We start from the raw sequence: 58130 nt of genomic DNA, 5'->3' as shown, positions 1-58130 counted from the left end.
ACTTAAAATAAACCTCTCTAAACTTGACTGCAGGAAATATGACTTTAGTAACTGAGTTGATGCATGGAACTCACTACCTGACTCTGTAGTATCATCACCTAACCCTCCAAAACTTTATCCTTAAGACTATCCACTGTTGACCTCTCCTAATTCCTAAGAGATCAGTAAGGGGCGTGCATAAGTGCACCAGAGTGCCTTCCCTCTCGTCCTAATGTTTCTCTCTTACTAGTGTCATGTATACTGCTCAGAAAAATAAAGGGAACACTCAAAGAACACATCCTTGATCTGAATGAATGAAATATTCTCATTGAATACTTTGTTCCATACAAAGTTGAATGTGCACAACAGCATGTGAAATTGATTGTCAATCAGTGTTGCTTTCTAAGTGGACAGTTTAATTTCACAGAAGTTTAATTTACTTGTAAGTGTTCCCTTTATTTTTTTTTGAGCAGTGTATATAACTATTGTTATATCTCTGTATATCACCAATGTGTACTTGACAAAACAAAACAAACTCCCCCCCGGAGATTAGAACTGCCCCTACTCTTCCTGCCTTCCGTAAACTCCTTAAAACCCACCGTTGCCGTCAGGCATGGGGGAACTGAAACATCTTCCCCTGGGCATGTTTAATTTATATATGGTATGCTTGTGTCTATGTCTGTTAGTATATGGGGTCTTTTTAAATCTTTAAAATTTAAAATTTAGATTATTTATGATTTGTTTCCACGTGTTGTGAGCCGCCCCGAGTCTTCGGAGAGGGGCGGCATACAAATCTAAGTAATAAATAAATAAATAAATAAATAAATAAAAATGATACCAGTCTTTTGAGACTGAAGGATGCCAATGATATAACTGAACAGCAGTTAGTAGGCCCAGGTCTGGTCCTACTTTTTGAGCCACCAAAAGAAAACAGGTGAGCCACAGCCACCCCATTTTTTTTTCAGGAAAAGGGAGGAAAACAATTCCTCTCTTGTATCCATTCCAAGATACAATTAACCAATTATCTTGCACGAAGATTCTCTTCAGCCGGGAAGTTGTTTTAATTTATGTGCATGGAGTTTCAAGATTAGCTGAGGGAATGATAATTAAAGAGTTTTGCCCCCAACCGCCCCCCCCCCAAACCCCAACAGTCTCTTCTCTCGGGGACCCGACAATAGCAGATCTCCTGAGGAAGTCCGTTGAGGGACTGCCGGGGGGAGGGGCAGGCCGCTGCGGGGGCCGTGTTTTTTTCATGGGGGGGGAAGAGAAATGGGGCGGACGGTTACTGTAGAGACAGGATGGGCGGGGCCTGTTGGGGAGTTGGGGCCTGTGCTCGGCGAGGCTCGTGGGACTTGTTTAAGTGGGCGGAGTCTGGGTTTCTCTTTGTCGGCCGGACGGGAGAAGGAATGCGAGGCTTTAAACCGACGGGAGGGTCTTGTGAGAGACGAGATTTGCACGGAAGGGGGCGGGGAAGAATCTCTTCACAAGAGAACCCGAGAAACGAGCTTTCGGCACCGGAAGTTCTCGTGGTAGAATGTCTCCGCGGAAAGAAAGCCCTGGGCGCACGCGTACATGCTCTCTCCCCCCCACTACTACTCCCACACACCCACCCTCGCTCGCTCTGCCACAGCGCTCTCGGTTCTCTTCTAGCGTTTCCCCCTTAAGCATTGTCGGATAAGGCGTTCAAGCGGATAAACGCCGAGCGAGCGAAAAGCGCTTGAGAACCGAGAGCGGTTAAAAATAACAACAACAACAACAACAGAGCCGGGACTATATAAAGCGCATACATTTTGGAAATCGGATAACGGCGGAAGGATATGATTTTTAGTCTCTTCCGCGAGAAAGGGGGAGGGGGGATTTAACCGAGACGCGTCACTTCCGCTGAGCCTCAAGAAGGGGAGGAAAAGGAAAAGAAGGAAAAAAACATACACGCAAAGCGGCGCAAATCCTTGCGGGGGGGACGAACAAAAACAAACCGAGGGTGGGGGAGGGGGAGAGGCCTATACCAGCCTTTGAAGGGGAGCTGCGGTCTCGCCTCAGAAGGACTCCTCCGCTCGTCGGCCGGGTTCGCCTTTTGCTCCTCGCAGGGTACCGGGATGTCCCTCCGCCCCCTGGTCCATCTTTGAGCGGGTTCGCCTTCTTCCACTCCCGCCCTCCTTGAGCTCCTTCTCGCCCGGGTTCCTGAGGCGGCGGCGACGCCATGTCGGGGGACGACGACGGCGGCGGCGGCGGCCTCCTCGACGGGCCGCACTACGTGGCGGAGTTCGTGCCCCCGCCCGAGTGCCCCGTCTTCGAGCCCAGCTGGGAGGAGTTCAGCAACCCCCTCAGCTTCATCGGCCGCATCCGACCTTTGGCGGAGAAGACGGGCATCTGCAAGATCAGGCCGCCCAAGGTAACCGAACCGGGCCTTTCGGGGAAGGAGGAGGATGGAGATGGTCCCGGGGCTTATCCTGGTCTTGGCTCTTCGGAGAAGTTGCTTCCTCTTTCGCCCCCCCTCCAAAAAAACCCCTCCAATGGGGGCCCGCCGGCTCTCCCCCTTTTAATTCGGATGGGGCTGAGCAGAAGGAGCCCCGGGCCCTTTTTCCCCCACTCAAAGGGTATGAGACTTTTTCCCCGAGGTCTTTGATCTTTTGCAGCAATGGCGTCTCTTTCTGTCACGATGGGCCGAAGCCGAAAGAGGGGAGGGGGAAATACATCAACCACCCCTTCTGTTCATTCAGGGTTAACTTTGCTTACAGCCCTACTGTAACAAGCCTCCTTTGAAAGGCTTTTTTTCGCGAAGATAGAAGCATAGAAATCTATATTCTTTTATGTACACTGAGAGCATATGCACCAAGATAAATTCCTCCTATGTCCAATCACACTTGGCCAATAAAGAATTCTATTCTATTCTGGAAGATTGACGGCAGAAAAAGACCTCCTGGTCCATCTACTCTGCCCTTATACTATTTCCTGTAATTTATCTTGGGATGGATATATGTTTATCCCAGGGATGTTTAAATTCAGTTCCTGTGGATTTACCAACCACGTCTGCTGGGAGTTTGTTCCAAGCATCTACTACTCTTTCAGTAAAATAATATTTTCTCAACGTTGCTTCTGCTCTTTCCCCCAACAAAACAGATTTTGCCCCCTTGTTCTTGTGTTCACTTTCCTACTAATGAAGATTGAAGTGGAAACGGATATAGGTTAGGCGAAGGCTGAATGCTTTACTCCCTGTGAAGGATAGAAGAGCTAATTTCAATGGGGGGGGGGGGTTTGAAATTACCATCTCTGGTGATTCGAGGCTAGCCAGATGGCTTGAATTTATCGGAGGGGAGGGATTTTGAGTTGCAGGCTGTGTTGTTCTTACCCGAAGGGGTTGTGGGTGAGCTAAATTCTGTCAATCTAGTGTAGAATAGCTCTCTTTGGCTTTTAAACTCTTTATCCTGGCCATGAAAAAAAACAACAATCCGCAGCTGTCTCTTGCATGGGTCTGGGTCCATGAAAATAATTTCTCTTTGTATCTCTTTGTTTAGAACTACATAGTCCCTATTGTACTGTGTTGTGTACAGCCTCAGTAGTGTGTGTGTGTTTGCTCATTTTCCTGGTTGTAGATATTTTTAAAATGCTCCCCTATTCTTTTTCTGCTCTTATGTTTAAAGAGCTCTTGTAGGTAAAAAAACCATTGTGTTGATTTGAAGAAAATCTCCTTAAAACAGATTAGAATGCATAGTTCCAAATAACTCTTTTCTAGTATTGCTAGACATTCCCCTTCATCACCCAAGGTCAGTCTAGATCAAGGCTTCCATCTTTGCTCCCTTTTCTGTGCAGTAGCAGTTTTATTCAACTGGCTCTTTTTAACTCCAATGTGAGGTGATCGGCCTGAGATTCAGCCCCTTTCCCCCTCATTTCTGTCTCATACTACAAGAATCTAAAGGATAATGAGGAAAGCAGTTATAAGTCATAGCATTTGCCAGCTTTTTTCTTTGTCACTTAGTTATAAGAATTATCATAACCAGGAATTTAATTGATTCTGAAGGAGTTCTGGGCTTCAGTTTGCAAAATATATTGCTTTTCAGGTATAAAAAGATATTTAACATAAATGAGCCACAATAACAAGTAAAAAAATTATTTGGAGTGAGGTATAAGGCATGCAGGTTCTGTAAGTGCAGGAAAAAACAGCCATTACATCTGTATCTCTGGTGTTTTTTCATTACTTTGTGTTCAAAGCTATGGAAGTCATGTATTTGGCCTTGTGACATATTACTTTGAAGGAATGCTTATTTTTTTGAGTAAGACTGGGAATAATTATGTTTCACTCCAAAATATTTATTAATCTGATGTACCTATGTCAGGTACATCAGATTAATAAATATTTTGGAGTGAAACATAATTATTCCCAGTCTTACTCAGTTTAAATGTCTCATTTTAACTTATTTAGCACCTGCGTAATGAATAGGTTACATTTTCAAAAACCAGCTTAAAAAGTAATTAGTGATAAATAACAAATGTTCCGATTCATATTATTAAACATTTAAAATAAACTCTCATTCTATATTCCAGTATAGCTGTCTGTATTCTAACTCATTGCACAATTACAAATACATTTAGTTGGAGAGAAATACTGTACTATGCTTTTTTTAAAACCTTCATGAAAAGTAGCAATCACTTCTTTAGTTGTATGAGAAAAAGGGGGGTGGGGTTTACAAAGAAATGAGCAGCTGCTGAGTGATGTGCCATTTTTAGAGTATTTATAGATTTATAATTTGGGTCAACATTTGTAACACTTTTTTGATTAGAGACATGCAAACAATTCAATGCACTGATTGTTCTGTGTATGGAATGGGCAAATTTGCAAAGTTCAGGTATGGAGAGAGATACATGTTCTATCTAGACATGGACCTGAAAAACGTTTTCTAGGAGACAGGTGTTCCAGGATGGGAAACAGGAAGTTAAACATTTTTGATCCAAAAAGGCAAGGCAGCAGCAAAAGAAGGCACTGGGGAAATGGGAAGGGGACAGGTGAGCCAGTGGAGTGTGCCATGCTTGAAGTGTGGCGTATTGGTGCTTTGGTCATGTGGAAGAGGAATTAGAGAAGGTAAAATACACTACCCTTGTTCTGGAAAATTCGTCTGAAATTTATCTCCATCAAAATCCAGATCAATACAAATACTTTATTTTTGGCAAAGCTGTATCATGACCAAAACAAGTAAAAGTTCAAGAAAGTCAGATTCTAAATTGGAACATATTGAATCCTAGCTTTGTTTTAATGATTTTGTATTCTTTTCTGTGTAAATATTAATCTACTGTATTATGAGTTCTGGAGTGACTAGGATTAGGGCATATATAATAGCTTGTATGAAAACTTATTCTATCTGAAATATTTTCAATTTTTCATGGAATGCTTGTAAATCATTCAAAAGTAAAAAAAAAAGAATATATGGGTTGTGTTTGTTGTTTTATTAAAGGCTTGCATTTTAAATGTGGCTTTCATTGTTTATCCGCTTAGGATTGGCAGCCTCCTTTTGCATGTGATGTGCAAAACTTTCGTTTTACTCCACGGGTGCAGCGCTTGAATGAACTGGAGGTAAGTTTCTAGTCATCAGCATTGAACTACCGTACTTGGAATTTTTTGATGAGATGATTCAATGAATTACCTGAAAAGCCCACACAGTTTGTTATGTTGTATTAATATAATTACACAAAATAACTCTCCCAATATTTATGTGTAAATTTTATTTTATAAATACACATATTAAATTTTTCATGCTCCAGTAAAATACTAATTTCTGATTTCTGTCTGGATTCTTTTGTCAGTGCCAGTGGGTGTCTTGGACACTCCTTATTATGGAAGGAGAAAAATATAAAAATAATTCATTATTTAACCATTATTGCATTCTTGATAGTTCTGCTTTGTAGCTTTTCTTGTGTGAGATTATAACAAGAGCCTGGTTATGATCTTTTATACTGTAGGGGAGTCTACAGGAATATATTAACCTAAAGCAGTTGAAGTAGTGTAGCTAATTAGTGTATCTTATCTCTTCTGCATTATGCAGTAGAGAGCACCTGTGGGAAGAGCCGATCAGCACTCATGTTTCATGGATTTGGTAGAACTTAATATTGGTAATGACTAATTCCATAGTAATAAGTATCTATGGAAGATGAAGCTGGTTCAGACTTAATATTAAAATATAGTTTTAAAATTGAGAGGTTATAGTGCCAGTATTTGTTTTTATCTTTATCTTGTCTTATTTGGCTCAATAAACAGGGTTTTACTACAACCATGACTTGTTTTAAACAAGTGATCTTTAAAACAAAGTTCCAGCTAATCATTATTAGGATTAATCACAGCTTTGATTTCAGACAATTTGGATAATTGTCCTTAGTTTCCTCCCCCCTTACCTCAGGCAAGAGGAAGCAACATCTTTTGCCAAGGTCTCCTAAAATTTACTTAATAGAAACTTAAAGTATAGAGAATGTTATACAATTTTGGGTATACCTGGATATACCTGTCTGTTTCCATAATTCTTTAATTATTTCCCCTGCTCCTTTCAGCCTTCACTAAAGTGTGGAATTTATTAATTTAAAAAAAAACCTACCAAAATTCATAGCTACTTCATAAGTATGATATTCAACAGTTTATGGGAAACAGCTGAAATGGCTTCTATTCTATTATTTCCATTTGTTTTTGTGGACAGATAACTTTGTACATCAAATTTATATATCTTTTGCTGGTTTGATTAATAGGCAATGACTAGAGTGAAGTTGGATTTCTTAGATCACCTAGCAAAATTCTGGGAACTTCAAGGGTCTACACTGAAAATTCCAGTAGTAGAAAGAAAAATATTAGATCTTTATTCACTGAGCAAGGTAAGAGGGGAATCTCTAGTGGTTTGATAAGCAAGTGATGGATATCTGAACTGTAAAGAGTGCATTACATTTTTTTGTAAAGAAACTGCTTATATTATGGCCAAGATAGTCTGTAACATACACCAGTGCATTCTTGTAATCAAATCTGCATTATTTTTATCTAAGGCAGCAAGGATTTTTTGTGCATGTAATATTCTGTATCAACAAGCTATAAAACATTGTTTTAATCTTTAAATCATTACATAATATATTTCAAGCAGTGGTCAAACAAATGATTCACAGTTGAAATTCATTTGAGAAATTAAGGAATGACTGGATGGGAAGAGTAAGAGATGTGTTGACATTTTTAGAAGTTGTTTTTGTTAGTTTCCTATGAAATTAATATATTGAAAGCTTCCCTAAATAGTTAGCTTTAGGATTCCTTTTAAAAGTGTTAAATCTTCATTATAGTGCAATGGTCAGCCTAAGTTAATTAGTACTGTTTATTCTTGATCAAATTTTTGTCCCAAGATTCTCCTAAAACAACATTTTAACTTCCTGCTCCTATAAAGGTCTTCTGTTACCTCCTTTGTACATGATACATTGTTACTTTATTGTTTCTACTTATTTAAAACAGTTTTAGCAAAATGTAAATAATAAGTCCTCTATTTTAAAATTAGCTTTTTTGTAATCAGCTATATTTTCATTTTTTTCAAGATCTGTCCTTTACAAATCTTTTGGTTGTTTAAACCAGAAAGAGTGAGTGAAAGAGAACTCCTCCTAAAAAAAAAAAAATCATTATTTTTACCAAATACTGATGACAAACGTCATCTTGAAAGATCTATATACATGCTCTATTTTGCTGCTTTAAGGCTCTTGACATAAACTTCCATATACCAGATTTTTTGAATTAGATAAGTGCAAGTTAAATTAATATGTTAAATTAATGTATTTCAGAACATGACAAATCAAACTGAATGTTACAGGCTCTTGTGTGCCAACTGCTTAACTACTTATTTATACACACACATACACACACACATTTATAGTTTTATATTGCCAATGCTTTCTTTGTATCCTATCTTGATGTGTAGAAATGTGCAGCCACATTGTTTTTAACTTTTGTTTTAGATTGTTGCCAGCAAAGGAGGATTTGAAATGGTCACTAAAGAGAAGAAATGGTCTAAAGTGGCAAGCCGATTGGGTTATTTACCCGGAAAAGCAACAGGTTCACTATTGAAGTCGCACTATGAACGGATCTTATATCCTTATGAACTTTTCCAGTCTGGTGTCAGCCTTATGGTGAGAGTATTTTATTTGCAAGAAATCAAATTATACACTTTTTAAATTTGTCTTTATCTTTGGTAATTGTTCAGAGTTACAGTGGCACTGAAAAGTGACACGACTGTTGTTCACATGACCATTGTAGCATCCCCATGTTCATGTGATCTAAGTCCCAGACACTAGGCAACTTACTCATATTTATGACAGTGACAGTCATATGATCACCTTTTATAACATCCTGACAAGCAACTTCAGTGGGGAAGCCAGATTCACTTAACAACCATATTACTAACTTAACTGCAATGATTGATTCAACTGTGGCAAAAAAGGTGGCAAAATGAGGCAAAACTCACTTAACAAATGACTTATTAGTAACAAATTTTGGGCTCAATTGTGATTATAGGTCAAGGACTACTGTACTGGGTTCACATGTCAAATATACATTTACCTTACTTAAGAGGTGTTGCTAATAAAAACCACATTACTTGGGCTTTTTGGTCTCTTTATTTGTTTGTATCTCTGCATTAGCAAAAACTTCAGAACAGAAGGATTTAGGGGTAGTGATTTCTGACAGTCTCAAAATGGGTGAACAGTGCAGTCAGGCAGTAGGGAAAGCAAGTAGAATGCTTGGCTGCATAGCTAAAGGTATAACAAGCAGGAAGAGGGAGATTGTGATCCTGCTGTATAGAGCGCTGGTGAGACCACATTTGGAATACAGTACTGTGTTCAGTTCTGTGACCTCACCTACAAAAAGATATTGATAAAATTGAACGGGCCCAAGACGGGCTACAAAAATGGTGAAAGGTCTTAAGCATAAAACCTATTAGGAAAGACTTAATGAACTCAATCTGCATAGTCTGGAGGACAGAAGGAAAAGGGGGGGGCATGATAGAAACATTTAAATATGTTAAAGGGTTAAATAAAGTTCAGGAGGGAAGTGTTTTTAATAGGAAAGTGAACACAAGAACAAGGGGACACAATCTGAAGTTAGTTGGGGGAAAGATCAGAAGCAATGTGAGAAAATATTATTTGACTGAAAGAGTAGTAGATGGCTTGGAACAAACTTCCAACAGACGTGGTTGGTAAATCCACAGTAACTGAATTTAAACATGCCTGGGACAAACATATATCCATCCTAAGGTAAAATACAGGAAATAGTATAAGGGCAGACTAAATGGACCATGAGGTCTTTTTCTGCTGTCAATCTTCTATGTTTCTAGATAAGATGAGAACACTGTTGAAAGAAAGTCAAACTTGAAGGGCCTTTTTTTTTGGCTAAATAAAAGCGTTTGGAAAATCTGATAATTTTATTTTTCATGGGTGAATCTGTCCAAACGACATATATAATGTGTCACTATTGGTAGATCTTTTTCTCCCAGTAGCTACGTACAGTTTAAAACCAGAGTGACATCCTAGATCCAATCAAACCTGTTGTCCTTTTGTGGTTCTGTAGGGCATCCAAAAGCCAAACTTGGATCTTAAAGAAAAAGTGGAAGTTGAGGAAGTTGCTGTTGAAACTCAGTCTCCTCCAAAGCAGGGTGCAAGAATGAATGTTGTGCTGAAAAGAACAAGACGTGTGAAGTCCCAGGTACTCAGGCTATTTGCCACCGTGGATGGACTGCCTTTAAGTGTAGTGCAGCAGCATTAAAGATGCTGTGGCTTTTATCTGGTCCACTTGTAAGATTTGTGCAAGGAGACCACAGTGAGACTTTTCAAAATGAATGCGTATTAGATAAAAAGGCAGTATTATCTACTAGTTCTTCTGTTGATAAACCTATTTTAAAAAGACCCAACAGATTTTATTTGTGATAGCTGTTGAACTTTGCATGAGTGTCATCTGATATAGCATGTGGTTCAAACTACAAGCTGGGGAGTTTGATTTTCTCCTTTAAAATAAACTGTCTTACAGGACTTAGGCAAGCTAACATCTCAGACTTAGTCTAAACATGCTGTGTTATGAGATGATTTACCTTATAATATGTTCATTGAATGGCATCAAAACATTTAGTACAACATACACAACTGTGCTATTTCTACGTTTGCTATACATGTTTGTGTGTGTGTATAATCTGTATATATACAAACGTGTGTATTTGTGTGTGTGGGTGTGTATGCTTTTGCGATATCAACATAAAAGAAAAGGAATTTGAGGTTCTACTCAGACTCTTCAGATTGTTCAAATTTTTAGTGTGAGGAGTAGTAAAATTTTACAAATATATGGTTGCCAATTAAAGTAGGAAAATGCTGGCAGTGAGGAGTATTTTCTAGACAGTGTCTGGCTCTTCTATATAATTTTCCCAGTCTTTAGTAAAATAATTATTTTCTCCCATGTGAGTTAGGAGACTTTTCATCAGAATTATGTGCTACCAATAGTTATTTAAATCCCATTCTCTTCCTGTTTGACTCAAAGAAGCCTAAGAGAAAAGTTATGTCTAGCTTTGGCCACAAGGTTCTTTCCCTACAATTTTTAACTTTAAACTGATGTACAGCTGAGTTACTCAAACACAACAATGGTATGTGTAGGAACAATAGAAGGATCAGACAAAAAGGGAGTCAAATTGGGCAAACCACAAACTACTAACTTTATGCTTTAAGACCTACATTTATTTGCAATATTACATTCAAATTTCTAAAAAAAAATGTTTTGTATTTTCTCCTTGTTTACTTCCTCGGGGAGGGCAAAACCTTTTTATTATAGGTCTGTTTGCTTCCTATCCAATTCTCAAGGTTCATCTTGTTTTGCAGCTGTTTTTGGAATTGGATATTTAAACTAGGTAGACAATTCCCATTGGCACACTTCTATAGTTTGGAGTGGTTTTCCCCAGATTCTGCTTAAGTTTTCCTTCGAGGTTAAGGATGAAAATACATTTTGAAAAGTCTTTTTAATTTTTTAAACCTGGATTTTATAATGGGTTTGTTTTTAGAAGTGTCCTTTAAAGCTGTGCGCCATTTGCAATGTGTTTGTTAAGGCTGAAAGAGGTCATTTTCATTTTAGCATTTGAATGGCCATTTCCCCCCCAAATTGTATTTATGTAGCTTTAATAGTAAAATGTTGGTAGTTTTAAGGGACATCTGCCTTTGTATCTTTACAGAGGATTGAATGAAGCAGGCAAAATAAGCCTCAGTAACTCCACCCCCTAATGTGAAGATTATAATTAAAATATCAAGCTATTTCCCCAGTAATCTTTGTACCATTTGTTTCATCTCCTTAAAACACAGTTGCTGTCACAAATTAGCTTTAATTGGGATTGTTGTAGAACCAAGGTAGTTAGATTGTGACCTTGCTATTATCAGTTAAAATTGAATTGTGTAGATAGAAAACTTGGAGAAGCAGTTCTAGCCACAACAAAAAATGACCTAGTTACAAGCTCTTTTGTTATATTTCATGTGATTTGAATATTCAGAATAAAATTAAACAATGTTTTCAGAAATACTTGGCTTTTGGAATGGATAGAATTATAAATCATTTCAAAATGTTAAGAACCAAGCGAACAATTCTGTCTGAGAATTTCATGTTTGAGAATTTCTGTATGTAATATCTGGATGTGAAATTTGTAGTTCCTAATAGAATTCTTTCTATGGTTTGAATCAAAACAGGTTTTGAATCTTTTTCTTTTAAATAGGTATTAGTTTTAAAAAATCAGATAAGATAAAATGAAATCATTTTTCCACATGTTACATGATATTTTCACCAGCAGGATTTTCAGCTTTTTAAAAAGAAATATACAGGGGGTGGACAAAAAAACGGAAACACCTTGAAAAATCATCAAAATATATTTTAATATGGTGTTGGTCCACCTTTTGCGGCAAATACAGCCTCAATTCTCTGAGGTATTGATTCATACAAATTGTGAATTGTTTCCAAAGGAATTTGAGCCCATTCTTCAGTTAAAACACCCTCCAGTTCTTTTAGAGATGATGGTGGTGAAAATCGACTTCTTACTTGAATCTCTAAAATCGACCATAAATGCTCAATAATGTTGAGGTCTGTCTGGTGATTGTGGTGGCCAGATCAGATGCTGAACTTCATTAGCATGTTCCTCGTGCCATTCTTTAACACTTCTTGCTCTATGGATTGGTGCATTATTATCTTGAAAGATGGCATCCCCCTCTGGAAACAGTTCTTGAACTATAGGATGAATTTGGTCGGCCAAAATTCCTAAATAGTGATGGCTGTTAATTCTTCCATGAAGGGAAATCATTGGCCCAGCAGATTTCCAAGAAATAGCACCCCAGATCATCACTAAACCCCTGCCATGTTTGACGGTTGGGAGAAGGCAGTCTGGATAAAATGATTCTTTTGGCTGTCTCCAGACGTAAACACGGCCGGAGGTCGGAAAAAGGGTAAATGATTCGTCAGCAAAAATCACATTTCGCCACTGCTCGAGGGACCATTTCTGGTGGTTTCTACACCACTCTAAATGCTTTGAAACATTTGTCTTTGAGAGCAGAGGTTTTCTAATTGCAGCTCTTCCATGGAATCCAGATTTGTGAAGCTCCCTTCGAATAGTTTTTGTGGAAACTGGGTTCTGTACTTGTCTATTGAGCTCTGCAGTGATTTTAGGAGTTGCGTTCTTGCGATCCGCTCTAACAATTTGCTTTAGAGTCCGACGGTCTCTCTCAGACAACTTTGACTTTCGACCAGACTTGTGCTTGGCTGAGGACGTTTTCCCTTCTCTTTCAAAAGCAGTCATTACTTTTGAGACATTACCTCTTGAAACGCCAAACATTCTGGCACTTTCTGTTACACTAGCGCCTGCCATTCGAGCACCAACAATTTGGCCTCTTTGAAAGTCTGAGAGGTCTGCCATTTCTAGAACCAATTTCCTTAAATTTATGTTTAAAAAAAGGTAGTTTTAAAAAACATATCAAATAATAGAATTTAAAAAACAAACAAAAAACCATTAAAATATGTCATGTTTTGATTGATTTGAACATGTTCAAACATTATGATGCCAAAAAGTCAAGTGTTTCCATTTTTTGTCCACCCTCTGTATATTAAACATTTTAGGAAATCTGTTTAAAATATTTAACTTGTGCAAGAGATAGCAGTTATTAGAAATATAAGGCATTGTAGATTAGAATATTTTATTAGCAAGAAGATATAGAACAGTTAATGCTTATTATGGGTTATACATACAATAATTGCATTTTTGCTGATGAGGTACTTTTGAGTCTAAATCAAATTAGTAGGACAGATATGACAGTCAATGCAATATTTCTACTCTTATTTGTTTGAAAAAAATTCTTTAATAAATAATATCTTTTTTCCTAACTGGTTGGGGAAAGTTCTTTTTAAAATGCATAGTAAATGGTCTCTATATATAGAAGTATGCAATTTAATTATCTTCTATTAGTAGTTTGGATGCCATTCCAAGAAGCATAATTTGTATCATTAGTCTGAAACATGTTGAAGATAGTGGTAGAAACTAAAATAATGTTTATCCTTTGAAGTGCCTTAGTAGCATTGTTCTTGAAAAAGATATTCGTGAAAGTTGAATTTGATCCAGCTCATAACTTTTAGTCATCCAGCATAGAAAGTAATTACTTTTATCCTAAATATTAATGGTGAATTTATGTAATCTTGTCTTTAGGCAGAGGGCGGAGAAGTGAGTAGAAATACTGAATTGAAGAAGCTCCAGATATTTGGAGCAGGACCAAAGATGATGGGATTGACGTTGGGGACAAAGGAAAAGGAAGGTAAGATTGCAATTCAAATTCATTGTAGTCAAATTTATTATTGGTAATGCAGAATTTTACCACCATTCATATAATTCTTAACAACTGGTTAATGTTATGAGTGGCTCACCCACTCATGCCAGCAGAGGAAGCATGCTGCGCAACAGCCCAGTCATTCCAGCTGGCAGGAGCCATGAGGAGAGCCCTCCTCTGTTGTTGCTCTTGCCCTCTGGAACTTCATGCCCACCAAAATAAGGTTGCCCGCAACCCTTCTGTCCTTTTGTAAGAGCTCAATATGTAGCTCTGGCAGTTGGCCTAGGACCCTAAATGGGGGAACAGCGCAATGGAGGTAATTGATCGAGTAACAAGAGATCCCACCTCCCCTCTACTCTTCCCCACCCTCCTTACATGTCCTTAGATTTTAATGTTTGATTTTAATTTATTTATCTTTTAATGTATATGTATAGACATACTTTAATTTTGTAAGCTGCCCAGAGTTACTTTATAGTAAGATGGGCAGCCAATAAATTTATAAAGAAGTAAACAAAATGGTTTAGATATTTTCAGCCTTGATAATGTAAAATGTTTGTCTGCTTAACTTCATTTAATGTTGTAAATACTGGATGTTACACAGTTGTGTACATGTAATTATTTGTCATTTCTTGGAGCAAATGCAGAATGAATTTTTGTAAGGCTTTTAACCTATCCAAATAGTGCTGTGGCCTTTGATAAATTCCATATTCTTGGTTTAACAAAATAATGGGGTTTCTGTTAAAGTGAGTATTTACATATGCATAGAATGGCATTACATAGGCATAAAATTGTGAATATCATCTCCTTTTAATGACCCCATAATACCTTGGAGGATGGAATCTGGGTAGTTATATGGAGCTGAGCATTTACTGGCCAGATGCCCTTCCTGTCGCCAGTGTGATGTTATTTATATTCAGCAGATACATTTTCATTGTGCACAGAGAGAGAGAAATATCCCCCTCTACCTAGGGTTGAACTCACAGCCTCCTGATTATGAGGCGAGAGCTCCACCTCTAGGCCACCGCACCACTTTATAGGCATAAAATTGTGAGTGAACTAGTAAATTAAGGGTTTATTGGAGCTGGAAAAGATACATTACTGTACATTCAAATTAAATTTAGTTGGGAAGGATTAGGTAAAAAGTATTCGCTTGGTTGTAGGGTTGTGGATGCTTAGGATATTCTAGTTGTGAATCTAGCAACTGCTGACCAAAAAGAACTTCTGTAATTGTGTGTCTGGATTGGCCTTTCTCGGTTCATTTTAGAAACACATTTCTGGGAATACATTTGTATGCTTTGGTCTGATTTCCAGCTTTGCAATAAAAAATAAGTCTGGTTTGTGCAGTTACTTGCACAATAAATAATAAAATGGAAAAAGCTAGAGAACTGTCCTACCTATATTCTTCTGACTTCCATTTTTTAAAAGATATGAATTTTATAAGATGAAAGACACAAATTTTTGAGGAACGGTTTTAGATGCCATTGGCAAAATGTTTTGTGAACTACTATGTTGTAGCCCTTTGTTGTAGTCATGTGACTAATGAGTCTTGTGTCTATTGCTTAATATAGTCAAGCAATACATCTAATATTTTGCTGCTGTTGGCTGCTGATTTCTGATTTCTTTTGTGGTTTATGATTTATACATTCTCTTTCTCAGATGATGTTCCTCGGAGACGCAAAGGTACCAGATCTGAGGCTTTTGGTATGCAGATGAGGCAGCGGAAAGGGGCACTATCTGTCAGCTTTGTAAGTTTGCTTTACAACATGTCACTCATTGATACCTTGCTGCTTGTCTAGGCTGGGAAAATGTACATAAAGAAAGGAATAAGAAATAAAATGCCTACATTTTGTTAAAGTTGCTTGAAAATTAGGGAAGTTATATGTATTGCTGTGTTTATGAATACAGTGGTACCTCATCTTACGAACACCTCTTCTAATGAACTTTTCAAGATACAAACCCGGTGTTTAAGATTTTTTTGCCTCTTCTTCCGAACTATTTTCACCTTACGAACCCAAGCAGCTAGCTGCTGCTGGGATGAAGGGGTTTCTTTCCCCCCCCCATTTTTTGAAGAAAGGGAGGGGCGGCTTGGAGGAGGAAAGATTTTGCAGAGAACAACGTGCTTGCAAAGGCACTGAAAGGGTGTCTTTTGAAGAAAGAAAAGGGAGGGGCGCCCCCCTTGCCTTTCTTCCTTCCCACTCACCCTTTAGCCTAGCCTTGTTTCTTCCACCCACCCCCTTTAGCTGCTCCTCCCTGCCCTCTGTTCGCCTCCCTTCTAAAGTTTGGGATTTTCCTGAAGGATTTGCATGCATTATTTGCTTTTACATTGATTCCTATGGGAAACATTGTTTCATCTTACGAACCTTTCACCTTACGAACCTCCTCCTGGAACCAATTAAGTTCCTATGATGAGGTACCACTGTATTATTAAAAGTTGTAGTTCAGCCTATACCCTGTTTCCCCCCCAAATAAGACATCCCCTGATAATAAGCCCAATTGAGCTTTTGAGTGCATGGCAGTAAGGCCAGGTACTTATTTCAGGGCTCAAAAAAAATATATATAAATGTCTTATTTTTAGGGAAACATGGTAATTTTTGAAGTCCAATTTTTACTCAAATTAAAACACTAGTTTATATGTATCTTTTCTATCTCTGATCTCCATTTTCCACACTTGTTTGCCTAGGAAATAGATTTGTGATTTCTTTAGAATTGGCATGGGAGTTGATGCAGATGTAGAACTCCAGCCCTCATTGTCCACTGTAGAGAACCAGATGTTTCCCATTCATGTTTTGGAAGCTGTCCTGTGACATGAAGGATAGAAATACGTTTACATAATAACTGTCAGATTGTATATAAGTGTCATGAGATTACAAGATATTTACTTTTCTCTAGGTTGACTTATACGTCTGTTTGTTTTGTGGTCGGGGAAACAATGAGGATAAATTGCTGCTGTGTGATGGGTGTGATGACAGCTACCACACTTTTTGCTTAATACCTCCTTTGCCTGATGTTCCCAAAGGTGACTGGAGATGTCCCAAATGTGTTGCTGAGGTACAATTTTTCTAACATACAGCACAGCACAATGCATGGACACAAGGAAATCTCTGTTAGTTATGGCTATCTAGGATTATATAGCAAATGTATTATGGGGCATTTGGTGGATTATTATTATGTTTCTATTAGAAGGGGCTTCTGCAAAATAATTTGCAGAATGCAAAATAGTAAGTAATAAGACTTAGAGAGTTTGTAGCTGAAAAAAAACTTGATTTATCTTATCTTAGTTTAGATTATGTTAAAGAAGCTGCAACACATGCTGCTGAATGACTATGGCAGATATTTGTGTCTCTTCAAAACACACAGTCCAACTCAGTTTGTTTCTTAACTTTCATATTCTTTCTCTAATGTACAGCAATAAATGCAAGTTTCAGATTTTGAAAAACATGCCTATTTCTTAGATATTCCAGTTGGCCCCTCTTCCTTAAATCCCAGTCCAGAATTGTTTCATCTGTAGAAAATAATTGAAAACTTGCTTTTTCTCAAAATTTGGTGAGGGAAAGATTGACCATCTGCTATAATTTATTGATCCCATAATAAAGGCTACTTTCTTCTTCTAGGAGTGTAGCAAACCCCGGGAAGCCTTTGGATTTGAACAAGCTGTTCGAGAATACAGCCTCCAAAGCTTTGGTGAGATGGCAGACAACTTCAAGTCGGATTATTTCAATATGCCAGTCCATGTAAGTGGGTCATTGTTAATATCATCATGACAGCAGGTTATATATGTGTGTGTCCTTTTATACTGAGAGGTATGGTAAAATTCAGCAGGATGTGCAATCAGGCGGTAGGGAAAGCAAGTAGAATGCTTGGCTGCATAGCTAGAGGTATTACAAGCGGGAAGAGGTGATGTAGTTCTCTCCAAATTGACAAATTTTTATACAATATGCAGAAACCCTTTCCTCTTCTTCTTGCCATAGCAACCACAACTTTTTGACGTGGGTTAACCAGAAAGAGCAACTGGCCCAAAGTCAACCAGCCAGCTTTTTTGGGAGGGAGAACTCATGGACTCCTAATTTGTAGTCCAGCAACTTAAACATTATATCAACCGTTGCTCCAATATAGTCTTAAGGATCTCTTCATTAAAGTTAAAATAACAGTATAGAATTCAACTTATATTTCTAGCTGCACTGTGTGAAAAATAGCCCAAATTACAATAGGACAAATTACATTAAAATTGCCAAAAGCCCAAAGAAAATATACTGATGTTTTCTTTACATCTCTTTTTTATCAATGATGAATACTTTCCCTGAATTAAAATGCAAACCATTTAAACTAACACCAGTTAAGTTATAAGTACTTGTAGACTTCCTAACGATGTCTTGCAAACTTTGAAATCTGAGCTCCTCTCTTGGACTTTTCAGATGGTTCCTACAGAATTGGTGGAGAAGGAATTTTGGCGACTTGTGAGCAGCATTGAAGAGGATGTAATTGTGGAATATGGAGCTGATATCTCATCCAAAGATTTCGGAAGTGGCTTTCCTGTAAAGGATGGGAGGCACAAGCTAATGCCAGAAGAGGAGGTGTGGCCAGGCTATCTAACTTTGATGTAGTTTGCATGCTAGAAGGCAATATTTTAACTGGATTTAGGTTTAGTGCATTTAATTTTTCCCCCAATATTGAGAAGAGATCAGACGTTTCATGTTCTTTCTATTGTTCTGTTGGCTGCAATTGCATCTGGTATTAGCATGCTGGGATCCTATGAAGATTAAATGATGTGCCTGTCCTTGGGTTCTGAGTGCTGAGCAGAATTTCCAGCCCATAGATGTGGGCTTGTAGGGTATTCACCTATTGTTCTGTCGGGCTCTCTGGTAGAATCCTCCCAAAAATTCACAGATACAAATTTCAGACACACACATGTTTTAAAATTCAAAACAATGTTCTTTATAATGAAAATTCACTTAAACCAAGCCCTCTTTTGGTATAGCAAAGAGCACTTGTCTCCAAACAAACTGGTAATTTGTACAAGTCCCTTATCAGTTCTGTGATACTTAGCTTGCAGCTGTGAGGCAATTCACAGTCCTTCTTCTTTCACAAAGTGAAACACACTTTGCCCTGGTTTAGTTTCAAAGCGGGGAAAAATCAGCACACAAAAGGTCAAAGTCAGTAAAGCAGGCACGAAACACAAGGATCAGATAATCCTCCACAATGGCCAAACCCACAGGCTGCTCTTTATAGCAGCCTCACTAATTACCACAGCCCCACCCACCCACAGGTGGCCTCATTTTCTTTGATAATACTCTCAGTTGTTGCCTATGCATCGCTCTCCGCATGCGTGGCTGTATCATTAATTCTTGTTCTGAATCCAAGGAGGAGCTAGATAATTGATCTCCTTCTGAACTGTCTGCCACACTCTCCTCCTCCCTGTCACTCATGTCTTATTGGTCAGAGGAGCCTTCATCAGCAGATTCCACCGGGGGCAAAACAGGCCTGCTGCATTCGGATGTCTCCCCCACATCCACAGTCCTTGGGGCAGGAGCTGGGCCAGAGATAACCACAACACCTATTAGGAGGAAATTCAATGTAAATAAACATGCAAGGATGTTGGAAGTGGTAATGTTGCTTTGGATTCCATACTTTGGCCAATTAAATAGTGTTAGACTGATAGTGCCACTGCACGTGGTGGAGGATAGAAAGTTCAGAGGCAAGAACAGGATATACTGTACTTATTCAATGCAACTGGTCTGGAGCTGGGCCCTAATCCCATAAAAGAGAATTAGAGCAGAGATGTCAAATTGGCAGCTCCATACCCACCTCAGCTCCGCAAAGGGAAAAAAGCATCACGATACGTCACATGGTGGCAACGTGATTTGGCAAGTTTGACACTTGTGATTTAGAATGAGGCAGCACATTGTGACATAGCCATGAGGTATAAATGCTAAAAATATTTGTGATTTTGAACAGCACCCTGATTTCTTCCTGGTCACTTCTTTTATGGACTTTGTTTTGTTGACAGGAATATGCTCTTTCTGGTTGGAATCTTAATAACATGCCAGTCCTGGACCAGTCTGTCCTTGCACACATCAATGCTGACATTTCTGGCATGAAAGTGCCTTGGCTTTATGTGGGAATGTGCTTTTCTTCTTTCTGTTGGCACATTGAAGATCATTGGAGCTATTCCATCAATTACCTGCATTGGTATGGAGTGTGTGATATGCTTCTAATAATAACAATAGTGATAAGGATTGGCCTTTTTTTCTTTTTCCCAGCAAAGTGTAATTATGTTCTTTACAGTTCTTTGCATAGCATTGAACAATAGGCATTTGCCTAAAGTGTATGGATATAGTGTGGGAGTGTACATGTGTTTTCAAAAAACATATAGTCATATGCTAGCACTTGAAAAAGTATGTTGTGGAAAAATCAGTAAGAAAGGAAATTAGATTAGAAATTAAATTTGATCCACAGCTGGGCTCCCATCTTATAACTTATAAAATGTTCATTTCCCTTAAATATAATTTGTGAAAATGGCTAGGAATAGTAGATTTATTTATTTATTGGATTTGTATGCCGCCCCTCTCCGTAGACTCGGGACGGCTAACAACAATGATAAAAAACAGCATGTAACAATCCAATTAAAAAACAACTAAAAACCCTTATTATAAAACCAAACATACACACAAATATACCATGCATAACTTGTAATGGCCTAGGGGGGAGGAATATCTTAACTCCCCCATGCCTGGCGGCATAAGTGAGTCTTGAGTAGTTTACGAAAGACAGGAAGGGTGGGGGCAGTTCTAATCTCCAGGGGGGAGTTGGTTCCAGAGGGCCGGGGCTGCCACAGAGAAGGCTCTTCCCCTGGGCCCGCCAAACGACATTGTTTAGTCAACGGGACCCGGAGAAAGCCAACTCTGTGGGACCTTATCGGTCGCTGGGATTCGTGCGGTGTGGGACATAGATATTCCTATGTTCCACACATTCCTATATGCTAGGAAAGGGTGGCCTCTGACCTTTCATTTGTAGTTAGATTATAACCTCCAGGACCTCCAGTTTGCTCATTACTGGCATTTAGTCCAATCCAACACAAAAGAAGGAATGCATCTGATTATGCTTTATATTAAAGCTATTGTCCTCGGAGAGGGGCGGCATACAAATTTAATAAATAATAATAATAAATAAATAAATAAATAAATAAAAATAAATAAATAAAATATCGTGGGAAATATTTCAAATACACGGGAAGGATAAAGGTTTTTTTTTCATCTTTTCAGATGTGTAGAGTAAATACTGTAATTTGAATAATTTTATCATTTTATAAAATTTGGTCGGTGTCAGTTAAATTATGGAAAGTTATTGTCCATGAAAGAAGCTAATGTGCAAACCTTTTCCTCTTGGCCTGAAGTACAGGTTGTAGCAGTGTTTTTGAACAATACAATATTTGCTTGCATTTGTAGATTGTAAATGGAAGTTTCAATAGAACATATTTTATACCATATGTTTTCTTTTGGATAATGGATCATAGGGGGGAACCAAAAACCTGGTATGGAGTGCCTTCCCATGCAGCAGAACAACTAGAGGAGGTTATGCGAGAACTGGCTCCGGAGCTGTTTGAGACGCAACCTGATCTTTTGCACCAGTTGGTCACTATCATGAATCCCAATATTCTCATGGAACATGGTGTGCCTGTATGTAAATGCAGACTCTTTCTCTCTTTGAAAGCTTAACCATTTATGCCCCACAGAATAAGTTAGAAGATAAAATCTTTACAAGGTTAATTTATTTTCACATTCCGTATACCAGATAACGTCTTTGTAGATCCACCCATGGATATTCTTCATTATTGGTTTTCTGGGCCACTCTGCCTTTCAGTGCTACTATCTGTCATCTTCATGTTATCTTCATGGTCAGACTCTATACACATTTCACACAAGTGATGCTGATTCATTTATAAATTGGATCCAGCACTGTAAATTGCTATAATTCAAGTCTTTAAAAATGTGTTTAGTATTTCAGAAACTTGGGCAAATAACATAGAGCTATGAGCATCGATCTTGTTTTAAAATTGACATATTCTGTAATTAAAAGGTGTTGCTAACTGCTAACTCGTATTTAAGTCTAGTTGCTCTACTCTTTGTTAAGACAAAATAGCATACCCTGTTTCCCTAAAAATAAGTCACCCCCGAAAGTAAGACATAGGAGAGGTTTCGTAGAATTGCCTAATATAAGGCGTCTCCCGAAAGTAAGACATAGAAGACGTTTTGTTTTGCAGCATTTCCGAACATATATAACATTGCTGTCCATAAATTGCATCCCAAAACACTGCATCAATCAGATTTAAAACACATCCAACACGCATCCAACATGCGGCTGCGTGTTTGGATGCGTTTTTGCTGCAGCAGCATACAGGATACAATTCATTGAAAAAAAATAAGACATCCCCTGAAAATAAGACATAGCACATCTTTGGGAGCAAAAATTAATATAAGACGCTGTCTTATTTTCGGGGAAATGTGGTATGCTCCATTCCAAATGCTTTTAACCTTTAAGTAGGATTTAACTTCCAGGTAGAGAAAATATATATATATATTTTTAGCATGGGATTCAAGGCACATGTAAAATAATGAAATGGAATCTCTTATACTCTGTGCCAGTTGAAGTAGTTGCTGGTTGAATAGAATCTTTGAAGTTCTTGAGGAAGTACAGGAAGAGATGATGTGCATGTGATATAGGAAAAGTTCAAGCACATGCTAAATCTAACATCTAAAAAACATCTTAGTCACTCAGAATAAAGGGCTGCCAAAAGGTAAATCTTGCCTGCTGGTAACATGAGGGCTGCAGTGGTTAGTACCACTCCCAAAGCACCGATTCATCAGCAGACAAACTGGTGATTTACTTCTGGTTGCCTGTTGCCACCCAAGATATGCAATTCCCGGCTTATTTTTATCCCCTTTCTCGGTAAATGAGTATAATTATAAACAAAGTAGTGACGTGAAGTCAACTACAATTTCCTTTTGCTAAGTATCAAGGACAATTTAGCTGGTTGTTTCTTTCTGCTTTGGAAGATCAGTTGTGCAATGTGTGTGTGTTTTCTGTTGAATCAACCTGGTATACCCAAACATACCCAAATAAAAAGAAGCATACTGCTTCCTTTTTGCCTCTCTGCCCCTCTAGGGGCGATATCCAAGGCAGCTAATTTTTTTTTAGCCGACAAACTATATTCTATATGTGTAACATATTTTGCTGATAATGGAAAGGAAGGGAGACTCCCTTACTATTCATTATCAGCAAAAATATGTTACATACATACCTACATACTCAGTTTTTTCATTTCTTATATTTAGGTGTACCGGACCAATCAGTGTGCTGGTGAATTTGTTGTGACTTTTCCCCGTGCCTATCATTCTGGATTTAATCAAGGCTACAATTTTGCTGAAGCTGTGAACTTTTGCACTGCTGACTGGGTTTGTATGCGACAAGCCTAACCTAGATTATTATTAATAATTTTCCTGGACAATAAAAATCTGTTGTATTGATGATACTTTAGTAAAGGGAAATTAAATAGAGTTCATCTGAAAGATGCTTTGGTCAAGTGTAAAACTTAAAACAACAAATAGATTGCATTGGATAGTATTTTAGAAATTTGTTAATTGGTTAATTAGTTTCCATTTCTTTAGTTTCTTGATGCTAGTGTGGAACTAGGGAGTCAATAATAATAATTCAACATGAAAATTTATGTAAAGTTTTTACATCTTTGTGTGTACTCACTCGGCTCCTTTGTACACCTCAAACACTTTATACTTCCCAGTCATAATGTTCTCATAAATATTTACAGAAGCAGTTTTAAAATAATACTCTCTTCAGTCCAAAACCTAGGAATTTGAAATCTTATAACATTTCTATCAGCTGTGAGATGTAATATTGGGGGCGATATGTGGAGATTTCACCATCCATTTGAAAGATAAATCCTATGCACTTTGGATAAATAGAGATACTGTATTTTATCGAAGTATAAGATGCACCAGAGTATAAAACACACCTTAGTTTTGAGGGAGGAAAATAGGGAAAAGAATCTGCTTACCAAGTATTCATTGGCTAGCGTCCTTAGCCAGCACATATTTTATCCCCAGGTTAGGGCTTTAAAAAAACTTTCTTCGGAGAGAGTAACAATGAAAGAGCTTGCAAGCCAGTAAGAGCTGGGAACATCATTACCTGGAAAGAAATATTTGGAGCAAGTAGAGCAATGGAAAAAAAACCCTGCAAAGACTTAGGGCTTGGAAAACATTATTTGCAGTGAGTAACAATAAAAGAGCTTGCAAGCTGGTAAGAGATGGGAACATCATTACCTGGAAAGAAATATTTGGAGCAAGTAGAGCAATGGAAAAAAAACCCTGCAAAGACTTAGGGCTTGGAAAACATTCTTTGCAGTGAGTAACAATAAAAGAGCTTGCAAGCTGGTAAGAGATGGGAACATTGTTAGCACCTGGTTAGGGCTGGAAAGAAACTTATTTGGAGCAAGTTAGAGGTAGCAAACCTTCTACATCAACCATCTTCAGGCAGCAGTATGTTCATTAATACCCCATGTCATTTGGGACTTTAAGTCCAGGCAGTAGAAGAACATCATGGCTTAAACCTAAGGGACTGGTTTGGACAAAACTCAGCAGCATGGCTGTTGATAAAAATAGGATGGCCAACACGAACACCAACGTCTGACGATGGATATGGCACAAAATAAGAAGAAGGTTTAAAGTCTTTTCTAGAAAGCTAAAACAGAGCCGGGATTTTTTTTTGTGTGTGTGTTGCCTCCTGAGCCTTGTAGGTTGGATGCACTTTAAAATATTTTATTTTTTATTTCAATGTAATCATTTAATTTATTTTAATATTCAAAATATTTAAATAATTGTCTGTGTATTTAATTTTGAACTTACTACAATCCATTAATTAGGTTCCTCGGGATAATATACTGCTCAAAAAAAATAAAGGAAACCCTCAAATAACACATCCTAGATCTGAATGAATGAAATATTCTCATTGAATACTTTCAGTGTTGCTTCCTAAGTGGACAGTTTGATTTCATAGAAGTTTGATTTACTTGTAGTTATATTGTGTTGTTTAAGTGTTCCCTTTATTTTTTTGAGCAGTGTATAAAAGATGTGACTTCTTGTTGCGTTTATTCTTGCTTACTGCAGTGTAGCTTTTCAACTGATAAAGAATATAGCTACAGTCGGGAAAGGTTGATTGGAAATTGGCAATTTAAGACTTGTTAAGATGAAATTACTCTTGAAATCCATTTCCTGCACCCAATCACTCAAACCATTTTTCTTGTTATTATTTTTCATTTCATGTAAGAGTTCTAGTCACCACGACCTCTATACATTATCTTTGGATACTGCACCGCACGGAGCCTGACGTAATTTCCCTCTCCTTTAGTTAGTACCATTTTAGCTGTTTTTCTGTTTATCTTTTTAATTTCCTGTCTGTCAGGCCAGGAGTTAAAATAGGTCGGCAATCTACTGCAATATGTTTCTAAATCAAAAGCTTTTGTGTTCCTTGCATTTCTAGCTTCCAATTGGACGACAGTGCGTAAACCATTATCGACGCCTGAGACGTCATTGTGTGTTCTCTCATGAAGAACTAATCTTCAAGATGGCCGCAGATCCTGAGTGTTTGGATGTTGGACTAGCTGCCATGGTCTGCAAGGAAATGACTCTCATGACAGAAGAGGAAGCGCGTTTAAGGGAGTGTATTATGCAGATGGTGAGCTTAGGGCCGTGATGGCTAACCTTTTTTTCCTCGGGTGCCGAAAGAGCGTCTCTGCGTGCTATCACACATGTGTGACTGTCCACACCCATAATTCAGTGCCTGGGGAGGGCGAAAACAGCTTCCCTTGCCCCCCAGAGGCCCTCTGGAGGCTGGAAATGGCCTGTTTCCCAACTTCTGGTTGGACCAATAGGCTTGTGTTTCCCCCTCCCCAGGCTCCAAAGGCTTCCCTGGAGCTGGGGATGGGTAAAAACACTCTCCCCCATCCCTCTGGAGGCTCTGGAAGCCAAAAATGCCCTCCCAGAGCCTCTGTGCAAGCCAAAAATCAGCTGGCCGGCACACACATGCACATTGGAGCTGAGCTAGGGCTCTGCATGCTACCTGTGGCACCTGTGCCATAGGTTCACCATCACTGGCTTAGGGGGATTCTGAAGGGATTGGAGCTGAGCAAAGAAAATGTTAGGGAAGACTCTTCAATTCTTGGTTTAAGATCTTTATCAGATCTTGCCTATTGTTCCTGCAGGGAGTGCTGACGTCAGAGGAGGAAGTGTTTGAGTTGGTTCCAGATGATGAGCGGCAGTGCGCAGCTTGCAGGACCACCTGTTTCTTGTCCGCCCTTACCTGTTCCTGCAATCCCGAGCGACTTGTTTGCTTGTATCACCCAAATGATTTGTGTTCGTGTCCTATGCAGAAGAAGTGTCTAAGGTATGATTTCCCTGTATTGCTCTTAAACATTCCCAGTCTTTAAAATAGGACACACTTTTCTATTAAATTCAAGGAATCCTTGTTTTGTTCGATCTGGCCAAATTCAGAATGGTAACCACCTGCCCCACTTCTTCCTGGCTGAGCATTGCAAGTTGTTTGAAAGCTCTTGTTTCCTTCTAGGTATCGATACCCACTGGAAGACTTCCCTTCTTTGCTATACGGAGTGAAAATCAGAGCACAGTCTTACGATACTTGGGTCAGCAGGGTGACAGATGCACTTTCTGCCAACCTCAACCACAAAAAAGGTAAGAATGCAGTTTTGTTTCCTGGACAAACTTGTTCAGGGAAATCCTGGATAGTAAATTAAAATGTTCCAGCTTAACAATACAGTGTTCCCTCGATTTTCGCGGGTTCCAACTTCACGAATAGCCTATACCACGGGTTTTCAAAAAATATTAATTAAAAAAATACTTTGCGGCTTTTTTCCCTATACCACGGTTTTTCCCACCCAATGACGTCATATGTCATCGCCAAACTAATATTTTTTGCAAATAAATAACAAAAAAAAAGAATTATTGTTAATAAATAATTATGTTTATAAATATCAAGATCACTAAGTGTCTTATTCAATGGTGAGTACCAGTAATAATGGTGAGTAAATGGTTGTTAAGGGAATGGGAAATGGTAATTTAGGGGTTTAAGGTGTTAAGGGATGGCTTGTGATACTATCCATAGCCAAAAATGGTGTATTTACTTCCGCATCTCTACTTCGCGGAAATTCGATTTTCGTGGGCGGTCTTGGAACGCATCCCCCGTGGAAATCGAGGGAACACTGTATCACATTTCCAACCCACAAATTCGGAAGGTGAGACATGAAAGTTGAACCAATTATTTTTTTAAATTGCCTCCTTAGTGTTAATGAGATATAATATGTAGAATGCTACTTGTGTGCGATGAAACCCAGAAGAGCAGCTGGCGATGGCACATAGGTTTGCCATCACGGCTCTATGCAGGTCATTCTAATCAGTAAAAAAGGATATACATAGGCCCCCAAAATATTAATATTTGATTTTTTGAGAGAGATAAATCTAAGTTTTTTTAAAAAAATAAATAAATTAGCACTTGTCTTTAGGGCATTCTGTGAAATCTGTATTAGAGCAAATGACTTTACAGCCAATTTTTTTTGCAGATGTGATTGAGCTGAAAGTAATGTTAGAGGATGCTGAAGACAGGAAATATCCAGAGAATGATCTCTTCCGTAAGCTGAGGGATGCTGTGAAGGAGGCAGAGACTTGTGCTTCAGTAGCCCAGCTGCTTTTGAGCAAAAAACAAAAGCACAGGTATGAGCAGGCATGTAATTTTAAAACCAGCCTCCTGAAATGTCAAGACCCTTTGATAATTAGTAAATCACACTTTGCCAAATGGATTCTTTTCAGGTGGAACATATTAGCTGATCTATTGCCAGATTTTTTTAAAAAAAAATGGAAGAGCTATTTACAGTTGCCTGGGTTATTCTCTGAAAAAAATTAAGAGTAAGCAAATTGGAGAACTTGTGCAATGTTTTAATAAGTGTGTCTATTAAAAATGTTTGCAAATATATCTAATTGATAATTTTATTATTATATATTATTAATAATAATATTATTATATTTATTATTGGTATTTGGGAGTTGCAGTATTAATTATTTTTAGCCAGTGCTTAACATGCAACTAAAGGAAAGTTGGTTTTCCTACTATTACATTTGCCCCCTGTCGAGATTATTTAGGGAAACTCAATATCTCGCCATCAGAATTTACAAGCGACTTCTACATGATGCCTTGACTTGAAATACCTTCAATATGCAGATGTGTTGCTGATTTAAGCTTAAACTGATTAATCCTTCTGGACCTTTTTATCTCTCATATATTTAGTGCTATTGATGTAGTAAAATGGACCATCACAAAACTGAAGTATTAAATTTTAAACATTTCTGTGAGAGAGGAATAACACAGCCTATTCTACAAAGGCATTCCTCAAGATGACAATTCTGTAATAAAGAGTTTTTCAATTAAGAGATCTTTTTTTCTATGGCACTCGTCTAACTTCACTGAGTGATCTATCCAGAGAAGAGCTAACAATAACAGAAATGTCCAGTCAAATATACACGTAATTCTCAGAGGGCAATTTGGAATGGAATTTCCATCACTAGATATATTGTCACATATGTTGCTTAGCAATGTCAATTGCCGACATCCTAGTTACCATTGTCAAGTGAGGATCTCATCTGACCTCAGCTTCCAACTTCCTGCCTGCTTCTCCATTGACCTTGATTGTCAGAAACCGGCAGAAAATGTTGGAAATCACAATCACATTTCTGCGGCTAGCCTGTGATGTTGTTATGAGCCAGCTGGGGATGCTACAATGGCCAGAACAGGGAGGACCATTGAATGTACCATTTGTTCAGTGCTGTTAAAACTTTTGAATAGTTAATAAATAAATGGTCATAACCCAAGGACTACCTCTGCATGGGAAGAACATTTCTTTAAGTGCTCTTACCTCTAAACCATTCTAGCCTTGAAGACCAATGTCACCTATGATTAAAGTAAAAAATTGTGAGTCTTTTCAGCATCAATTTTGATGGATACTTCTGCAACTGGTAACTTTTTAAAAAGTTTATGAATCTTATTTAAGATTTAAAGTAACAATCTGTATAAAATTAGTAACAGTAAATGTAAATGCAATTTACACCATTCTCTTTTCTTTTATATAATAGACTGAATTCAGATAGTGGAAGGACACGAACTAAACTGACTGTAGAAGAACTGAAGGCTTTTGTTCAACAGTTGTTCAGTCTTCCGTGTGTCATCACTCAGGCTCGACAAGTAAAGGTGAGTTTCTGGAGAAGGATGCATTTGGTTAGAGTTAAAAATTGCTATAGAAATACTTCTTCAAATGAAATTTTATAAATTAGTCCATTAGAAACTCTTGGCAACACTTTAGTGTTAATTTCAGTAAAACATTTTAAGATTTTGACTGTTGCTTTGAACTGAAATACTTCGAAACAAGTTAATACACTGCTCAAAAAAATAAAGGGAATTCTTAAACAACACAATATAACTCCAAGTAAATCAAACCTCTGTGAAATCAAACTGTCCACTTAGGAAGCAAGACTGGTTGACAATCAATTTCACATGCCTTTATGCACATTCAACTTTGTACAGAACAAAGTATTCAATCAGAATATTTCATTCCTTCAGATCTAGGATGTGTTCTTTGAGTGTTCCCTTTATTTTTTTGAGGAGTATATTTTGTTTCTAGGCCCCTTCAAAACCCTCAAAAAAGTGATTTCCCTTGCTGTGTATGGTTGATTTGATATTGTTTGCTGCAAAAAATGTTTTAAGAATACACTAATTTCTTTTTGCCTGCCTCAAACAAGCTTCCTTTAATGTCTGTTACTATCTCCACCACTGTCCTGAACGGTCGCTTTGTTCTAAACCCTTTTAAAGAACCTGCTGGATGATGTTGAAGAGTTTCATGAGCGTGCCCAAGAGGCCATGATGGATGAGGTCCCAGACTCATCCAAGCTGCAGCTGCTGCTAGACATGGGCTCCGGGCTCTATGTGGAACTTCCAGAATTACCTCGTCTGAAGCAAGAGCTACAGCAGGCACGTTGGCTGGATGAAGTGCGGGTGACTCTTTCAGACCCTCAGAGAGTCACCTTGGACTTGATGAAGAAATTGATAGACTCAGGGGTGGGCCTAGCCCCACACCATGCAGTGGAGAAAGCCATGGCTGAATTGCAGGAGGTGCTTACAGTTTCAGAGAGGTGGGAGGAAAAAGCCAAAGTCTGCCTTCAAGCAAGGTGAGGGGCGTTTTGTTCACGGTTTTTATGAGTCCATCAAGAGTAGAGGGTATTTCAAAGGCCTTCTGCCAAAATATGGCACACGATTAAATCATAAAGGGAGGAGAATGAAATGGATATTTTCCTTATTAATGAAATCAGCATCTCTAAAAAGGTTACGCTGCTAAGCCTTTCTGAATATGGTGTTATGAAAGTTCATGTTTTTGTTTTAGATTCTGAGCTAGATTTGATAGAATATTTGCTTGAGGAGTCCTTATCTGTCTTAAACTTATTGAACCAATTGAGCAAATTATTTTCATCCTTGACGGAGTACCTCTGAAGATAGAATACGATAGAGTGGGCAGCCTCACAGATGTCTGTAAAATAAATTAATATTGGCGACGTCTTAAGAGGTCATGCCTTCTTTACCACTTGTCTGGATCAATGCAATGTGTTGTATGTGGAGTTCCCTTTCTAGACTACTCATAAGATGAAACCAATCCTAAATGCTCTGCCTTCTTTAGTAGGAGTAGCATCTGTCACTAGCACTTGGATCATGTTACACTGGTACTCTGGACACAGCTTGGTTCCCAAAACGATTTCCAGATTGTAATAATTATATATGCATCCCTGTATTGCTTGATATCTAGATATATGCAGGACCAGTTTTTCCACCTGGAGTCAATTGGCCCAATTCTTACATCTTTGGAAATACTATTGATGGTGACATGCTTCCAGTCTCCTCCTAAAATTAGAAACATCTGACCTTCCTGTTTTGGCCTTCTATGGCTTTTGAAAACTGAATAATTCTAGTGAATCTTATGATGAGTGCTTCTGACCAGTTGAATTATTTGTGGATTTTTTAAGCTTTAATTTAATTCCTTTGTAATTAGCATTATTCTTGACGCAGTTGAGGCATTTGCTGCATGGTATAGTCCTGTTTTGTAACTGAGTTCTTATTTTGGATTTGGATCAGGAAATAAGATTGTGATGGCCTTTTTCTCTCTCTGCTCTTAGACCTCGACAAAGTATTGCCGCTCTGGAAAGTATTGTGAATGAAGCAAAGAATATTCCAGCTTACCTGCCCAACATTCTGGCATTGAGAGAAGCCTTGCAGCGTGCTCGAGATTGGACAGCCAAAGTGGAGGCCATTCAAGTATGTTTAATTCTAAACAGTTCAGCAAGTGTTCAGATACTGCCTTCCATTTTAAGTGAAATAATAACATTGTAATACTCTCTTGCTTCTGGCTGCAAAATTTACTTGCTTAGCACAAAATGAGGATTCTGGCTCAGGTTGTAATTAAACTTAAAATTTAATTACAGGTACTCGTAGTGGGCTTAATTGCTGAATCTGAATATATTTTTAATAAAGCCATCTACTAATTAAGAGACTTATCTAATAACACACAACTGCATTTGACTCAGTTAAAAATGTATTTTGGATAAAACCCCTTGTTAATTAACTATGTTCTTCATTAAAATTGAAAGTTTCATTCTGCAATAATTGTATTATCTTGCTCTATTCTTGCATTCATGTTCATCGGGATGTTTTATTGTGTCAACTCCTTTTATCATTGGGTATCCCAGTAGTAGTTACATTGAAGACCAACATATGGTTTAAAATAATGCAGCGATTAAAATCATGTTTTAAGTTGTGATCAGTTCCTTTAGTTCTATTATGAGAGAGTATAGATAAGAATGATTTTTTTTCAATCCACGCAGAATGGAAGTAATTATGCGTATCTAGAGCAACTTGAGAATTTGTCTGCAAAAGGTCGCCTCATACCTGTCCGTCTTGATGCACTGCCCCAAGTTGACTCACAGGTAGCAGCAGCCCGTGCATGGAGGGAACGCACAGGCCGAACTTTTCTGAAGAAGAATTCAAGCTACACACTTTTACAGGTTAGTTGGGGAAACAGCTACTGGGATCCAGAGTAGCAAATTCAATTGTTGTTGATGATCTTTTTTTTCGTGCAAATGATTGATGTAGCCTTAAAATGTAAGTTAAGAGTTTAAAATAACAGCAGTTATGCATAGGGATAGAATTAGTCCTCATCTAACAACTGTTCAAAGTTCATGAAGGAGAGGAAAAAAAGGAGCAATCTTCATGCTTTATAACATTTGCAGCATCCCCCACAGTTACAATTGGCAAACTGGGGTGTATTTAAATGGTAGAAGCGTCCCAGGGTCATGTGATCACCATTTGTGGCCTTTCCAGCCAACTTCCCACAAGCAAAGTGAGAACCTGGATTTGCTTTGCACTGCATGATTCACTTAGCTACAGTGATTCGCTGAACAACTGCAGTAAAAAGAGGTTGTAAGGTCAGGCGCAAGTCAATTTCCTTGCTTAGCAATGGAAATTCTGGTCCCAATTAGGTTTGTAAGTTGAGAACTACCTGCACAGAATTTCAATATTGTGTAAGCAGATTGCCTATAGGAAAGTTTACTGTTTTGACTGAAGCCAAAGCCGTCTCAGCTTGAATTCATCTGATAGTATAAAAATCCTTCTAAAATTAGCATAACCCAGATCCCATTGAACTGTGGGTATGTCTTGAGTTCTAACAAAAATTGCCCTACAGAATTTTAAGGTTTTGTAAAAAAAAAACAACCCACTTGTATACCTGATCTTTTTCTTTTCTTTTGTTTTATTATAGGTTCTTAGCCCTCGAACTGACATTGGCGTATATGGAAGCAGCAAGAACAGACGAAAAAGAGTAAAGGAATTGATAGAGAAGGAGAAAGAAAAAGATCTTGACCTGGAATCCTTGAGTGAATTAGAAGATGGAGTAGAAGAATACAGGGATACTGCAGCTGTGGTGAGGGCCCATATTCTTTTGGTTATTCTTTTTTTCCCAGTCGGAAGCTCTGGTATCTTTTACTTTACTATGAATCTAAAAGCCAATTACTTTTATAACAGACATTAAATCTTGATTTAATGGACCTCTTGAAGGAAAGGCTTTCTATTAAACACAGATATTCATTAAATCAGAATTGCATTGATGTAATTACTTCATTTATGTAATGACAGAAGGGATGCTTCTATATTTTTTCTGTTAGTTTATAGCAAATGGATGCAGATAACACAAAATAACTTTGGCCTTAAAACAATTAATATAAATATATATCAAGTATGTAGAAGTTTCTGAAGTAACAGATTTGGTCCATTATTTGGGGAATCTGAAGTTGCATATTGGAGGTCCAGAGATTCCAGATTTTACAGGATGAACTAATAGCTATTAGAATGTACATATTGTAATAGAAGCCCCATTTTTTTTCTCACTCTGTTGGGAAGATGGAGCCATAGAAAGGTATTCAGTAGAGTTTGATCAGAGTTAACTATTGCTGATCCATTCCATTGGTAAAATGACAGAATTTTCAGGGTTTACCTTCTTATAAGTTTTGATTTTTTTTTTTAAAAAAAGGGATCCATTTATGCTTATGCTATAATTATTAGTCTTAATTTTTTATAATTATCAATTATAATTTTTTGAATTCTTTGAATAAGAAACTTCTAAGAATTGCATTTTACATAATGCAAATCTTTTAAAGTTTGATTTTTGTTTAAGTTGTAGTCAGTTCCTAGAGACAACTAACAACACAGGTCTTAGGTTTGCAAGCATTATTAAAAGTAAGAATCCTATATTTTATTTAGTCATTAGCATTTTCATACTCTGAATATTCAGTGCTGTTAGACTTTTAAATTGGATATTAGAGATAACATCTCATCCTTCGAGATAACATTTGGAATTGCCCATCCATACCGTCATTCTAGTTATTGATTTATATGTGACTAGTACAGATAACCCCCAAGTTATGAGCATTCATTTAGCACCCCTTTGAAATTACGAGATAGATGCCCCCTAGTGTTTACAAGAAAGACCCAAATTTAAATGTTGCAATATCAGAGCAATTGTTCGTCCTTAACAAACGACTGCAGAGGTCTGCAACATTCTCCCCATTCTCCCTGCCTTTAGTCTCCACAACTGCTTCCCCTCTCATCCTGCCACACCAGACTCACTTACCTTACAAGATCTGTCTCCTCTCTGCCATGTTTTCTTTGGTTTGGAAAGAGAGGAGAGTTGATAGAACCTCCTGGGTGCTGTAAATATCATGTGAAAAGAGGGCACACACCCTCTTTTGCAGAGACTTGGTGCCTGAACTCTTGTGAGATCATAGACCCCCAAAACTTTCATTCACAGCGCGAAAAGTGTTTGCATTGCCTGTCTCCTGCTCCTTTACCCCAACTTCTTCCGACCACCACCGGGACACTTTGCCTTGATGGAGACTGGAAGCTTCTTCTGCATGTAAATGGGGCCTTTCAAAATGGAGAATTTGCTCTGTTTTGAAACGCCCTGGCGGCGCCTATGAAGCCTTTGAAAACAGGACAAATTCTTCTGTTTTCAAAGACCTCAAAGTGCCTATGGGGCATTTCACAACGGAGCAAATCCCTCCACTTTCAAAGGTCCACACAGGTGAAGCTTCTCCATCAGGTCTCCCTCTGGATGAAAAGGGTCCCAGTGGTAGCGTAAAGGAGTTGGGGAGGGGGAGAGGAGTACGAGACAGGCACCACAAACACATTTTGCACCTAGGAGCTTCCATTGACTCAAAGGGAAAGAAACCTCATCAGATAAGAGACAGACCTTTGCAAGGTAAGTGATTCCAGCAAGGCAGGGAAGAGGAAGCATGAGGTAGGTTAGTGGGTTGGGGAGGCCTTGGGGGCCTGTTCCATCACTAGCACCACCAGGGCCTTCCTACCCTGAGATACCTCATGTGCACTTAACAAACCACGCATTCGCCCATGCTTTAAATTAGCAAATGTGTGGCAAAAGCAGGAAGTGATCTTGTTCAAGGTACAAGATTCACTCACCACGAATCATCCAGGTATGAATTGAATGGACAGGCCCTATTACATTCGTAACTCGAGGACTACCTATATAACTTATTGACATTATAACAGACCATATTTTTGAACTTTAAAACCCATTTTATGCTTTCTTGAGTTTTCAAGTTGTCATTCTTTGCTGAACATCCTGCTAAATCTTTACACTTGAGCGCAGAATAAACACTGCAGTTGTGCAGATCACTTTAGCAAACTTGAATTCCTTTTGGAATAATTACAGAATCTGCTGACCAGAAATTGATTTTTCTTTTGTAGCTTTAAATTTATAGCTAGCATAATTGTGAAATATCTGACAACTCACCAAAGCCCACCTATAGAACTCGGCAAAAGAGATTAAAATGGGGACATTAAGATTTATAACCCCATAATTGAATTAGTAGGCAAAACTCGACTGCAGAGATGATCATACTGATGACACTCAGTTCTGTATCTTTTTCAATCAATACCAAGAAGGCTTTCGGAAATCCTAAATCTGTTTGGACACAATGAGTAGTTACTTATTAAAGTGTTCAATAAGCTATAGTCTAGAGAGAGTGAAAGCCTTGATGGTCGATTGAAGTCTAGGATTTGGAATTATCAAATGTTCTTGCTGGAGTACTACTGGGAACAAATGTGTCATGTAAAAATGCTTTGGGGATCTAGCACTGTGTGAGCAGTTATAGCTGCTGCAGAATATCTTAGCCAAGTTATTATTTAAGATACATCTAAATTTTAGGGCTTAAGAGTTTTCTGGAATTTGCAAAGAGCCTAGAAACATGGGTGCTTGCTTCAGTTCGTTAATGCAGCTTCATTTTTCAAGAAGTTAATTTTATAAAAGCCACATTTTTCCCCAGGCTCACATTGGTTTGAGGATCATTCATAGTCTTATGCATTCTAAAACAGCTATTATATATCTACTTTAGATAAAACGGATGTAATAGAAGGATTGAGCCCATAGGCAAAAATGATGGATATCTCAAACATTCTAAGAAGCCCTCTGGGTCTTCATAGCCATCTTTCTCTATATATTTATATCATATGATACAATATATGGTATTATATATAATAATGGAAGTTCCTGGCTCTATAACTTTTAACTCATGGTAACGTTAGATGTTAAGATGCAAAGATTCCCTGTTAAAGAAGAGAATCCAAAATAAAATGGAAAAGATATGTCCCAGGCATATCACAAGATGGCAGCATTCTGTTACAAATGCTAAAATATATTTGGGAAAAAACTTTAAAAGAGAGACAAGGATGGGAGAATACCAAATTCCACAGAAATATTCTAGTTACACAGCTAAAACTTTCCCTACTTTATGCAGAAAATAGAATCCGGGCTTTTACCACCAAACAATAATACAAAGATTAAACCTAATGCAACACCTGCAGCAGTTTCCCAAAACAGATATTTCCTTTTTTTCAATTATTTTTGGATTTCCTGAAAATTCCAGTAATTTTGAGGCTCATGGGAAGCTGAAGAGACTCTCGTTATTTTCTCCTGCTTCTTTCTCCAGTTTTTCTCTATTGGTTCTACCATCTGTCTATTTTTTTTGGGGGGGGGGGGGCAGTTTGAAAAGAATAATTCAAGCAGTCTATCTCTGAGTGACTTGCTGGGTTATCTCTCTGTGTGTCAATACAACAAGCAGCATCTTTTTTCTCTCTGAAGGTATTGATTTTAGGTCTGTACCTGTCTGGCAGGTAGATTGGCAGGCTGTGATTATCAGCTTGTAAGTTGTCATTCATATCAAGTGATATAAAACTGTTAGTACTGTGCAACCATCTTTCAAAGCCCCCCTGTGTTTCTTGACTCATGATGGATAAAGTTAGGTTGATGGGGAAAAAATATTGTGCAGCACAATTCTGTTTATGAATCTTTTCCGTAAGGAAGCCAGATTAAATCTTAATAAGAAAGTTTCAGGTGGTAATGAAAAATGATACAGGGAGTCCTCAATTTACCACCACAATTGATCCCCAAATTTATGTTGCTAAGTTGAGAAAATATTTAAGTGAGTTTTGCTCACTATTTTACATCTTCTTTTGCCATATTTGTTAAGTGAGCCATTGTGGATGTTAATTTAGTAGACCACGGTCGTTAAGTGAATCTTGCTTCCCCATTGACTTTGCTTGTCAGAATTTTGCAAAAGGTGATCATGACCCCAAGACACTGCAACCATCATAAATACGAACCCGTTGTCGAGCAACCAAATGTAAATCATGTGACCATGGGGATGCTACAATGGTCATAAGTATGAGAAATGGACATAAGTCACTTTTTTCAGTGCCATCATGATTTCAAACGGTCACTAAATGAACTGTTCTCAGTCGAGAACTACCTGCATTCTATTGAAAATATTAATGATTTTAGATTCCACATATGATTATTTCTCCACAAGTCATTTTTTAAATTTGATCCAAGTGTATATGAGTCAACCATGAGCCTTACCAGGTCTTCCATCCTTCCGAAGTTGGTAAAATGAAGACCCAGATTGTTGAGGGCAATATGCTGACTCTTTAAACTGCTTAGAGAGGGCTGTAAAGCACAGTGAAGCGGTATATAAGCCTAAGTGCCATTGCTGTTGCTATATTAGGTTTTTTTAAGCGTTGCAGATTGGAACAAGTATTCTGTTCATTCATTTATACCAGAGGTCTTCAAAGATGGCAACTTTAAGACTTGTGGACTTCAACTCCCAGAATTCTCCAGCCAGCTATACTATGCTATGCTGGCTGGGGAATTCTGTGAACGGAAGTCCACAAGCCTTAAAGTTGCCAGGTTTGGGGGACCCCTGATTTATACAATGCATATTTTAAAAAAGTTGGACCAGTCTAGGAATGTGAAATTCATTGAGTGTTTCTCTACTATTCCCCCCACCCCCTCTGAAAAGGTGGCTGTCTTCAAAGACCGGGAACAGAAAGAGGTTGAAGCCATGCACGCCCTCAGGGAGGCCAACCTGGCCAAGATGACGATGGTGGATCGCATTGAAGAAATCAAGTTCTGCATCTGCCGCAAGACGGCCAGTGGATTCATGCTACAGTGTGAACTCTGCAAAGACTGGTTTCATAGCACTTGCGTGACCCTTCCCAAAACGAGCTCCCAAAAAAAGGGCTCCAGCTGGCCTGCCAAAGAAGTCAAGTTCTTGTGCCCGCTTTGCATGCGGTCTCGAAGGCCTCGCCTTGAGACTATTTTATCCCTACTAGTGTCCTTGCAAAAACTCCCGGTACGGTTGCCAGAGGGGGAAGCATTGCAGTGCCTGACAGAGCGAGCTATGAGCTGGCAGGACCGAGCACGGCAAGCCCTGGCCACCGATGAACTATCTTCTGCACTGGCCAAACTTTCTGTCTTGAGCCAGCGTATGGTAGAACAGGCGGCACGTGAGAAAACAGAGAAGATAATCAGCGCGGAGCTCCAGAAGGCAGCTGCCAATCCCGATTTACAGGTATTAGTTCATTTCTGGGGTGCATAAAGCAGTTCTCCCTTCCTATGGATAATGACCTTATCACTTCAGCCTTGTCACCCAAGGCTGAGTGCTCCCCTTCTGGAACTTAAAAGTTGATGTTTTATATAGAGTTGTTAACCCAGACTAACAAAACAAGGGTTTTTTTTTAGGAACATAACTGAATATACATTAATTAGAAAATAAGACGCACCAAGATTTTGAAGAGGTAAACAAGGGGGGGGAGAAGCAAACTGTCCCCATTTGTGCAAAAACTGACCCATTTTTGGCCTCCCAAACTCCCCACGCATCGCGTTTTTGCCCTCCACAGCCCCCAGGAGCATTCTGCAGGCCTCCAAAACCCTTTGCGCACCCAGTCCTTTCGTAAAACGGGCCTGTTTTTGTTAAAAATTGAATGCGTGGAGTAGGGTTTCCGGACCAAAAATGGCTGTATTCAGTGTATGAGATGCACCAACATTTCCATCCTCTTTTAGTGTGTGGGGAAAAGTGTATCTTATACTCCCCCAAATTACGGTACATTCCAGTGATGGTGGACCTTTTTTTCCTCGGGTGCCGAAAGAGCGTGTGTGTGCGCTATCGTGCATGCACGAGTTACCACACCCATAATTTAATGCCTAGGGAGGGCGAAAACAGCTTCCCCCACCCCCCCGGAGGCCCTCTGGAGGCTGGAAACGGCCTGTTTTCCAACTTCTGGTGGGCCCAGTAGTCTCGGGTTTCACCCTCCCCAGGCTCCAAAGGCTTCCCTGGAGCCGGGTGAGGATAAAAACGCCCTCCCCTATCCTCCTGGAGGCTTTCTGAAAGCCAAAAACACCATCCCAGAGCCTCTGTGCAAGTCATAAATCAGCTGGCTGGCACCCGTGCCATAGGTTTGCCATCACTGGTATATTCTAATGCAGGAAATTCCAAAATCTTACAAACAACACAGCTTTTCAAACATGAATATAATATATTTTCATCACTCAGGAATTGTACTTATAATAAGAAATTAATGTGACATTGTTTTCTTATTGGCTATTCTTTTTTCCAACTATAACTTTCTTTGGGACTTGCATCTCTTTACACTTAACACTGAATTCATTTTTATTTCAGTGACCCATCAGGTACTGAATGTAGTTCCTATCATTCTTTGCCATTAATTTCCTTGGCTAGAGCTCTTAGAATATACAGTCCCACATATTGCCATTTTTTTTCCTGTACGCATTTCTTTGCTTTGTATTGCAGAGATAATTAGGGGGAAATAGCTCTTATTTTGAGATTTCGGCTTGCTTCCTAGCAAGGATTATGTAAAAAGGTATTTTCAAAAGGGTTTAATAATTGTTTTTCTTTGTTGAAGTTAGCAAAGAAGTTATGTATTAGCATCTAATAAATATATAAATCCCAAATGATTATTAATAATCATTTAATCATTTATTTAGATTTGTATGCCGCCCCTCTCCGCAGATCATGATCATTGATGATTAATGCTTGTTTTTGTTTGATGCCTGTGGTATCTAGAAAATTCTAATATTTTCAGGTACTGTATCAATTACCAACATATTACAGACAATGGTTATAAAAGTGAAGAAGCAAGGATGGTGTTCTAATATCTATGAACAAAGGAGAGAGCATTTGTAGCTATGTCTTAGAAGCTTAGATGTGAAATTTCAACTCTTATTAGAAATATAATTTTCAAGCAAATATTAGTTTCTTGTAATCTGATTTACAGTGCTGTTAATCAACTTGAGTAACTTTTGTTACCCTGTACAAGTTTTACTGGATGTGTATTTCTTCACATAGGGTCATTTGACTAGTTTTCAGCAATCTGGGTTTAATCGGGCTACAAGTAGTGTATCCTCATCTCCTCGACAGACTATGGATTACGATGACGAGGAGACGGATTCAGATGAAGACATTAGGGAAGCATATGGCTATGATATAAAGGTAAGCCTTGCAATAACATTTCTGAGCTCACTTGTGTTCATAATTGTTTTATTCCTTTAATGGGATTCACCAGTAACAAATTTTGCAAATCATATACTGTAAAGTTGTTTGATGCAATGAGATGATCAGGAGCCCCTTGGGAAATTTTGATTTAAAAAAAAAAGTTAGTGCAGACTACATTTTTAGAAAAGCAAAATGCATTGTCCTCTCTCTGCTATATCTTTGGCCATATATTGCTGTATTGCTCAAATAAATTTAATGTACCATAGTTTTTGAACTATAACATGCACCGGAATATAAGATGCACCAAGATTTTGAAGAGGTAAACGGGAAAAAGAAAGTTTTTGCCCTTCCCGGCCCCCAGGAGCACTCTAAACCCTTTGCAAAAAATGGACTCATTTTTCACAAAAACGGGGCGCACGGGGAATTTGAGAGACCTGCAGAGTGCTCCTGGGAGCTAAAGAGGCCAAAAACAACCCCCTCCCTTTTTGCAAAAAACAGGCCTGTTTTTTACCTCCCAAACCCTCCACATGTCACGTTTTTGCCCTCCCCAGCTTCCAGGATCAATCTGTAGGCCTCCCAAACCCTCTGCATTTCTCATCTTTGCGAAAAATGGGGTGGAGTTTTTGGAGGCCAAAAAATTTGGCTGTATTCTGTGTATAAGACGCACCAACATTTCCATCCTCTTTTGGGGGTGGGTGGAGGGGGACATGTGTCATACACCAAAAAAAAATTACTCTAATTCTGTTAACAAATCTGATGAGTTGAATTAAAATAGTTACATTCCGCTCCATAATCTCATGTTTCTGCTGCACTTTTCTTTAGGACAATGCCAGTGTAAAGTCATCTAGCAGTCTGGAGCCCAACCTCTTCTGTGATGAAGAAATTCCAATCAAATCTGAAGAAGTAGTAACGCACATGTGGACGGCTCCCTCTTTCTGTGCTGAGCATGCATATTCATCAGCATCAAAAAGCTGTTCTCAAAGTAAATTTTTCCACTACAATTATATTTATATGACATTTATTTGTCATTGCAATTTATAAGCTTGATTTAAGCAGTTTATAAATTAAATTAAAAAATGAAGCACTCTGGAGCCCAAAATTAGTGAATCCAAGATGAAAACTAAATTTGGTTAACTTCATTTACAGGTAGGTAGACAGGCAGGCAGGATATGATACTCTGGACATTTGCTATATAGTATATTTTCGAAGCCCTATGAGCACAATTATTATTATTTATTAGACTTGTATGCCGCCCTTCTCCGAATGCTCTCTACTATTAAGTACATATATTTTCTCAGGCTTCTTCATAAACCTACATAAAAAGCAGATATCTTAATGAGTTAAAACAATTCTTAAAACGATGGTATCTTTTTTTAAAAACTCACATAAAAATCTGAAAAACATTGTGGCTATTAATGAATAATAGGTGATTGCCCATGCTTCTTTCAAATCATTTTGGAAACTTAATTAGAACTAGTATTTAATCATGCTCTGTTTCTGCAACTATCAGTGCAACTTTCAGAAATTGTATGTATCTCTGGAATCTTAGGTTGTGTACTCCAAATAGGTGCTTAGTGCTACCTGGGTAACAATTAACTATAGATTCTGAGTTTCTTTAGAGTCTTAAACCAAATGACTTCATGTCTTCTTGCCTGTCTATACTGAATGACAAAGAGGCCATCAACTATTAAGAAACTGGGCAATTGAATTTTAAGAAATCAAAACTTTAATCCTTTTTACATTTCATGTTCTTTGTTTTCTACCCTTTGGTCTTAAACATGTTTGTTTTCCCCTTTGTGCTTCTTTTTGAAAGGTTCCAACACCCCAAGAAAGCAACCCCGTAAAAGCCCATTAGTTCCTCGCAGTTTAGAACCTCCTGTGCTTGAACTCTCTTCTGGAGCCAAATCACAGCTAGAAGATCTAATGATGATAGGAGATATCTTAGAAGTATCTCTTGATGAAACCCAGCACATCTGGCGGATTTTGCAGGCCACACATCCACCCTCTGAAGATAGATTTCTTCATATCATGGAGGTAAAGATAGAGGCATTTTCTATCATAAAACAGCAAATTCGCATGTAAAATTAACTTTGGCAAAATGGTATTGCAGAGAGCACTGCTGCTATTTCATCTCTTTCTTGAATTGCCTCCTAATTTACTCTTCAGGATTTGCTCCCCTACCAAAGTCTTCTTTAAAGACACTATCATCCCATTGCATCTGCCCTTCCACTCTTATTTACTCCTTTTAAAAAATTTATCACTGAATCCATACAGTGGAACATTATACCATATATTCATGCTTAAAAGTCAGGAGCATCCTGAGGTAAGGATCTTATAATTCGATGCAAAAATATCCTTTCCCTGTTTCAATTGCCAGCAATGTGGGGGTCGTTCCAATTCAAATGCAACAAAAAGTTTGTTGATTGGCATTAGCAGAGGAAGCCCAAAGTCTAAGGCTCTGTTATTGTAAAATGTACATATATGAATATCCTGCCTTTATTATTTTTTTTACAAATAACTGAAGTTAGCAAACATATCCAGCAAATCCTCCTCCTATTTTTCCTCCAACAATAACTCTGTGTGGTGTTTGAGCTGAGAGAAAGTGACTGGCCTAAGATCACCCAGTTGACTTTCATGGCTAGGGTAGGACTTGAACTCATGATCTCATAGATATTGAAAATGAAATGGACAAATTCAGCCTCCAGAAAAGAATTCATTTTTGAGGTAGAGGAAGAAGAAATATGTCTCAAACTCTTTTTGCAAATGATGACTTGCTTTCCATTACAATCCTTCTGATTGGCTCTTCCCAAAAAATCAAATTACTAGCTTGTGGTACATGTGTGTTATTTTACAAGTTGTTTAACACCCCTTTGGTTCCAAAATACAGCGTGCCACCTTAGACTTTAAATTGGCATTTTGATTATTATTTACTTTGTCTCTTTTCTTCTGTTAATGAGCCTATTCACTCACTTGGAATTGCCATGTGCTTATGGAAACTAGCTTCTTCATTTTGCTTTTATGATGGGAAAGGGAATAATCTGGCAATTATCAACATCTTTTGTTTCTTGAAGGATGAGAGCATGGACGAGAAGCCATTAAAAACCCGGGGAAGAGACGCTTCGGAGAGAAAAAGGAAGCGCAAACTAGAGAAAGCAGAGCAGTTCTTTGGCGACCTAAAGCAGAAGTCTAAAGAGCTGAAGAAGTTGGAGAAACCAAAGAAAAAGAAGCTAAAACTAACCATGGACAAGACAAAGGAGCTGAACAAGCTGGCCAAAAAGTTGGCTAAAGAAGAAGAACGAAAGAAGAAGCGTGAGAAAGTGGCTGCAACAAAGGTGGAGCTGGTGAAAGAGTGCAATGAAAAAAAGAGGGAGAAGAAGGTGTTGGACATCCCCTCCAAGTACGACTGGTCAGGAGCAGAAGAGTCGGACGATGAAAATGCAGTATGCGCTGCACAAAACTGCCAGAGGCCGTGCAAGGACAAGGTGGGTCTACCTTGATTGATGTTTTCAAAGATCATTGCTTCAGACTCCAGGGCTGTATCTTTGAAAGATTTTTTTGCCATGCTTTATTTAAAAGGTCAAACTACAAACCTGCTCTTTGACAAGGGATTTTATGATTTATTTATCCATCAAATTTATAGGGACCCCTGTCTCACAAAATATGCCTCTGGGCGGCATACAACACAACTGGAATAATAAAGAATCGTTATTTAAAAATGTATAATAGTCACCATGAACCACGGTGGCGCAGTGGTTAGAGTGCAGTACTGCAGACTATTGCTGCTGCCTGCAATTTGGCAGTTCAGTTCTCACCAGGCTCAAGGTGGACTCAGTCTTCCATCCTTCCGAGGTTAGAAACATAGAAGACTGACGGTAGAAAAAGACCTCATGATCCATCTAGTCTGCCCTTATACTATTTTCTGTATTTTATCTTAGGATGGATATATGTTTATCCCAGGCATGTTTAAATTCAGTTACTGTGGATTTATCAACCACGTCTGCTGGAAGTTTGTTCCAAGGATCTACTACTCTTTCAGTAAAATAATATTTTCTCATGTTGCTTTTGATCAACATGAGAAAATATTATTTTACTGAAAGAGTAGTAGATCCGTGGAACAAACTTCCAGCAGACGTGGTTGATAAATCCACAGTAACTGAATCCTTGGAAGGTTGGTAAAAATGAGGACCCAGATTGTTGGGGGCAATATGCTGACTCTGTAAACCGCTTAGAGAGGGCTGTAAAAACATTGAAGGTGGTATATAAATCTTAAGTGCTGTTGCTAAGTGCTATTATTAAAAAAATAAAAAAAACACATTGCCATGAGCAAATGAACATCAACTACAGTGATAGAATCATTGTTAAGATTTCAAAGCCAGGCCTTGAAGGACTTCATGAACATCTAACCCAGTGATGGGGAACCTTTTTTCCCCTCGGGTGCCAAAAGAGCGTGTGGGCGCGCTATCACACATGCATGAGTGCTAACACCCATAATTCAATGCCTGGGGATGGCGAAAACAGCTTCCCCCACCCCCTGGAGGTCCTCTGGAGACCAGAAACATCCTGTTTCCCAACTTCTAGTGGGCCCAGTAGGCTCATGTTTCCTCCTCCTCAGGCTCCAAAGGCTTCCCTAGAGCTGGGGGAGGGTAAAAACGCCCTCCCCATCCCCCTGGAGGCTCTTTGGAAGCAAAAAATGCCCTCCCAGAGCCTCTGTGTAAGCCAAAAATCAGCTGGCCAGCACACACATGCACGTTAGAGTGAGTCACAGCAACGGCTCGCCTGCCAGCAGATATGGCTCTGCCATAGGTTCGCCATCACTGACCTAACCTAACTTCAGGAGATGTTACAAATGGTAGGCATGATGCCAGGGACGGTCTGCGTCTTAGAACCTTCTGAGCATAGATCCCTACTAGCAGAAACCAAAGCATGCCTCCTTTATCTGACCCGTTGGGATGGGGAAATATAGTCAGGAGTGGTAGCCATTCAGATAACCCAGCCCCAGGCCATGGAAGATTTTAAAGATTAAAACCAGCACCTTGAAATTGGGCTCCGAAGCAAACTTGGCAACCAGTACAGACTAGAAGCACACATAGTTGTTTACTGCTGCATTCTGCACCAATTGATGCTGGTATATATACTGTTTTAGTATGTATATGGATGAGACTTTGTTCAAGTAGATTTGTTGGTGGCTACTGGGTTTTGCTCATCAGCAGACAATTAGTAAAAAAACCTGGGAAACTGTATATTGTTCTTCCATTTATAAGTTTTTTCACATTGCTTTGTCTGCTTCCCTGATAATGCTGTAAAAAACCTGCTGATATCCAGAATTGTCTATTACAATACTGTTCCTTCATACTGAAGTCCCTAAAATGGCTATCTTTATGACAGAAAATTAATCTTCCAAAGGTTCTTGCACAAAAACTTTTAAGTCAGTTGAAGGAAGCCACATGCCCTGTTTTTTTATTCTTCCTGGTAGTAAACCTGCATAGATTTTTTGAAGTGATAGGATTCAATTATAGTAAATTTTATTATTTTCCCCCTTTGTAGAATTTTTGCAGGTCTGCAGAACTATGGATTCCAGTAAGAGACAATCTGCTTAGAGCAGTACTCTCAGGAGTTTTGTGATTTTTTTTAGGGAATTTCCCATAAATCAATTTTGAAAGTGCGTGTGTGCATGCATTGTTGTATGCATATATGTGTGTGTATGTATGTATATGTATGTATGTATGTATGCATATATATATATGTATGTATGTATGTATGTATGTGCGTGTGTGTGTGTGATATGGTCAGGATTCATTTCTACATCAGCGATGCCTTAAAGATAGCTGATGGATATGTGCAATAGAATGCTTTATCATGCTTGGGAACAAGGGAGATTAAAAATGTATTGTCTAATAAGGGAAGACTTTTGTTTTTAAGTGAGCAAATAACAAAAGCTGTTCCTTTGTGGGAAATGTAACCCCTGCATAAGGACTGAAGCTGCTGCAAAAATTTCCATATGCTGCAAAAGACAGAACTTTGCTGCAGGGCTTAACTGCAGAAAACTATGAAACACTTTCTGAAGAAATTAAATCGTTTTGTTGTATGAACTAATCACATACACAATAGATTAATATATACAATGCACTGGTTATTTCATTTTGTATAAACTTTGTAAATAGTGGTAGAAATTAATTTAAAATATACTACTAATTTATGCCTTTTTATTAAATGCTTGTCCAATTCAAAACTGTCAATTGAAAAGAGACTGGTACATTTTTTTTTAACAAATAAGAGGAAAACCATTTCACGGCAGAAGACAGTTATGTATACTTGTGTCCTAACTATATTATTGTTATACTTAAGAAATCTGTTGGTTAATTTGTCCTTCCTTTAATAGTAGGAAGCATAATAATACATGCCAAATGACTCATTTCAGGAGATGACCCGGAATGATAAATTTAAAACAGTCTTTGGAGTTTACTGCTTAGTACTCCAGCTTCAAGGTTTAATTTAATTTAATGTATTAAATTTGTAATGACATCCAATTCAAAACGGCTCTGGGTATAATACTAAATGCAGATAAGATTAGCTATACACAAAAACCTGGCATATCTGGGCAACCAGCGTAGCCAAGAAGCAGATGTGTTACACAGGCATACAGAAACACTTGGCTTGCCACATTCTGGACTAACTGTAGCTTCCAAGTGGTTTTCAAGGGTGACTTCATATACAGTGCATTATATGAGTGACTATCCCAAGGAGCTTCTGATTCAGAAATTAGTGTAGTTGGTACACAAGATAGATCTGCGTGAAGCGGGTATTGGGGTCCAGGAAGACCCCTAAACTTCATGCCAGCTTTGAATGGGCTAAAGGATCAATGATCAAGGCTAAAGAGTTGGAATCATTGGATCCAGTAGTGGACATGTACCCATAACTAGCCAGTCTTGCCAGGGCTGATCTTGAATCTGTTGCTCTCACCCAGATTATGAAGATATTTAACATCCTGATTTTTAATAAGAAAAGCTCTAGGTGCTTTAAGAAATAAGATGTTAAAAAGTGGTTCTTGATAGCAATGCTCCAAATTTAAGCTGAGATGAGCTTGAGAACATGTCCGCTGTAAAGTTCTTCATTGAAGGAGTTGTTTTACCTGACTTGGTAGTCATCAAAGGATCTGTTAATCATGATTGGCCATACTTGACTTTAATTGGCCATACTTGACTTTAATTTGCATTTCCTATTCAGTCCTTGTCTCAAAACATAATTCTACATCATATGTATTGAATGAAAATCACAGCTGTTTCATCTGCTCATGCATAATATCAAGTACAATTTGTATATATATCAATGATATTTAGGGAGATGTTTCGCTCTAATTTCTTTCAGGAGTGAGAGTGCAGTCTGTGCTGTAAAAGATTATCTAATGGAAAGGCACAACCGACCTCATTTTGTAAACCTTTGAGCTTTCACCTGTCATAATGAACAAAATCTCTAAAGTAATTTTATGAATGCAAACTCTGCAGTTATCTTATAAAGCTTGTGTATCCATTTGCAAGCACACCCACCCATCAAATATGTAAGATTATAAAACAGGATAGCAAGAGTACAAATGAGCTAAAAATCTATTATCTTGACAACATTTAAAGGTGCAAAAAAGGCACCAAGAGAAATTAATGGTAAAGACTATAGATGACTTTTCTTTAGCATTAGAAGGAAAGTGAGCAAGAAAACATTTGCATTATAGTTGAGATCTGTAATCTTGTGGGCCAAAGTAAGAACAGGATGCTAGGCTACATTGGCTTTTGATCTGTTCCAGAAAGAAGTTACAGATAATCTTCAATTTATGACCTCAATTGGGACCAGAATTTCCATCTGTAAACAAGATGGTGGTTACGTGAATTTTGCCTGATTTTATGACCACCACCCTTTTTTTTGGTCATGGTTGTTAAAACAAATCACTGCAGTGAATCATATTCACATAAGCAAAATTTGACACACACACACACACCATCCTGCTTGTCAAAAGCCAGCTGGAAAGATTGCAAATAGGGATCATATGACCTCTGGATGCTACAATGGTCATAATTGTGAGAACTGGTCATAAACCAAAAAAAAAAGGACCATTGTAACTTAGAACAGTTGCTAAATGAATGGTTGTAAGTCAAGGACTACCTGCCGGTTTACTTCCTGGCTAATTGTTCCAATCTGCAGAATAAACTTACAGTGATATAAACAGTACAAAGACATCGAGCGTCACAGTCTTGCTCTTTTGTTATATTAGATGCAAACAAGTTAATAGAAAGCTACTGTAGCTTCCAGGGCATGTTGCTTGAAAATACATTTCACAGGACTATATTTTTCAGATAACAGTGGCATCAGATAAAAACACAGATAAAAATAGTAGTACAGTATCTGTTAATTAGTTTTGAAAACACTTGTCCCTTTACACTTACTCCTGTGGTATTCACAGATAAGAAAGTGTGCCAATATTTAAAATTTAAAAAGTTAATTGGGTGCAGCTGCTTGAAGGCAGCCTCTGGTTTTTCCCACTAATCTGACCATTGACAAGTAAAAAAGTTAGGACATTCCAAGAGATGTAAAATCTTTTAAGACAGATCTGTAGCAGATCATTAACTCAGTTAAGCAAATATAGAGATGGTTCTCCTCTTTTCTTTTCTTTTTTATAAAATATCTTTATTGTTTTCCAGAAATGAAAAAGAAGAAAAGAAAAAAGTAAAAAAAGTAAAAGAATAAGGAGTAAAAGCAGTATTTCTCACATGTTTTGTTCTAGTTTAACAGATCTTAATCCATTTCTATTACCTTTCTGATACATTTCTTTATATTTTGTATATTTACATTTAATTATCATAAATAAATTTTACTAATTGATATAGAAAGAGATACATTGGGAAGAAAAAGAGTAATAAAAGTTCTCCTCTTTTCAAGAACTAACCCTTTTTTGACGGGGGTGCCCATTACCAGGGAAATGCATTAAGCGCTGGGTGAATTTAGCATCAGATTATTTACTGTAGAGAAGTAGCATTGTAAAAGTTACTGCCACTTTTCTCTCTCGCTGCAGTTTGGATAGCTGAACAAAATCAAAGCCTTTTCTAGCCAGGTCATAAAATATAAGCAAAGACTACTGTGTTAACCAGAATGAAATCCAGATTTAACCCTGCTGTTCTGTTCGGGTCGTATGCGACCCGAAGCCAAGTTTGAGTCCCTGTAAAAAATTTTCCCTGCATATCTGAAACTTGAAATTTCATGCTGGTTCATCATTTCAGGGGTTCTCTCTATGAGAATTTTTTTGGGGGGGTGGGGGGCTTAGTTTTTGCTGGGCAAAAAAATTTACAAATCTTATGTTCCCGGGTCACCCTGACCCGGACCGAAAACTCTTCATTTGCAGTGCTTATGTTTGGTCTTTTTGAAAGCTTTTTTCACTTGGAAAGTAGTCTGAACATTTCTGCACACAATGATATGAAAATTGAAATGAAAAAAGTAAATCTTATTGGTTTATTTTGCGGATATAATGCACGCCCCCCCCCGTTTTTGTGAAAAAATTTTCAATTTATGGATAGTTTTGCTTGCAAAATGCATTCTATTTTACTGAGGTTGGTGTGGGATTGGTAGCTTGAACATTTCTGAATATAAGAAAAATATAAAGGAACTGAACAAAATGATTCTTACTGGTTTTTTAACATCAGAAATAAGGCCTCCCCTCCCCCCTCAGCTGCTTGCAACCATTTTCACTTTTTATTTTTTTATGCTCCAAATCCGAAATATTCTTTAAAATCTTAGGCATTCATTTACTCAATTTAACAATGCTGACCATCAAAAAAATATTTGTGGGGGTGGGGGAAAATTTTTTTTTCTGGGCAAAAAAAAAGTCACACTTAGTCTGTTCGGGTCATATAGACCCGGACCAAAATGATTTTTTTTAGGCACTTGAATTTGGTCTTTTTGAAAACCTTTTCAACTGGAAAACTAGTTTGAACATTTATGAACATAATGATATGAAAATTGAACTGGAAAAATTGAGACTTATATTTTTATTTTGATCAAAAAGCCCCTCCCCCCATCCTTTTTAAATTTTGTGTCAATTTCTATTTTTTAAGGCTACAAATCCCTAAGGAATTTTCCCCAAAAAGGTTTGATATACTAAATTGAACATTTCTGAATATAAGAAAAATATAAATGAACTGAACAAAATGGTTCTTATTGGTTTATTTTTGCCACAAAAGGGCCACCCCCCCCCCTCGGCCTTGCTGTGTGCCATTATTGTCACTGTTTATACATATTTGTCTAGAAATATTTGGAATATCCTTTTGAAAATCAACCACATTGTAGCCAGAGAACTAATTTTATGAAACAAATCCATTTTACTAAAAAAAAGTATGTAAGTTTGAAATTAACAGCATAATTTTTATATAAATTGAAATAATTGAGGCATACTTTATGTGCAAAATAAACCAATATGCATCAATTTTTCCAGTTCAATTTTCATATCATTATGTTCAGAAATGTTCAAGCTACCAATCCCACACCAACTTTAGTAAAATAGAATGTATTTTGCTAGCAAAACTATCCATAAAGTGAAGACTATTTAAAAAAAATGGGGGGGCGTGCATTTCATCAACAAAATAAACCAATATGCATCAATTTTTCCAGTTCAATTTTCATATCATTATGTTCAGAAATGTTCAAGCTACCAATCCCATACCAACTTTAGTAAAATAGAATGCATTTTGCAAGCAAAACTATCCATAAATTGAAAAAAATTTCACAAAAACAGGGGGGGCGTGCATTATATCCGCAAAATAAACCAATAAGATTTACTTTTTTCATTTCAATTTTCATATCATTGTGTGCAGAAATGTTCAGACTACTTTCCAAGTGAAAAAAGCTTTCAAAAAGACCAAACATAAGCACTGCAAATGAAGAGTTTTCGGTCCGGGTCAGGGTGACCCGGGAACATAAGATTTGTTACTTTTCTTAAACAGAACAGCAGGGTTAAAATCGTGCCCCTCAGAATGCTCTGCATTGGCAGAATCTGAATCCAGGGTAGCATCTTTTTTTAAAAAAGTTGCTGCTGCAAATGAACTACTTAGAGACAAAGATGAAGAAAACAGGATTGGATATCAGTGTTGGATTCATTCATTCATTCATTCATTCATTCATTCATTCATTCATTCATTCATTCATTTATTAGATTTGTATGCCGCCCCTCTCCGTAGACTCTGGACGGCTCACAGCAATAATAAAACAATGTACAACAAATCTAATAATTTAAGAAAAAACACTAAAAAACCCATTATTAAAAGCAAACATACACACAAACACACCATGCATAAACTGTATAGGCCCGGGGGAGATGTTTCAATCCCCCCATGCCTGACGGCAGAGGTGGGTTTTAAAGAGCCTCCTAAGTTAAAATACAGGAAATAGTCATTTCCCTCAATGCTGTCATTTTAACACGTCCACCTACTCGAGTTTCCTTCTTTGTCCCAGTTCTGCCAATGTATAGTGGCCATTAATCTTCTACTACCTTTCTGCAAACTAAAACTAAAGCAGAAGAACAAACCGGGAATCCTTTGAGTAGTGACTTAAAAGCACTTGTGGAAATAAAAAAAAATCACTGAGAGGGAAAACCTGTTTTCAGCTTGGATGAGAATTTTACAGTAGTCCTACAGCCACTGTGGGTTAATGATGAAATCAATTTATCTTGATAAGAGTTCACGATGGCAGGGATTCATGGTTATGCCAGCATTATATGAAATTACAATGAGTCATATCTTTCCTCAAGTTGGGAGCAGCTAAGCTTTTATTCCTAGATAAGGCCTATAGTTGTTGGGATACTTGAACTCAAATTTTCTGGTCTAGACTTTTCCCTATATTTCTTTCCATTTTACCGTGTTTTCCTGAAAACAAGACTCTGTCTTAACTTCTTTTGAATCCTTGGCCTTACTGCCATGTACTCAAAAGTCTCATTGGGCTTATTATCAGGGGATGTCTTATTTTGAAGGAGACAGAGTACTTTTAAAATATAGATTTCATTTTGAATAGAGAAGGCTGATCATTTTATCTCCCAGATTCTTTTTGAAGTTATGTATGAGGATAACTGGAAAGTGAACAATGTAATTTTTTTTGAAAAATGTTTGAGTAAGATAGCTTTGGCTCACTCTCAACTTCTATTGACTCTGGAAATGTTGAAATATGTATAATATGGAATGTCACTCCATTCTTCCAGCTGTTTCCTCTGCCATCTCCCTAATTTACCATCCCAACTGGGTTTTCTTGATCTTCCGTCCAACTATTAATCTTGTACAGCTTCCAAGTCGTATACATGTTTGTCTAGGTACTGCTACCCGCATTGTTAAATGGATATCTAGCATTGCTATGATGACTTGTCAGATCTCTCTGAGAATTTGTTAATTTTGTTAATTTGTCTACATTATTTGTTAAAAGTGTCAGATGTTTTACACACTTATTTTAAAGACACAGGTATTATACACTATAATGTAAGAGAATTGATATTTGTATGGACCTTGTATTCCTCTGGATTTTTCATATTTTATAAAATGTATTTGCATATGAGTGACTTGGAACACAGTTTTGATGCTGAAAACATAAAATGCATACATGATGCTGGCTCCTTAAAAAGGAAGTATATTTTAGGTTATCTAATACTGTCCCAAAGCTCTGAAGAAACTTTTTGGATGAGAAACAAAACGTCTTCAAAGAAAAAACAAGAAAGTCCCATTGCCTCTTGAAAAAGCACCCTTGGGGACAACCAAGACCTGGATGACTGAGAATCTCTCTAGACAATTATCTAATACAGTGGTACCTCTACTTACAAACTTAATTCGTTCCATGACCAGGTTCTTAAGTTGAAAAGTTTGTAAGAAGAAATAATTTTTCTCCTAGGAATCAATGTAAAAGCAAATAATGTATGTGATTGGGGAAACCACAGGGAGGGTGGAGGCCCTGTTTCCTCCCAGGAGATTCCTAGAGAGGCCCCACGGAGGCTTCTCCCGGCCTTTTCCGGCCCTGTTTCCTCCCAGGAGATTCCTAGAGAGGCCCCACGGAGGCTTCTCCCGGCCTTTTCCGGCCCTGTTTCCTCCCAGGAGATTCCTAGAGGCCCCACGGAGGCTTCTCCCGGCCTTTTCCGGCCCTGTTTCCTCCCAGGAGATTCCTAGAGAGGCCCCACAGAGGCTTCTCCCTGTCTTTTCCGGTTACAGTTTCGGAGGCTTGGGTTTGTAAGTGGACAATGGTTCTTGAGAAGAGGCAAAAAAAATCTTGAACACCCGGTTCTTATCTAGAAAAGTTCGTAAGTAGAGGCATTTGTAGGTAAAGGTACTGGGGTTTTTTGTTTGTTTGTTTGTTACATGCTCATTCTTGAATAATATCCACTCAACCTCTAAACAAGGTGTTTGCTAAACGATGAACTCATGCAATAAAACTAACATGCATGCACGTATTGTGTCTTACAGGTAGACTGGGTGCAATGCGACGGTGGCTGTGATGAATGGTTTCATCAAGTTTGTGTCGGTGTCTCACCAGAGATGGCAGAAAGTGAAGATTACATCTGTATTAACTGTGCAAAGAAACAGAAGCAAGGGGGAGGTAGCCCCACCCCACCTCACTTCCTGCTGAGCTACAAGCTACCCATGGAAGACCTCAAGAAGACAAGTTAGCAGCTACTTGGCCTTGATGGAACTTGAGGGAAATGGAACACTAAGAAGCTAACACGGCCGCTTGGGAAGCTGCACTTCCGGCAGACATACAGCCCTATAGTGGAGCTGGCCATATGTAGCTGGCTTCCATTACACGAAGCGGCTGTCGCAGGCAATGGGGTACTGGCCCAGCTATGCAGATCCCATCTTGTTCGAAGGCCCAGTCATGTTTCCTGCGGAAGGCTGAGTGTAGCTGCTGCCTTCAGACTAAGCAGTTGTGAGGCCCTTGGATATATATGTAAATATATATATTTTGCCTCGACATGTTTTAAATTGAGAGCACTCTGGAGAATCTTGAGCCCTTTTGAGTTGTCCAGTAAATGGCCCTTTGGTTGAGAGGAAATAGTTTCCCTTCAGCCAGGTCATTGAGGCGACGTTACGGAAACCTGCTTTAAACGCCACACCAGGAGGATAGAAAACTCCTTTCTCTTCTGCCCTTAGAAGCAGAAGAACTGTAGATCTCGAAAACATTGGCTTTGTATTGACCCCAAAGAAATTTTGGATCATAGTCCTTCTTGGGGAAAGCTCACATATTAATGAATTCAGAGCTGAGGCATGTTACCTTGGCAAAGCACTCCTTCCTGCTTTGGTAGCTATTTTTTCTCTTGTCTTAAGCTTTACCAACATACCGTCACTCAATTGTTTAAAGCAAGGTGCAGCTGGTCATGGATATCATGAGTGCATGAGATTTCCCTAACGGGTTGCAAGCAGCCCAGCTTTTCCTTGATTCTGCACTGATACGTCTTCTGTGAAAATCTTAAGTCACAGTATTCCCAGCATCATCGAGTTAGTCTTGCAGTACCAGTAAGCTGTCCATAAGATGCGGTTTGCTTCCACGCCTTTAGTTGTTGATGAATTTAAAGGCCTTCCCTTGGCCACAAATCCACTTTAACTTCCCCCCGCCCCTCTGTTTTCTGGAAGATAGGTGGCTGTGGAAGAGGGTGGGGGACTATTCCCAAATAACAATTGTTTTAGTAAACCCATTTTTTTAAGGACTGGTTTTTACTTTTTTCTATGTCTCGGACTACTGACTTGTTCTACAAAATAAATAGATTATTTTTCTTTGTTTTTATACTTAACCACGGTTACCAGCAGCACAGAAAGAAAGAAGAAAAAAAGAAAGAGGCTCACTAAACAAAAACCTGCCTGCAGGCTTGGGTTTTTTTTACTCCATTCCTTCCTTGTAGTACAAGGAACTTAGCAGTTACTCCCCACATCCTTGTTCCCCCTGCTACCTGTGTTTTAAATAGGTAAAAAAGAAAAAAAGAAATCATGTGCTACTTTCCTATTGGGGTATGTTTGGTTAGCAAGGCCTCTTCGTCCTTGCTGTGTCCCAGTTTATGCTGGGTTTTCTGTAAGTAAATGGCTGGAAATAGCCATAGTGGTGTCTCCCCCACCCCCATTTATCTATCGTGTTTCCATTCTTCTACAGCTCTTGATGTGTTGTAACTATAGCGTCCAGTCTTCTTAGCTGCAAGGGTTGGGATTTTCTAAAATATAAAAATGGTAGTGTTCTTCCTTGCCTGTTTTGTGTCCCTTCTGTTATACCTGGAATTTTGCATTGGTAAACATTGTTGTCACGAGGCACTGCATAGATTTCAGCATCCGTATGATTCAGACAAATTGGGGTTGATCTAATGGCCCACAGTTGCAAGGTTCATGGTTTTTACTGGGTGTCTTCATTTGATCATGAGACTGTTGGGAAAAAAAATAGAAAACTGCTGGCAACATTTCTTATATATTTTGATTACATGCTAAAGAGGCAAGTTACTTGTGCTTCTGTTTTAAAATTAAATTGAAAAATAGCTTACCTATTCAGCAGGTCAATGGTTATAGCTGATATTTTGAAAAAAAGAAAAGAGATTTGCAAGGTTCCTTGTTCTACTGCATTAACTCTGGTAGTCTTTTTTTTTAATGCAAATTGAGCTTTAATTCACATGTTCTTGACAGTGGCTCTAAGGTAAGAAGACACAATGGTTTAAAAGGAACAAGGAAAATGAATAATAATTTTCAATACCACAACAGCTTTTAACAACATATTAAAAGTATCAAGTTATAATTGGGATCATGAGCTAACATATTTTGACCTGATGCTGAGTATATTCCAGATAGCTGATTTTACGTTTTAAAAAAAGCATTCAGAAGATTTCAGTAAAAGAGGTTGAGTATTTAATTGCCCAATCTTTGTTAACTAATCTTCATTTGCCAATAGACATTAAGTGGAGTCAAGATGTTATCTTTTTCTCTTGCCAAAAAACCAAATGCGACTATAAATTTACAATTTTCCTTTACTTCTTACTTTTCATGTCTTAACAACCTTTTGATATTGAAAACCTTTTTTCAGTCTGTTTCAGAGCTGGATTCTTACCATTTTTATGTTGTTATTTATCTGACCCATCCTCATCTTTGTGTTTTATTTTGTAAAGTTTCTGTTAAAAATAGGACTCTTAACTGTATCAGAGCTCCTTTCAGTGACCGAGGAAGGGCAAGAAATCAGTAACTGGAACTGTTCTCCAACAATGCTTAAATGATGGTTTATCTGTTGGGTTTCTTATTAGCTAATTTGTTTAGCCTGAATATATTAGCATGGCTTGTTCAGGTACTAATCATCTTTAAATTCTCATTCGATTTTGTCAAGTCTAATGTATTTATGCACGTAATACCTAAGAAGAGCACTAATACATTCATGTCAGAAGTACCGAAGTAGAGTGGTACCTCTACTTACAAACTTAATTCATTCTGTGACCAAATAATGCGAGGGTGGAGGTCCTGTTTCCTCCCAAGAGATTGTTAGAGAGGCCCCACAGAGGCTTCTTCCCACCTTTTCCGGCCCTGTTTCCTCCCAGGAGATTCCTAGAGAGGCCCCACGGAGGCTTCTTCCCGCCTTTTCCAGCCCTGTTTCCTCCCAGGAGATTCCTAGAGAGGCCCCACGGAGGCTTCTCCCCGCCTTTTCCAGCCCTGTTTCCTCCCAGGAGATTCCTACAGAGGCCCCACGGAGGCTTCTCCCCGCCTTTTCCAGCCCTGTTTCCTCCCAGGAGATTCCTAGAGAGGCCCCACGGAGGCTTCTCCCTGCCTTTTCCAGCCCTGTTTCCTCCCAGGAGATTCCTACAGAGGCCCCACGGAGGCTTCTCCCTGCCTTTTCCAGCCCTGTTTCCTCCCAGGAGATTCCTAGAGAGGCCCCACAGAGGCTTCTCCCTGCCATTTCCAGTTACAGTTTCGGAAGCTCGGGTTTGTAAGTGGAAAATGGTTCTTGAGAAGAGGCAAAAAAATCTTGAACACCTGGTTCTTATCTAGAAAAGTTCGTAAGTAGAGGGGTTTGTAGTTAGAGGTGCCACTGTACTACTTTCCTTTCTCTGTAGCCGTCTACTTTCTAGAATTGGTTGTAAAGCTGTACAAGAAACCCTTTGAGTGCACATAACACGTGAATACTTTTAAGATTGTTGCATAATGCATATGCCCTGTTAAAATTGATTCTGCGGTGAGAGATAATACTTTTCTGTGGCTGCATCGAAAGGGGAAAACGTCGCCATTTGGAAGAGATTCAAGAGAGAAATGAGAACAACGAATTGAAAAGAATCTGCCAAAGGGAGATGATATAAATTTGGTTTATTAGCCTTGATAAAAGGATACGATATTACTATTGAACTTTGTGCGTTGTTACGCAAGGGGGGGGGAACGGACTCCTTGCAATCTATTTGCGTTCATTCCAAAATACGACATGAAACTAAATGGCAAAAAGACATTTTCTGTTTCAGCATTGGAAAAAGCCTCCCTGCAGAACATATCCCCTATGGGGCCAGATTCAGAGGGCTCCCATTGACTGGATATATTCAAGAAGAGGTTATTTTTAAAAGAATTTAGAAAGTAATTCAGCTAAGCTAGTTGGATTGCATACATTGGCAATAGCAACGACGTTTAACCGCTGCCTTCTTGCTCTGAAACTTCATAGAGCTTCCTGCTTGCTGTTGAATAAGGAGCACCATAAAATACAGCTTAAGTTGTGATGACAAAATTAGTCATTTTATATACACTGCTCAAAAAAAGTTAAACAACAATATAACTCACAAGTAAATCAAACTTCTGTGAA

General features: G+C 38.4%; 1 protein-coding gene across 2 annotated transcripts; it reads left to right on the top strand.

Annotated features, from left to right (window-relative positions):
* The first annotated feature begins 1862 nt into the window (after positions 1-1862).
* KDM5A (lysine demethylase 5A) lies at positions 1863-55561 on the top strand. 2 transcript variants are annotated; one of them, XM_070756448.1, is made up of 28 exons: positions 1863-2371; positions 5468-5545; positions 6706-6828; positions 7939-8109; positions 9545-9679; positions 13686-13791; positions 15460-15548; positions 16693-16851; positions 17415-17534; positions 18216-18374; positions 19808-19989; positions 21314-21476; positions 23133-23252; positions 25351-25545; positions 26072-26253; positions 26434-26558; positions 27443-27593; positions 29007-29121; positions 29740-30095; positions 31092-31230; positions 31797-31976; positions 32729-32890; positions 37839-38390; positions 40185-40328; positions 41154-41313; positions 42145-42365; positions 43403-43813; positions 53801-55561. In XM_070756448.1, exons 1-28 carry the CDS (start codon positions 2180-2182, stop codon positions 54002-54004), a joined length of 5094 nt encoding a protein of 1697 aa, XP_070612549.1. In that variant the 5' UTR covers positions 1863-2179; the 3' UTR covers positions 54005-55561. The 2 variants fall into 2 exon arrangements, with proteins under 2 accessions (XP_070612549.1, XP_070612550.1); XM_070756449.1 differs by lacking the exon at positions 9545-9679 and having other exon boundaries at positions 1870-2371.
* Positions 55562-58130: the final 2569 nt, after the last annotated feature.

Source organism: Erythrolamprus reginae, chromosome 6 (genome assembly GCF_031021105.1).
Source record: "Erythrolamprus reginae isolate rEryReg1 chromosome 6, rEryReg1.hap1, whole genome shotgun sequence".
Classification (NCBI taxonomy): Eukaryota; Metazoa; Chordata; class Lepidosauria; order Squamata; family Dipsadidae; genus Erythrolamprus; species Erythrolamprus reginae.
The sequence above is the reverse complement of the archived record's forward strand: the minus strand, read 5'-3'. Positions and strand labels throughout refer to the sequence as shown.

Bases quoted from the DNA above. Each gene is read 5' to 3' on its own strand.
- KDM5A (XM_070756448.1), top strand. From the start codon at position 2,180: ATGTCGGGGGACGACGACGGCGGCGGCGGCGGCCTCCTCGACGGGCCG. The intron at 21,477-23,132 runs GTATGTAAATGC...TCTTATATTTAG, and splicing joins TCATGGAACATGGTGTGCCT to GTGTACCGGACCAATCAGTG. The intron at 29,122-29,739 runs GTGAGTTTCTGG...ACCCTTTTAAAG, and splicing joins CTCAGGCTCGACAAGTAAAG to AACCTGCTGGATGATGTTGA.